Here is a 60,948-nt window from a genome sequence, read left to right on the forward strand (position 1 = left end):
AAATGGCAGACAAGAATCACCCACATCCTGGATAAGAATTAAGTTATCGGATAATACAAGAAAATCAGGCAGCATCTCCATGCATAATTATCTTCTTCCAACTAGGTCCCACCCAAATTAGCTTTTTTTTTTTTTTTTTTCCCTGAGCATACTAAATCTATTTTCTATTCAACACTAATCAAATTTCCACTATTCCAAATAAGATAAGATTAAAGGGTAGTCATGAGTTGCTTTTCTTTTGCTTCGCATGGTACTCATGAACTCATTTTCAAAACTATGCAGAGCAAAAAAAATAATAATAATAATAATAAACATTACATCAAGGTATAACAAGTTTTTGTCATATATATAAAAATCCATGCATGCCTATAAAAGTATTGCAACATGTCCATTCCTGATATATCAACATATCTATTAAAAAAAAAAAGAAATTCATCTCAATATATGTAAAAAATATAAAATAAAATATGAAGGGTTGGCTATGAAAAAGATTAGCTTTGTGGATGGTGAGTTTCCTAGCGACCCAACCTCACCCTCGCAGAGGTAGTTCATGAAAAATAGATGACTTCTATTTTAACCGTGTGTGTGTGCACAATGTGGTAACAAAATAATATAAGTACGAAATTTAAATGATACAAGAATTTTATTAACGAAGTAGAAACTCACTTAATGCTCCGTTTGTTTCGGCGTAAAATGATTTCTGGAAAATAATTTTGGCATTTTACGGTGTTTGATAGGAGTGAAAATAATGGTCAACGAAAATCATTTTCGGTTTAAGTGTAAAAGCTTCTTTAATTTTTAGAAAATGATTTACGGTTTTAAAAACCGTAAATCGTTTTCTGAAATTAAACTCTTGGTCCTTGCACGCATGTTTGATATCTGATTGCCGGAATCCAGCAATGGTAGGTCGTCAGAATCCAAGCGGTGCCAGAATCCGGTAACATCTAGCCACCGGAATACTGACGGCGTCGGACTCCGGCGACTTTCAACCACCGTCGCCGGCTGCCCGCAGACCAGATTCCGGCCGAAAACTGGCAGGAATCCGGCCATGGTCAGAAGCCAGCCGAATCTGACCAAAATGACCGGAATCTATGAGGGAATCCATTCACATACTTCACCATATTTTGGCCATTTACTATTGAATCATCTATATCCTTCAATCCCTCATGCATAATAATATTAAGAATATGGGCACAACACCTTACATAAATAAACTCGTGGCGATAAAGAACATCATTATTACCCAAATTTCTTTTTTTGAAAAAATCAATTGCACTATCATTAGCGCTTGCATTGTCAACAGATATTGTCAACAACCTTCCAATTCCCCAATCTACCAAACATTGCTCTACTTCCCTTGCAATTGTTGGCCTCTTGTGGTCCGATACTTGGTGAAATGACAATATCTTTTTGTGATATTTTCAAGATTGGTCAATGAAATGGCCAGTAATGCACATGTAAGTCATATTCTGAATTGAAGTCCATGTGTCAGTAGTCAAACAAACCCTTTGGCCACTAATCAAAAACTCATTCTTCATTGTATTCTTAAGATTCATAAACATCTTGACACAATTTTTCATCATTGTATACCGGGAAGGAAGCTCAAATCTAGGTTCAAGAACACTAAAAAATTTCCTAAACCCCATCCTCTCCACAGTCGAAAAAGGCATTTCATCAACAATGATCATCTCACAGAGTGTATCCCTAATGAGTTTTTCAAAATATTTAGCAATCATTAGGTTCTTACTACCCTGAGTCTGCCCTGATGCAAAAGTGAACTTAGTTTGAGAGGTATCTTGGTTAGCTTTTAAACTCCTGTACTTTTGGCAAGTCTTGACATGATACAACATGTTAGAGTTCCCATAATTTTTTGCATGACACATATGGAGCCTCACAATAGTTACAGTATGTCACAGGATTATCTTCAGGACTATTTAAATCTTTAGTGAAATGCTCCAAAACTATAGATGGTTTCGCCATTTTTCTAGTTTTTTTCTTCTTAGGGAGTGGTGGTCGTCCACCACGACCTTTCATAGAACCAGAAGCTGTAGATCTATCAATTTTCATCTCATCAGAATCATTATCCTCATCTATATCTACCTCACCCATCAAATTATTAATAGGAGATGGTGGATAATGATAACAAGAAGCAGTGGTTGATGCAGAAGATGTAGGTGTGCCTATCGAACCAGGAGGTCCATGAGTAGGTGTACCTACTTGTGGATGTGGTGCTATAGGTGTAGAACTAGTAGGTGTAGTATCACCTTTAGCTTTAGGTGTACCACTATCACCGTTAGAACCGCTAGTATGTGTAGATTCATCCATCTGAAAAAATGACAACAAAATTCAGCACTTGACATCAACAAAAGTTACAAAATGGCAAAATATTAAACTGATTTGGGATTTTAAAAATCAAAGTAGGAAAAAAAAGAAAAAAAAAAAAAAGAAAGCATTATCAATAACAATAAGCATCATAAACTAGTATAAATTTATAATACTAGTGGTGGATTCATATTAGAAAGAAACTTAAAGAAAGTTTCCCAAACTTAAATAAAATCTACAACAAGAATCAAGATTATTTTTTCATTATTTTTTTTGCTTTATCTTTATAGACTTTATTCACTGCAGTAAGATGCAACACATGTTATATTCAGTGAAAACACTGAAAAGATCCAAAAAAGAAAAACTTGGACCAAAAACATCATTAACATAATTAACAATTTAACATGAAAACTGTAAAACAATTATAGTAGCATACAACACTATCTAAACACCAGTACAGCAAATATAGCAAATGCAACAACATAACTATTAACTAACCACTACTACATTCTACCAGAAAAAGCAACATCGACAGTTTAGAGTTTACAATCAAGACACATCATAATCATCATCACAACAAAACATACAGCAAAGGATGCATCAACACAATAGAAATGCAGAATCCCCATAAGGCCATAATTAATATCATATAAGTATTATCTGTTCAACAATCAAGAACTAGTATAAATGTATAATAGTAAATTACCACTTAGCAGCAGAGTCGAGCAGACGGAGTAGTGCACCACTAGATCCAAACAAATTAAACAACCACTGAAAAAAGTACTGTGACTGTGAAAAAAAAATTGGATTTGTTATACCAAACATTCACAAATCACAAATGCAACCAAACGGTCCAAACATTAACAACTACTACTAAAAAAAAAAAAAACACTAACCTCGTGTTTTTGGGTTTGGCCCGTTTAGGGTCCACCGGAACACCGAACACGAGTCACACGACTACACGAGAATGGGATAGTGTCACAGTGAGAGAGACTGACTCGACTGGGAGAGGATGTGGGACGGCCAAACGAGCGGAGGCCGGAGGGGTAATTGGCGAATGGCCGAACGGGCTAGGGCCTAGGCCTCCCGTTTAGGGTCCACCGAAACACGGAACACCGAACACGAGAGTGGGATAGTGTCATAGTGAGAGAGACCGGCTGAGAGAGGACATGGGACGGCCAAACGAGCGGAGGCCGGAGGAGCGATTGGTGGCCGAACGGGCTAGGGCCTAGGGTTTCTAGGTTTGGCCGTTTGGGGAGACGGCGCCATGGGTTTAAGGGTGGGTCGAGTGAGTGTGAGTTGAGTGATTCGAAATTTCGAGCAAGGGTTTCCACAAAGTATGAATATATATGTCTTTCGAAACGGCGTTGATCTAGCTAGGGGTGGCCGTGCGCCACCCTCGGCCACTGGGGGTAGCCTGGCCACCCCTTGCCCCATTTTTTCTTTTTTTGTTTTTTTTTTTTTTTTAAAAAAAAAAAAATAAGTATTTTTATTTATTTTTTAATAAATTTATATTATTTTTATTAAGATGTGCATTCAGCGCCACGTGTCGCCAATAAGATGGCGACACGTGGCATTTGACGGAATCTGTTAAAAATTTTAATAGAATTTGACGTTAGGGATCAATTTGTAATTATTACATACCACAAGGACCTTCTATGCATTTTTTTAACCATAGGGAGTGAAAAATATTTATGGCATACCACAGGGACCAACGGTGCAATTATCCCTTTAATTTATACGCAAACGACGTCGTTTTGACAAGGAAAAAATGACGCCGTTTAACTAAATCATTGGACGAAGCCGTTTAGGCTAGTCGGGTCGGGTCAGGACGGTTACCGACGGCAAAGTCGAGTATACCGATTACCAACCGAAAAAAAAAAAAAAAAAATCGAATTTTTTTTTTATTCCGAATTCAGATTAAATATTTAAGAGGTAGGCTGTAGGCGGTCGAAGTCAGTTCGATGACGGTCAGTGAATAATCGGTAATCGGATAATTTGCCCACCCCTACTCAAGCGTACCTCTCTCTCTCTCACAGCCTTTCTCTCGTCTGCCTCTTTGTATTTGGATGAAATAATGGAAAAATGGTTTTTCCTTCTTTTTTTTCATGCCTCAAGCTTTTGATTTACACTTGAAAATTTATCTTTTGAACGAGATTCAATCTCTTTCAAACAACAAGTGGTGCCTGCATTAAATTAAGTGTCACATCTCACTTAACCACGTGCATTAACCATGTTAGTTAATCTTCACCTAAATCTCTCACGGGGCGATGACACGTGAAGATGCAATTCTCATTCGGACGAGATACCTAAGATTTTAATCTCAACCGACCATTTTTCTCCTGGGCACAGTTTGAATGCGATATGGAGATTTCCGGTGTTCGAACGAGACTGGGTCTCGTTCGAACGACGTTACACAGTTTTGAATTTCTAAACGTTTTTCGTCCAATCTCAAGATCCCATTGGCCAAAAAAATATGGGCCTTTTGCGTTCCATCTATTACACAATAATCTTTCTCTATTCTCTTTATATTACTTATTTTCGTTTAGATTTTATTTTTAATTTTGTTTTTTTTTCTAACGTGGGGTTCAATAGGTAGTTCCCCGAGGTCCACCCCAGAGGATGGGAGAGGGAGGATCATATGGACTCCCCCACCCTTATGACTAGCTTCTTAGGATGGGAGGAAGTGGTTGTGAGAATAGAGTCATTTGTGAGAATAGGAAGTGGGGTGGTCAACCACCTACACAAGGTTGGGACTAGGTCGCTAGGAAACTCACCACCACCCACGGAGGTGAGTTTTGTCGTAGCCATTAGTGGCGGATCTTTATGTGGGCCAGGGGGGTCCTGGCTCCCCCAACCCCCAAAATTTTTCTCCAAAAAAAAAAAAAAAATCTTAATTTTGTTTTATTTTTATTTTTATTTTTATTTTTGTCCCCCCAAATTTTTTTTCTTTCAATTTGGCCCTCCCATATTTATAAGGCTGGGTCCGCCACTGGTAGCCATCCTTTTATATGTCACTTTTTTTTTTTTCCCTTTTTTTGGAGTGGTATACTGATATGACAAAAATGAATATGTAGTAATGTTTTATTGGTCTTAACGTGGATTTTTGTATATGCGACAAAAATTATGTAACGTTTTAATGTATTGTTTTTAGAATTTTGATTTTGATTTTTTCTTTTTTAACTATTATAGTACAGACTTTGTGGCAAATGACCGCGAAAAATGCAACTCATGGCTACCCCTTAATATATCTTATTTGTAATACTAATGCAATGTTTGATAGTGTTCTGGAAATAATAGACTTAGCTTGGCAAATATATTCTCAATTTTAGTTAATAAAATTATCTTTCTTTATTTTAGTTATCAATTTTTCAGAGTTATAATTTTTTTATCAAAGAATTATTTATTTTCTTCTTTATTATTTCCTTGAGACGAGAGAGATCGAATGTTGGAAGATTTTTTATGTTTTTCTTTACCTTTTGTGAGTGAACAGCCGTTCACCAAATATTTCTCCTATTTGGCGAGTCCATTCAAACTTATTTTCATCCCATTTTAGCATATGGGTGCGACCTGGTTGGAAGAGGATGAGCATGGAGATGGATTCTGACTTTCTTGTTTTTTCTTCAACTTATTCGTATCTAGGATGTGGAACAGGGGAAAGCCAGTTTTCAGGCTGTGTCTGCCATTTGCCAAACCCGACGAATCAATATACTTGATTATCTATTGGCTTACCGCTTACCATTTGCCACCAAGAAACTGTAATCGACACATTGCTCAGCTTGATTTTCAATATATGGGCTTCACAAAATCATCAAAGAGTTGAGACAAAATTACTTATAAATCGTGTACATATATAATAGAGCAATTTCCAGTTACGCTTTACAATTTGGAGTAGTTTTGGCATCACCCAAATACTGAATTTAATCTACAATTTGCCCCATGTCCAGCTCGGACTGACATTTCCCACTCCCATGCCATGCATCTGCAAGAAGTCTGCAGGTGGGTAGTCATTGAATCTTTCCTGCACCCGACGAAAATTGGATGACTTGTGCCTCAATTCAATTGGGACCCCAACAGCTCAAGTACATGACCGTCCTCAAAGATTCCTCTGACCGCCTCAGTTTCTCCTCTCTTGCTTTGCTCAAAACCATTGCAGAACTTGAAGGAGAAAGGCTCTTGGCCTGAGATATGGACCTGAGATGGTTCTTGGCATTTTGCTGCGCTGATCTGATGACATGATTCCACCTGCAGATCCCCAGCTGGTCTTTCATGGCCTCCACAACTCCAACACTGGCTGCCACAAAGGCTCTGCTTGTTTGACTCATCTTCTATATACTCTTCACAGCTCGCTTCTTAATTTGCTCTTCAACTTGAAAACAACGAATTGAACAATTAACCTTGTGTGACTAACAAAACTGATGATCCAAGAAGGATATATGTGCTTGAACTTGATGATGAAGCAAATGATAGAGGGGAGGTCCCTTATATATAGATTGGAAGACCCGTGGGAAGTTTGTGCAGCAAAACCATGGGGACTGTATGGCGTTTGCCGGTGGTTTTGGAGTCTGGGGATTGGGGAGCCAATGGTTTTCTACATGAGATGACTATACTGCCCTTTTAGAACCAATCGTGGCAGAATTTAGGCATGGGCAACTTTGGTATTTAAAAATAATATGCCTTTCGATGATTACAAAGCATTATTTAATGCTGTCACTTCAGTTGGTAATGGTCCCAATCAGCTTGAGTTACTGATGCGCACACCGTTTACAAGCCAAGATATTTGGAAGGAAAAAACACTTGTTTTGTTGAAGGTTGAGGTAGGAAGGATAAGAGAGGGTACGGAATGGAATTAAATGTTAAGCTCAAAAGGGTTAGGGTTATAAAAAGATTGAATTATTAGACCTGTTTAATAAATAGGCTATTAACGGGTCAACTCGTTTAATTCGCCGGTCAACTTATTTGACCCGTATATTTATACTTTTTTTTTTTCAACATTAAAAAGTAAACTTAAACAATTTTGTTATCTCTCTCCTTTTCTCATTGTCTAAAGAGTAACGATTAAACTAAAAAAATCTCACAAAAAACAAAACAAATCTTTTTCTTTTATTAAGTTAGAAATTGAGTAAAAAAAAATTAGCCTGATTTTATTTTATTTTTTTTAAAGTTTTCGAACTTGAAGTTGAACCAAAACAAGTAAACAATAAAACAACTCTACGTTTCATACTTTTAATTGTAAAGTAATATGATTATTCAAACAATGTGAATTTTTTTTAGTTTATATTTTTATTTTTATTTTTATAGACTTTATTATATAATGGGTCAAACGGGTCGTGTGGAGTCGTATCAACTCAACACGACCCGTTTAATAAACGGGTCAAAAAGGTCGTGTCGTGTCAACTTGTTATTTAAGTGGGTTGTGTTAGGGTCGAAAGGGTCTAACTCTTTTAGTTAAATATGTGGGTCAGGGTTGACCTGAACCTGACACGTGAATCATTTTTGCTAATCCTAATTCAAATCTCGATTACTCTATGAGATAATGATCCTCTATGTCTGATAATTGTGAATTGTGTAATAAGTGAAATATTAATTTATTTATGCTTGTATATTGTAATAGCCGCATTATTTAATCTTGCATGTTGATTTAGACAATAATCCAAAACGCATTTTACATGATATAGGAATTGCGGATAATAACAACATTTAATAATTGCAATAAACTACGCGGATGTGAATAATAATTACATGATGCGGATGCGGATGTGGGAGACTTAAAAGTGATAAACGCATTCACATTTTCACCCTTACATAAAACTTCGAGCATTTCAGTTGTGAGCCGCCAGAAGGTAAGGCCCAAAGAAAACAACTCAACAAATGCGATACCTTGATCCATACAACCCTTGGGGGCTATCGCGAGCAGCATTGTAGGAGGTTCTCACTATGCCACATCACTTGAACTCCGTGACATTGTCCCAGGGTAAGCAATGGACAAAGTTTTTTTCTAAATTGGATTAGAGGAGATTCGTCGGTCCAATCTATAAAAATGTCAATTAACATGTCTCTCTTCCAACTTTATTCTTACTATTTAAAAAATATATAATTCTCACATGCAAAATAAGCACAAAATATTTTTATAAATTAAGTTGAAGAAAGTTTCTCAAGTCGAATTTAAAAAATCTTTATCCGTATACCCACAAAAAGGTGAGAAAAAAACTCTTCATATGTAGAGAGTAAGCAACTCTTTCAGCCACGACCACTTTCTCTAGCCATTCTCTAACTCCTCAGAAAAATATAGATTTTACACTCAAGGCCTTTTGGTACATCGTACTTAGAGGTTTGGTTGGATAAGATTATCTATCTCCAATGTTTGGCAGGATCATTTGCGATTATTTTGGATTTATGAATCCTTCGTATGGTGGTATTTTTATAAAGTAAAATTGTATATTATCCATTTTTTTTTTTTTGTTAAGTTGATGTGATTTTTAAAATAACCATTAAATTTAGGATGGATCACTATTGAATTTTAATCAAGAATAATTTTAACAACCACATCAACTTTTTTTTTGAACGAAAGATCTGAGTATTTCATTGATCAAAGATCACGAGCATAAAACTCTTACTTCACAAAACATAAAGTTCTGCAAAATTATAGCCATATGCTATGAGGTTACAAAGTCATAGATACAAACAAATTGTTTACAATAAAGTGTTATCTATAACTTTCATTTGTACGAAAATAATTAAAGAGCAGATCTGCTTTGAGCATACTAGATCTAAAACAAATGTAGTCAAATATCATAGAAAAATCTGTTTAAATTGGCTGTGAGAGATAACCTCTCACAATGAACTGTCCAGACCATGAGAGATACCGAACTATCCATGCAGCTAAGCCGTGAGGGATACCTCCTCACACCTAACTAACCTTCATTGCATAGATCGTCTATGAGGGCAGATCTATGGAGAAGAAAACTCTTATTCAAAGCAAAAAGACAACTATCAAAAAACAGCAGAGACCATAGAGGAGATGAACGACACAACACGAAAGTAGATGAACGGATGCATAGCGAAGATGCCAAAATTGTTGATATAGTTGGAAAACACCTGCAAATAAAAGAACCAAAATAAGAGTGAGAGGTTAGGAGCCGGGAGTAGAAAGAAAAAGTAAGAGGATAAGGGAGCATATCTGCTCCATCTTATTCTCAAATCTGTTTTCTGAGAACAACCAAACCAACTTTTGGGGATAAAAAGATGATATTTATAACCTTGCTCATTTTTATATACACCCGATGGGTTTCTTGTAAGTTTGCCAAAAAGTTGAAGTCGCTTTGTGTTAGCTCAACAAAAATTCCCAAGATTGCCTACAATCACTCTATCTTTTATGAATCCACCGATCAAACCTCTTAGAAAATGACATTATGAGAAAGTATGTTTCTCACATGGTTAAATAACATATATAACTTTTTAAAAGTTGTGTTGTAAGAACTTTTACAACCTAATATATAAGAAATTTGAATTTATATTTGAAATAATTAAGAGAAATTGAAAAGCTATTTTTTTTTTGTTTTATTATTTTATTAATTATGAACTGTAAAATGAATTTGTAATAAAAATGTTAGTATCCTAAAATTTGGATCTAGTTCCGTCACCAAGGAGGCAACTTGTAATAAAAATGTTAGTATCCTAAAATTTGGATCTAGTTCCGTCACCAAGGAGGCAACTTGTAATAAAAATGTTAGTATCCTAAAATTTGGATCTAGTTCCGTCACCAAGGAGGCAACTTCTAAGGACACTCGGGAGAGCTACACGTAGTACGGAGATACAGCTCGCCGTGCTGCCACGAATCACTTACTTCAAAACCGTGGCCGACATCATTAACAAAACAAGTGGTTTTTCCTTCCAAATCTCTGGGCTTGAAAAACGGTGTGGCCCATCATCATCAACTGAAGTTGCCCCTACCTAAATTACTACCACGATGTGGTTCTACAAGGGCAGTATGGTCATGTCATGTACAAAACCATTGGCTCCCCAATCCCCAGACTCCAAAACCACCGGCAAATGCCATGTAGTCCCCCATGGTTTTGCTGCACAAACTTCCCATGGCTCTCCCAATCTATATATAAGGGACCTCCCATCTATCATTTGCTTCATCATCAAGTTCAAGCACATATATCCTTCTTGGATCATCAGTTTTGTTAGTCACACAAGTTTTGTTCAATTCGTTGTTTTTAAGTTGAAGAGCAAATTAAGAAGAGAGTTGTGAAGAGTATATATATAGAAGATGAGTCAAACATGCAGAGCCTTTGTAGCAGCCAGTGTAGGAGTTGTGGAGGCCATGAAAGACCAGCTGGGGATCTGCAGGTGGAATCATGTCATCAGATCAGCGCAGCAAAATGCCAAGAACCATCTCAGGTCCATGTCTCAGGCCAAGAGCCTTTCTCCTTCAACTTCTGCAATGGTTATGAGCAAAGCAAGAGAGGAGAAACTGAGGCGGTCAGAGGAGTCTTTGAGGACGGTCATGTACTTGAGCTGTTGGGGTCCCAATTGAATCGAGGCACAAGTCATTCCAATCTTCGTCGAGTGCAGGAAGATTCAATGACTACCGGCCACCTGCAAACTTCTTGCAGATGCATGGCATGGTAGTGGGAAATGTCAGTCGGAGCTGGTCATGGGGCAAATTGTAGACTGAATTTAGTATTTGGGTGATGCCAAAACTATTCTAAACTGTAAAGCGTAACTGGAAATTGCTCTTATATATATACACACGATTTTATAAGAGATTTTGTCTTAAACTCTTTGATGATTTTGTGAAGCCTATTTGTTCAAAATCAAGCTGAATCAAGCTGAGCAATGTGTTTTGAATACTGTTTCTTGGTGGCAAATGGTAAGCCTTAGGGTAGGCTCAGTTGATTTATTGAAAAGATAACCTAATTAAGCTTACTTTTTGTTCATTGGTAACGAGCCTATGGATAATCAAGAATATTGCTTCGTCGGGTTTGGCAAATGGCAGACAAGAATCACCCACATCCTGGATAAGAATTAAGTTATCGGATAATACAAGAAAATCAGGCAGCATCTCCATGCATACTTATCCTCTTCCAACCTGGTCCCACCCAAATGAGCATTTTTTTTTTTGTTTTTTTCCTGAGCATACTAAATCTATTTTCTATTCAACACTAATCAAATTTCCACCATTCCAAATAAGATAAGATTAAAGGGTAGTCATGAGTTGCTTTTCTTTTGCTTCGCATGGTACTCATGAACTCATTTTCAAAACTATGCAGAGCAAAAATAATAATAATAATAATAATAAACATTACATCAAGGTATAACAAGTTTTTGTCATATATATAAAAATTCATGCATACCTATAAAAGTATTGCAACATGTCCATTCCTGCTATATCAACATATCAATTAAAAAAAATAATACATCTCAATATATGTAAAAAATAAATAAAATAAAATATGAAGGGTTGGCTATGAAAAAAATTAGCTTTTGTGGATGGTGTGTTTCCTAGCGACCCAACCTCACCCTTGCTGAGGTGGTTCAAGAAAAATAGATGACTTATATTTTAGCTATGTGTGTGTGTGCACAATGTGGTAATAAAATAATATAAGTACGCAATTTAAATGATACAAGAATTTTATTAACGAAGTGGAAACTCACTTAATGCTCCGTTTATTTCGGCGTAAAATGATTTCTGAAAAATGATTTCGGCATTTTACGGTGCTTGGTAGGGGCAAAAATAATGGTCAACGAAAATCATTTTCGGTTTAAGTGTAAAAGCTTCTTAAATTTTTAGAAAAACCGTAAATCATTTTCCGAAATTAAACTTTTGATTTTAGAACGTTTTTGTCTGTTAATTTTATATTTTGTTTACCCTTGTCTTGTTGAGACATCAAGGGAGAGTATTTTATTACTTTGGTCTTTCTATACTCTGTTTTACCCTTTGTCCTTTTGAGACAAAAAGGGGAAGTATTTTTTGATTTGGACCAGGATTGTATTTTTAACCGGTCAAGTGTTTCTATCCCATAATGGCTAAAGGAGGAGTTTGTTGGTTTGTAATTGGCTACATTCTGTTAGACAAAATCACTTCCATATAATGATGCTTTTTAAACAGGGGTTCAGTTCTTTTAGAGTCTTCTTATTCAGAGTTATACTTCTAGAAGATTTTGCACAGATTCCAAGTTAGAGAAATCGGATCCCTTGCATCTATCCAGACAATGTCATATTCCGTCCGGACTCTCAACTTTCCAAGCATCATTCGTCCGGACGACAAGAACTTTCCGTCTGGACCTTCCTTTGTGTCGAGAACCTTCGAATTGTTCCAGCTTGCATCCGTCTGAACGTCTCAGCAACACAGCAAGACGCCTCTTAGTGTTCGACAAGGAAAAGGGCTTCGTTTCAAAACACAGATATGGGAAGACAGCTGCAACCGTCCGGACGATGTGTGTTTCCGTCCGAACGCTATCTTTGATAAGGCAAGTCGTGCATACAAAGTTCAACCGTGGTCCAGACGCTCAAAGCCTTGATATGGAAATTGAGTGCAGGTAAAGTGCAACCGTCCAACTCATGGCTACCCTAGCGTCCGAACGACTTCAACTTTTTGGCGAACTTTCAAGAAACCCACCGGTTGTATATAAAAATGAGCAAGGTTATATATATCGTCTTTTTATGTTCTTTTTATCCCCAAAAGTTGATGTGGCTGTTCTCAGAAAACAGATCTAAGATGCTCTCACTTCCTCTTCATTTTTCTTTCTACTCCTGGTTCCTACCCTCCCACTCCTATTCTGGTTTTTTCTTTTGTCTGCATGTATTTTTCGACTATATCAGCAATTTTGGCATCTTCGTTATGCATCCGTTCATCTACCTTCGTATTGTGACATTCATCTCCTCTATGGTTACTGCTACTTTTTAATAGTTGTCTTTTTGCTTTAAATAATAGTTTTTTTCTCCATGGATCTACCTTTGTGGATGATTTATACGATGAAGGTTAATCAGGTGTGAGGAGGTATCCCTCACGGTCTGGATAGTTCGGTATCTCTCATGGCCTGGATAGTTCATTGTGATGGGTTATCTCTCACGACCAATTTAAACAGATTTTTCTAGGATATTTAACTACCTTTGCCTTAGATCTAACATGCTCGGAACAAATTTGGATTAGGACTAGCGAAAAGGATTCACGTATCGGGTTCGGGTCAACCTTGACCCACCCGTTTAACTAAAAGGGTTAGACCCTTCGACTCTAATATGACCCACTTAAATAACGGGTTGACACACTACAAATATCAGTTCAATTTGCCACGTGCAGTTTGACACATGTATAGTGTCGTACACGTGTCAAACAGTTTGACACGTTCATTTTGACACGTGTGAGACGCGTGTCAAATGTGCAAGTCATTAACTGCACATTTTGACACGTGTATTGGAATACACGTGTCAAATTTGACACGTGTATTCCAATACTCGTGTCAAACCGTTTTGTACACGACACGGCCTATTTGACCTGATTATTAAACGGGTCGTGTTGGGTTGACACGATTCCACACAACCCGTTTGACCCATTATATAATAAAGTCTATAAAAATAAAAATAAAAACACAAATATAAACTAAAAAAAATCATATTGTTTGAATAATCATATTACTCCACAATTAAAAGTATGAAACGTTGAGTTGTTTTGTTGTTTACTTGTTTTGATTTAACTTCAAGTTCGAAAACTTGGAAAAAAAAACAATCAGGCTAATTTTTTTTAGTCCGTCTTTTTTATTCAATTTTTAACTTAATAGAAAAAGACTAGTTTTGTTTTTTGTGAGATTTTTTAGTTTAGTCTTTACTTTTTAGACAGTGAGAAAAAGATAGAGATAACAAGATTGTTTAAGTTTACTTTTTAATGTTGAAAAAAAAAAATTAAATATAAGGGTTAAATAGGTTGACCCACGGGTCAAACGAGTTGACCCATTTATTAAACGGGTCTAATAGGTCAACTTTTTTATGACTTGAACCCTTTTAAACTTAAGCTTAAGCTTAACCCTTTAACTTCGTGTCAAGTTAACAGGTCGTGTAAAAAATTGCTAGTCCTACTTTAGATTACCCAAAAAAGAAAAAAAGAAAAAAAGAAAAAATGTAGTGAGGTATAACTTTGAGATGATAGTGAAAAAAATCTAACATAACCTAAAGGTTATAAACTTACCAATTAAATTCGAAATGATATTGTTTTAATTAATTTAATTAAATATATAGTATATATAAAGGGAATGCGGGTGCGGGTATCCACATACCCTAAAAGAACTATTTGTATACGCATATGCGAATAATGATTTTTACTAACTATATCTGTCCGGCATTTTCACCCCCAGCTAGTTTTATCCATGCGTTAACACAATATAACTTTATGATTAATTGTGCTTATAAAAAAATTTCTTGTTCAATAAAGAAAAGACAAATTAATTGAATAATTATAGTGAACTTGGGTTAAACCCAACTAATAGTGAAATAACTTGCAGACAATCACGTGACACGAGTCAGAAGTCTTAGTAAGGAATTCGAAGTGAAAGTAGTAAGTCAATTCCCACTCAAAAGTTTTATACTCATTTTACATGTAATGTGTTTTAATATGCATATGTAAGTAGTAAAGAAGCATATAACATTTCATCTGTCATATGAGCCCATGTTTCATGTAGTTTCGCATGATAACCCATTTGCGATATAGTTTCTTGATTTTTGAAAAATGAGTTTAAGAACAATTTTAAGAGAAAAGAAATTAGTATCAGATTTATGTTTTGATAGCAGTTTCAAGATCATGAGTATTGTAACGCCCCCAAAATGAATTGACTTGTAATTAACTCAGTGCACCTCCCAGAACCTATTTACCAAGTAAATAAGACTCAAAGAATACCTCTACTCCTAAAAAAAAAGAGTACTAGGCTACCTAAATATTTGATTTTTCTTTTATATATCAACATTAATCATTACAATAAGAGTTTTTACTAGACATCATCACCTTAACTAAAAACATTACATTATACACATCATCATTATAAAGAATATTTATACTAAACCTTAATACACAAACACATACATCTCAAAACATTAAGTATGCAGCGTCACCAAAAAGTACAAATTACCATAAATCGCCTATGAAATCATGCAATGAGTCCTCAAGTGATAGTCAGATCAATATCTTTACGCCAAACGGCCGCATCTTCCTTAAAGTCCTGACTCAATTCCTAGTTGGCTTCTCTGTAGATATTTTTCAGGCGGAGAAAATAAAGCGTAAGTATATGGCTTAGTAAGCAAGTAAATTGGTGCTAGTGTGTAACTATGAACATTTCGTTACGCTTATAAAAGTATTCCTAATACAATATAATTCTTTTCTAAAAATTAATTTTTGAGAAATATTTCACTTCAAACATTTATTGAATACATTCAGCTTTTTATTATCATCCTTTCATACGTAGACTATCTATATAAATATCACTTCATACGTAGAGTATCCTGTATACCAACAAAACAAGAAGTGGTTTTTCCCTTTTGTATATTTGTCTCCTTCCAAATCTCTTGGCTTGTAAACGGTGTGCGCATCAGTAACTCAAGCTGATTGGGACCATTACCAACTGAAGTGACAGCATTAAATAATGCTTTGTAATCATCGAAACTTTTTTTTATTTATTCGAAAGGCATATTATTTTTAAATACCAAAGTTGCCCTTGCCTAAATACTGCCACGATTGGTTCTACAAGGGCAGTATAGTCATCTCCTGTAGAAAAACCATTGGCTCCCCAATCCCTAGACTCCAAAACAACCGGCAAATGCCATATAGTCCCCATGGTTTTGCTGCACAAACTTCCCACGGCTCTCCCAATCTATATATAAGGGACCTCCCCTCTATCATTTACTTCATCATCAAGTTCAAGCACATATATCCTTCTTGGATCACCAGTTTTGTTAGTCACACAAGGTTTGTTCAATTCGTTGTTTTTAAGTTGAAGAGCAAATTAAGAAGAGAGTTGAGAAGAGTATATATATAGAAGATGAGTCAAACAAGCAGAGCCTTTGTAGCAGCCAGTGTAGGAGTTGTGGAGGCCATGAAAGACCAGCTGGGGATCTGCAGGTGGAATCATGTCATCAGATCAGCGCAGCAAAATGCCAAGAACCATCTCAGGTCCATGTCTCAGGCCAAGAACCTTTCTCCTTCAACTTCTGCAATGGTTATGAGCAAAGCAAGAGAGGAGAAACTGAGGCGGTCAGAGGAATCTTTGAGGACGGTCATGTACTTGAGCTGTTGGGGTCCCAATTGAATTGAGGCGCAACTACAAGTCAGCTGAAGATGGTGACCGTACGTACGAGAAGCCAGTGAGTTCTGTGGTAGAACCTCGTTGAGTGAATGAAGATTCAAAGACTACCCACCAGACTATTTGCAGATGCATGGCATACCAGTGGGAAATGTCAGGCTGATCGAGCTTAGTATTTGGATGATGCAAAACTATTCTACGTACTTGTAAAGTGTAACTGGAAATTGCTCTAATATATACACGATTTATAAGAGATTTTGTCACAACTCTTTGATGATTTTGTAAAGCCTATATACTGAAAATCAAGCCGAATCACGCTGAGCAATGTGTTTAATGGTAAGGCCTTAAGGTAGGTAGGAGCAGTTAATTATTGGAAAGATAACCTAATTAAGCTTAATTGTTGATTTATTGGTAACGAGCCTATAGATAATCAAAAGTATATTGATTCGTCCGGTTTGGCAAATGGAAGACACGTCCCCAGAAAACTGGCTTTCCACTGTTCCACATGCTAGATACGAATAATTAAGTTCAGGAAAAAACAAGAAAATCAGAATCCATCTCCAAGCTTATCCTCTTCCAACCAGGTCCCACCCATATGCTAAAATGGGATCAAAATAAGTTGAATGGACTCACCATATAGGAGAAATATTTGGTGAACGGATATGTTCGCTTACAAAAGGTAAAGAAAAACATTAAAAATATATCTTCAACATTCTCTCTCGTCTCAACGAAATAATTAATAAAGAAGAAAATAAATGATTCTTTGAAGAAAAAAAAATTATAGCTCTGAAAAATTGATAACTAGTGAAAGGGGAATGCTACGGAGTAGCAACTTGTCCGCATTTTTTTCGCTTTTTCAGTGGTTAACCCAAACCTTTTATTAAAAAAAAAAAAAAAAGAAAAAGAAATCAAACTTAAGAAAGAAACAAAATTGTGTCCGTGGTTTTCATTTTCCCTCTTCCACTCTTTTCCCCCCAAATTTTTTTCCCTCCACTTTCTCCCACCACCAACGTTCAGCTCTACCACCACTGTTCAGCTCCGGCCACCACGAAACAGTGCCAACGCCCACCATCCGGTAAATCTCCTTGTTTGTCTTTTAGATCTGTTTTTTTTTTTTTTTTTTTTCCTGCTATTTTTCCCCTGTAAGAGCCTCTGGTTTCTTATATTTGTTTTGTTTTTTTATCCTTTGTATTCTGCTATGTGTTGCTGTAAGCCTCTGGTTACTTAGATTTGTTTTTCTTTTTGGTAAATTTTTTTTCGGAGAGAATGCCTTTTTTGGTTTTGGTCCTTCAAAATTTTCCTGCAAAGATTTCTATTTGTTTCATAGGTAAGTTTCTGTTCTTGACTTTTATCAGCTACTTGAACTGCAGCTTGTCTGATATAAATTGAGAATGCCCTTTTTTTTTTCCTTGCTTCTTGTTAAATTGATATTTTGTAGTATGGAATTAAGATGATTGGTGGGTTCGGTAGTAGCATTATTTTTTCTTTAGTCAGAAGTAAAAAAATTGAAACTATATTAGTTGGGCTATTTTTTGTATTTGTTTTCCGTCTACTGAATTTCTAGAATTAAATTTTGTATTTGGTTCATTTTTGTATTCGTATTTAAATGAATCAGGTGTGTTTATTCTAATTGTGTATCTAATCGGCCATTTTACCTTGGATTTATTGTTTATCATATTTTTTATTTTTTATTTGGGTTGATTAAAGTATTCTAATTTTGCCTTGGATTTATTGTTTATTATTCAGTCAGTTGCTTTGCATTCCTAATGTTGCTTTATTCACTATATTTTGGTTGTGCATAATACACTTTTGTTTCATCTTATGGTTTTGTTTAGGTTAGCATCTAATTTTAAATTTTTCTTGTAATAACTCTTAGATGGACTTGGAGAATGAGTACGATGATGATAATTTGCTTCCACATATTACGGTTGATGATGATCCGCGTCCCCAAGTTGTTCCTCAAAATGGTTTGTTAGGCTCTTCCTCCCTCATTAGTGCAACATTTGTTGAATGTTGTTTTGCTAAATTTTATTATTCACGGTGGCTCAACAATGTTTTTTTTTTTTTTTTTTTTTTTGTTACGGGTGAAAATGAAATTGTAAGTGATGTGGAGTCGGACGACAATGAGGACCAATGCGAGTGGAAGCTCATAGATGATGATGGAAATGTTGAGCAACCTAAGAAAGGTATGACATTTGACTCTATAGAAGAACTCAAATCATATTATAGGCGTTTTGGCAAGCAAATGGGTTTTGGGGTGGTACAAAAGAAAGTTACTAGAGACAAAATCAGTAAGAAAGAAGTACGTGTCACCATTGCATGTGCTCGTCAAGGCAAGCTAGCACCCAAGACAAGTAAGCCAAATCCAACAACCAAAACGGATTGTAAGGCCAAGTTGAATGCAAAGTTGGTTGAAACGAAGTGGTATGTGACTAGTGTAATTGCTGACCACAATCATGATTTAAGTCCAGGAAAAGCAAGATATTTTAAATGTAATAGGATATTGAATCCTAGTGTGAAAAGAAAGATTATAGTAAATGATATAGCTGGGATTGGACTGAGTCAGAGTTATAACTCTCTTGCTGTTGAAGCTGGGGGGTATGAGAATCTTCCATTTGTAGAAAAAGACTGCCGAAATTTTATTAACAAGGAAAGACATCTTCGGCTTGGCCAAGGAGGTGCTAAAGCACTACGTGACTATTTTACTAAGATGCAAGCAATGAACAATGGTTTCTATGCTGTGATGGATTTGGATGATGAATCTAGGTTGAGAAATGTGTTTTGGGCGGATGCACGAAGTAGGGCATCATATGAAAGTTTTGGGGATGTCGTTACATTTGACACGACATACTTGACAAATAAGTATGGAATGCCATTTGCTCCTTTCGTAGGAGTAAACCATCATGGACAATCAATCCTTTTGGGGGCAGGATTACTATCAAGTGAGGATACAAAAAATTTTGTGTGGCTGTTTCAAACATGGTTGGAATGCATGAATGGTCGGGCGCCAAATGCAATAATAACAGATCAAGATAAGGCCATAAAAAATGCAATTGCAAGAGTTTTCCCAGGAACCCGACACAGATATTGTCTATGGCACATCTTGAAAAAAATTCCAGAAAAGTTTAAAGCATATTCACAATATGATGCCATCAAGAGTGCCTTACGAAGATGTGTATATGAATCTCAGACATGTGGTGACTTCGAGGTAGGTTGGCAACGTGTACTTGAGAGATATAATCTTAAGGATAATGATTGGTTGTGTCATTTATATGATGAGCGGACTTTCTAGGTACCAGCATATCTAAAAGGTGTATTTTGGGCTGGTATGACAACTACACAACGGAGTGAAAGTATGAATGCCTTTTTTGATGGGTATGTGCGTCCTTCAACCATATTGAAGCAATTTGTTGACAAATATGATATTGCTTTACGGAGGAAGGTTGAGAATGAGGCTCTTGCAGATTTCAATTCTTTTAATTCTACACTTCCATGCTTAACCTTCTATTCTTTTGAGAAAAAATTTCAGCAAGTTTACACCATTGCAAAATTCAAAGAAGTCCAGGAGGAGATATTGAGTAGAATTTATTGTACTGTATCCCTTTCGACTAAAGAGTGTGCAGTTTGTACCTATCAAGTGATTGAACTGGTACAAGTATCAGTTGAAGATGCATTTGTGAAAGAAGTAATATATGTTGTTTACTTGAATGAAGATGAAGATGAGTTTGAAGTAAAATGCACATGTGGATCCTTTGAATCAAGAGGCATCTTGTGTAGACATGCCATTTCTGTACTGACTGCACATAACATTACATCATTGCCCCCCAGATATTATCTTGACCGTTGGAGGAAGGATGTGGAGTGAAGATATACTTTAGTTAAAAGTAGTTATGACTCGTTGAGTGGCAATCCTGATGTACAAAGATACAACAACTTGTGCAAATGTATGCATAAATTAGCAGAGATCGCCGCAAGAAACGTAGATCATTCTAGAAAAGTGCAGAGACATATTAATATGTTAACCACAGAATTAAGTGATTTAAGTTGTGAATCCATTGATGGTGATGATTTAGAGGTAGAAATTGATGGTGATGATTTAGAGGTAGAAACTGATCAGGTGCATACTCCTCTCAAGGTACGAAGTAAAGGAAGGTTACCGTATAAAAGGAAGGAATCTGCGGTGGAGAAAGCAATCAACAAGAAGAAGTCACAAGAAAAAAGGAATGAATCGCGTCAAAGGAAGGTTGCTTATTTCTCTTCCCCTAGTGCTTAATTATGCTTATTAAAAAGATTTGTCAATTTGTTAACATTTTTCATGTTTTACTTGCAACACAAAACATTTACTTAACCTTTTTCATTTTTTATTTTTTATTTTTATTTTTCATGATATGCAGCGTATACTCAAAGTTCCTTCGCCAATTTCACATAATATTCAGCATAGTAATGTTTTTGGAACTCAGGATAGTACAACTACAAAGGTATTTAAAAAGAAAAAAAAAATCATATGGCCACGTGAGCTATTGGAAGGGTAGATGGAACAAGTGGAATAGAAGGAATGAAAGTTACAATATATTTTGTTGTTTTGGAATTTTTTTGTGTTGTATAGACAAGTGAATATGTAGCTTGTCCCTTTTTGTTGTTGCAACTAGTAGATTTTCAAGGTGTTTTGGAATTTTTTTGTGTTGTATAGACAAGTGAATATGTAGCTTGTTCCTTTTTGTTGTTGCAACTAGTAGATTTTCAAGGTGTTTTGAAATTTTTTTGTGTTGTATAGACAAGTGAATATGTAGCTTGTCCCTTTTTGTTGTTGCAACTAGTAGATTTTCAAAGTGTTGCAACTACCTGAACAAGTTTATCCCATGTACTTTGTTGGGATGTTGAATATTGTAATAGGATAGGAAGAATATTATCTATTAAGTTGCCAAATGTTCCACCTTTGGAGTTCTTGTACTTGTATTTTTGGTTTCAATGGCATTTTCGAACATTGTCCATGTAATACAATATAGACAGCAATTAAATCTTCCATTTGGTGAATTTCTGAGCTAAAACCATTTGAGTTTCTTTTGCTCCTTATAGCAGAGAATTGAGGAGAAAATCAGTATACAAAAGTGGGAATTTTTTTGCCAAAATGAATGCTTAGCAAATGGAAGTTGGTGAAAATGTTACTGTCAAGTTAAATTGACCACATGAAAAGCATGGATAAACATTAGATTCCAAGAACGTGTTCCCCAATCCCTGCAGAGTATAAATAGGAATGCACCAAGTCTTCTTTATCTTCATGTACAGGAAGTGAGACTAAAAGTGAAAAAAAAAAATATACCAAAAGCCCATAAGCTTGAAATAAGGCAACATTCTATATTGAAATCAAAGCAATTGTACAAAATTGTTCAAACCAACAAAACTAATGAGCAATCTAGCTCAAAATCGAAACAAAAACCAACAACCAACTGGACAAAACCAGCAAACAACCAAACTAATCAACAACAACCAAATCTATCAGTTACACGAAAAATATCAAGCTATCAGCATTACTCTAAAATGTGGAAACTGTTAGCACTATAAAAAAAAAAAATCCTCTCCCACCAACATCCAACTAAACCAATCAAAAAAATTGTTTGTCACAACTATATCTTTTGGCTTCTTGATCTTGTTTAAATCACATCATTGGAGAACTTGCACGTTGCCAATGAAGAACTTGCATGTTCCACTGGATATGAGGCTTTATAGAAACACCATTGATACCACTAAGTTGCTGGAGCAAAAATTGTCCAATACCTATCTGCAGCATATGATAGCAACCTATCAGAAAGGGATAAAAATTCAAGAGTACAGAAAACAAAAATTAATCAAAAATTTCAATGTGTATGCTAAAGGGAGCTATAGATCTTATGGGTATCCAAAAAAAAGGCCGATTGAATGCACAACCAAAATCAAGCACCAAAACCAACAAATCTAAGCAAAACCCAGATCAGTGAACCCCCAAAAAAAAAAAAAAAAAATCCAAAGAAAAACAGACCGGTGGGCGGAGGCACTAGCGGTGGAGGCGGCGGCTACACTGCTTGGTGGTGGCCGACGCTGCTTGGTGGGAGAGGGGGGAGGGAAAGAATTCGGGTGGCTCATCCGGCTCGGAGCTTTTCGTAGACCTGGGGTTTTCCGTCCACGACTTGGAGCCGCACGAAGGGGTCGTTCGTCGATCGTCGATCGTCAATCGTCGTGGTGGTGGGTCGTTCGGCGTTTGGTGGTGGATGTGGGTTCGGCGGTGTACAGAGAATCGTATACCTGGGTCGTACGGTTCTCTGCGTCCACGATTTGCCGTCGATCTAAGGGATGGCTGATTAGCAGAGAAGAGGGACAAAGGTAGCGACGACGACGTTCACATGGGGAGGGAGGAGCTGCACTGCCGGGAGGAAGGAGATAGAGGGGAGGCAGGAGCTGAAAATTTTGGGGGAAAATTTTTTGGAGACAAATGTGCAGGAGTCGAATTTAGTTTGATTTCTTTTTTCTTTTTTCTTTTTTTTAATAAAAGGTGGTTAACCCGAGTTGGGTTAACCACTGAAAAAGCGGAAAAAATGCGGACAAGTTGCAACTCCGTAGCATTACCCCTAGTCAAAATAGAGAAAGATAATTTTATTAACTAAAATTGAGAATAAATTTGCCAAGCTAGGTCTATTTTTTCCACAACACTATCAAACATTGCACCATTACAAATAAGATAGATTAAAGGGGTAGCCATGAGTTGCTTTTTTCCCGGGCATTTGCCACAAAGTCTGTACTATAATAATTTAAAAAAAGAAATTAAATTAAATTCTAAAAACATCACATTAAAACGTTACATAATTTTCGTCACCTATACAAAAATCCATGTTAGACCAATAAAACATTGCTACATATTCATTTTTGTCATATCAATATATTACTTAAAAAAAAAATAAAGAAAAAAGAGAAAGAAAAGTAAAACATAAAGGGATGGCCACAGGGAAAATCACCTCCGTGGGTGGTGGTGAGTTTTTTAGTGACCCAGTCCCACCCTTGCGTAGGCGGTTCTTCGGGACCTCCACTTTGTGGGTGTGACAAGTTGGGACCACCCCACCTCCATGGGTGGTCACAGGAGACTCCATTCCTGCAATCACTTCCCCCTACCCTACGAAGCCAGTCATAAGGGTAGGGGAGTCTGCATGACCCTCCCTCTCCCGTCCTCTGGGGTGGGCCTCGAGGAACTCCCTATAGCACCTCATGTAAGAAAAATACAAAAATAAAAATAAAATCTAGAGAAAAATAAGTAACATAATGAGAATAGAGAAAGATTATCGCGTAATAGATGGAATGCAGAAGGCCCATTGGTTTTTTGGTCAATAGTCTCGAGATTCGACGAAAAACCTTTAGAAATTCAAAACTATGTAATGCTGTTCGAACGAGATTAAGTCTCATTTGAACACAGGGAATCTCCACGTCGCATTCAAAGCGTGCTCAAGAGAAAAATGGTCGGTTGAGATTAAAATCTTAGGTATCTCATTCGAATGAAAATTGCATCTCCACATGTCATCGCCCCGTGAGAGCGTTAGGTGAAGATCAATTAGCAGGGTTAATGCACATGCGAGTTAAGTGAGATGTGACACTTAATTTAATGCTAGCGCCACTTGTTGTTTGAATGAGGTTGAATCTTATTCAAAAGATATTAAATTTTCAAGTATAAAGCAAAAGCTTAAAGCTTGAAAAAATTAAAAAAAAAAAAAAAAAAAAAACCATTTTTCAATTATTCTGTCCAAACACAATGAGGAAGACGAGAGAAAGGCTAAGAAAAACAAAGAGGTACGCTTGAGAACCTTAGGTTAGGTGGGGTCGTACGCTGGACAACCCTAGGTTTAGCAAGGTCATATGCGCGAAAACTCTAGGTTCAACAGGGTCATACACTTGATAAGACTCTTAGCTCACAAGGGAGAAGCAAGGATAACCTTTCTAGAGGTATGCAGGTATGATTTCATGCTAGGCTCTCCAAAAAACCCAAAGGGCTATGCTATTTATAGGATGGGAAAGAGTAAAGCTGAAAATATGTTAAGGAAATATCAAGCTGAGTATAATCTCAATAACTTTTAATTTCAACTTTCGATGAAGGCAAGCTCAATGGCATTGGAAATATGATTCCCAGATCTACAACTTTACATTTCATAAGATTCTGCAGTCACACCGAGGCGTCATGACACCCATAGAGCCCGTCATGATGTCTAGGAGAATGAGAGTTTCTGTTCTGAAATTGGTCATGACACCCAAATGATGTTCAGGTGATCCCCAAGTGAAGTCCAATTACCATATTTCTTTGTAATACTTCCATCAGCACATCCAAGTGACGTCTAGGTGACGTGAGTTCTCTAGAATACTTCAAAACCTTCAAACAACGGACGCCAACACTTCTAAGTATCGTTGTCAAAACTATACTCTCTAGGGCTCCAACATCATGACTTCTATTTGACAGCCATCTGACGTCTAGCACTTGTAGTTGTTCAAAGGCTTCAAACAGGAGACGTCAAAACTTCTATCTGACGACTACATGACATTATGCACAAAATATAATACCCATATTATTACTTTGGGTTAAGTGAGCTTTGGTTATGCTAATGGGTTTAATAAGGATTGTTAGAGTTTCTTTGAAGAGAAAATCTTGACTTTAGTTTCAGTCGAACATTTGAAGTGTGATAGCTGAATGTTCGAATCAACCCTAGTATTGGATGTTCGATGTTGGATGCCTGAACATTTGACCGTATGTCCTATAGCACATCCCAGACTATCAGACTGTGTGCCAAAGAGTACTCTGAACGTTTGATCAAACCGCCAAACGTTCGTCCAAAACCCTAGGACCGTTGGCCCAATAGTACACTAAACTTTTGAAGGTACATCCCGAACATTCGATAGGTGGTATTACAATAAAAAAAAAACACTTCATCATTATCCTTTGACCCTTGGGCATCTATAAGTAACCTTCCCTTTGCCCTTTTACCTTATCTTTGTCCCTTTCAATCAATTTTCTTCGAGGAAAAGGGTGTGAGAGAGTGCCTTGATGCAAGGAGTGTTCTTGGGCCTTTTTTCTTCTAAAGAGGTAACTTTCCTAGTTCAAATTAATAAACTCGTAGGTTTGTTGTTGTTATGTTGTTAGTTTGTTGTCATAGCATAAGCTTGTAGGTTTAAGCCTCTAGATGGTTTTTTTTTTTTTACCTTAACACTAGCTTAATGATGGATTAACGTATTGATAATGTTGGACATATCTTTTCCTGTATAGGTTCATTATTGTAGGTTAAGACTCTGTTAGAGATAATGTTAAGACTTTATGACTTGCCCACAATATGTTTTGTTGGTTTTTTGTTCGAAAATGGGTTTCTGCCCAGCATCCTCTCGATGAACATTTGATGTCGTGGCCGAACGTTCAACCTCTTCTGTTCGAATGTGCGATGGTCAAGAAAAAAGTCTATTATGAACATATTAAGATTTAGGGCTTGTTTTAGCTCGGGTTTAGAACTTATATATGGTAGGCCTTTTCTCAGATTTCGAGATTGTGGAGCCTCAAGTCAATTTTATGGAGGAACCCTACGACATAATTTAGTAAAACTCACATAGATACTTGTTATTATTTTCTCCCTATATGGCATGATTATTTTTTGTATTAAACTCACATGTTTACAACTTATATGAAATACATTTTTTCACTGTGAACTCTATTTTGTGAAAATGAGTGATGAATAAATAAGATGATGAAAATGACGATTTGTAAATGCATGCATGTAAAAAAACCAATGAATAAAAGGGCATCGTATAACATAGTACACAGGTATGTGCGGGATAATGGTCATGCACTTACTATACAGGTTAACTCTGTGAATAAAGATTTAGTTTCATTTTTTTTGCCCTAGATCCAATGATTGTTTTGTAATCGGTACAAACATTTTTGATTGGTGGTCATTACAGGCGGACGTCATTAGCGGCATGAGCCACTCAAGGTCAGACTTGGTCAGGCTACTAGTGATAGACGATATGCGTCAATATCCAAGGCACCAGTATTGTACTATAGGTCTCTTGAGACAACACAAACCCTACCAGGAATGTGTTAAAATCTCAGATAAACACATGGTGTTGAAATATGACACGTTTATCTTAATTATAATTTATTATATCTATATTGTATCGTCATATCATATGATCTTTAAACTGATCGATAATCTTACCTAATATTTCGACATGCAATTTATAAATAATTGAGTTCATTAAATGATTACTTGTACACCATGCATATTATTACTCACTCGGTCGTGGACTTATTACGCTTGTATCTTTTCCACTTATGAAACATGTTTTTTTTTTTTTTTTTTTTTTTAATCTAGTTAGACTACCTTTAGATTTTGGATTTGATATGGACCTCGAGGCTGATGCGGTCGTTTGGCGTAGTGACATCGATCCAATTAATGCTTTAGGACTAATTGTAAGATTTTAAAGGCCGTTCATGGTAATTAGTACTTTTGAGTGATGTTGTAGGCTTAGAATTTGAGGCTTGGTTGTTTATTAAGATTAATTTGGATCTTTTGTAACATTGATGTGTGTAGTGATTTCAGCTAATGTAATGATACTTAGTAGATTTCAGCTAATGTTGATAGAATGATAGAAAATCATAATGTTTTCGCTGCATAGTATTATTTTTTTTAGGAATAGATCGAGATCCATGAGTCTTATTACTTATGGAATGGGACTGGGAGGCAAACCATGAAGTTAATCACTAGTTAATTAATTTTTCGGAACATTACACAGAAAGCTCAAAAACCCATCTTTTTCACACTAAGACATTTAGGAGATGAAAGAAATTTACAAGTAAAGTTTTGAACACCGAATGAGGCTAATCTCTAAAACTTTAACAATAATTATAAAGGATCACACATGGTGACAATCTAATGCTCGGTCATGATGTGGTTGATTTTCCCTAATGACGGTTTGGTGCTTGGTTAATAACCGGTTTTTAGTAATCACATAACCGCCGGTTGCTAATAACTAAACCGGTTGCGGGTGCGGTTATTTAAAAGTGAATAACTAGGTATTCTGGTTACAATTGTAAAGAAACAACTGTAACCGCAACTGATTATACATTCCTACCAGTAACCAACCCCCATTGAGGTGGGGGTGGTTCCACTGTAATCCACCCTGTGGGGTGGGAAGGTCTCCTACAGCCCACCCTCTTTTGGCCTCTAGGGTGGGTTGTTGGGGATTTTCTAACCCCCACAAACACCTCTATGGGATGAGAGTTCCCTGTGAACTACCTTTGCAAGGGTTGAATTAGATCGTCGGGAGCCCTACTACCACCCGCAAAGGTGTTTCTGCCCTCACACCCAGGCCTTCCTTTTTTCCTTTCTTCTTCTTCTTTATATATATATAGTTTCTTTTTTAGGTGATACGATGATATTGCAAGAATTGACAAGATTTTAATATTAAAATTTAGTGTAATTCCCTTTTAACTGCACCATAGACAAAGTGCTGGCAGGCCAATAAAAACACACTTGAAAGTGTGGCAACTAACCAAAACAAGTGTGGTTTTCGTGATCCTTCGTTTTTGTACGTCTCCATCTAAATCTCCGGGCTTGAAAACGGTGTACTCAAGCGGATTGGGAATCGTTTCTACTGGAGTGATAAGATTGCTTTGTCATCATCGAATACCAGATTTTTTATATTAAAAACAAAACTTGCCCCTACCTAATTACTGCCACGATGTGGTTCGTTCTACAAAAAACCACTGGCTCTCCAGACGCCAAAACCACCGGCAATTGCCACAGTCCCTACAGTTTTGCACAATCTTCCCATGGCTCTCCCTATCTATATATACATATCATTCTTCGATCAGTTTTATTAGTCACACAAAGTTTGTTGAATTCGTTGTTTTTAAGTTGAAGAGCAAATTAAGAAGAGAGTTGGTGAAGAGTATATAGAAGATGAGTCAAACAAGCAGAGCCTTTGTGGCAGCCAGTGTTGGGGTTGTGGAGGCCATGAAAGACCAGCTGGGGATCTGCAGGTGGAATCATGTCATCAGATCAGCGCAACAAAATGCCAAGAACCATCTCAGGTCCATGTCTCAGGCCAAGAACCTTTCTCCTTCAACTTCTGCAATGGTTATGGGCAAAGCAAGAGAGGAGAAACTGAGGCGGTCAGAGGAATCTTTGAGGACGGTCATGTACTTGAGCTGTTGGGGTCCCAGTTGAATTGAGGCACAACTACAAGTCAGCTGAAGAAGGTGACCGTACGTACGGGAAGCCAGTGAGTTCTGTGGTAGAACCTCGTTGAGTGAATGAAGATTCAAAGACTACCCACCAGACTTTTTGCAGATGCATGGCATACCAGTGGGAAATGTCAGGCTGATCGAGCTTAGTATTTGGATGATGCAAAACTATTGTAATTTGTAAAGTGTAACTGGAAATTGCTCTATTATATATATACACGATTTATAAGATATTTTGTCTCAACTCTGATGATTTTAGCTTTTTCCATGGATTCCGGATAACGCTTAAGGTAGGCTCATTTAATTATTAACAAGAGAACCTAATTAAGCTTATTGATTTATTGGCGAGTTTAAATTATATATATATATATATATATATATTCACAATTAATAATAAGTGGGCTCAGCTACAAGGGCCAAGGCTGTTGCAAAGCTTGTCAGATCACAAATCAGCGTATGGATGAGTAAGAAACCCATGTGATCGACGTGAGACAATGTGATATGTGAGGTGTTCCAAACAAGACTGATATATATAATTAGCATACAATTTGTATTATATTGCTTTTTTGAAGTAAAGCACAGGACAAATTCGGTGGACAATTTGTATTATAAAATAGAATTTGAGTCTTCTCTTTTTCCTTTTTTAAAGATTAAAAAAAAAAAAAAAAAGAAAAAAAAAAAAAGAAGAAGCTATACATCATTCCATGATGCTTCTCCCATTCTCCCGCTTTTCAAAATTACTATAAAATTTGTGTGGTCACTCGTCATGTGTGAAATATATATAGATTTTACAAATTTAATAGTAATTTTAAAAAAAGAAAAAATAGGAAAAGGACCATAGGAAGCATTTCCTCTAAAATATATATATATAGGTGGACAACCCATCATTTGTATTATGAAATAGAATTTAGGAGCCGTAGGAGCTTAGCTCGGTTAACCGTTTGTAGGAGCCGTAGCTCTCCTTGCCTTTTGTCCCAGGATTTAATTCTCCGGTCTTTTTAATAAATCTTATTTGTTTGGCGGCATAGGCAGCGACAACTTTTCCATGCCGTTAGCAACGACAACTTTCCAACTTTTATTTATTATTGTTTTTGGCACAAGCAACGACAACTTTCCCATGCCGTTAGCGGCGACAATTTTCCAACTTGTTATTAATACATTTATTAATCACAATAGCAAAATATGCAAAGTTCCATTCACACGTATATAATTAAACAAATCTACAATCATTAGATTATGGAAATCAGTATCACGCTCAGTAAGTAATTAATACTTACAGTCATTTCCTACTTCAGAAAAAAAATAAATAAAAATCAACTTCAAAACATTCTAATTTTTTTTTTTTCATTTTTTATATCACATTAATAATTTTTTTATTACTATTCAAATAAAAAAATTCACTACAAAACAAAACATTTTCACTTTTCCATATAAATTCTTTCTACTTTATATCACATTAATCACTTCTCACTACTACTAAAAAAAAAAAAATTATCACAACAACCTTTACCAAACACCCTAAGATCTACATATATGCTATCTATTAGAAGGTGCCAAAATTAATATCCATTTTTCATGGTCTTAAATGCTATTCGTTTGTCAAGCCCAGCTCTTCTTGTGTCAGCCATAAGGGTGTAAAGCAGACCGGCAACCAACCAATCGGTTTTGAAAACCGATTGGAAATAACTAGTAACCAGCCCTATCAAAGCGGTTATTAGTTTTAGAAAATATTTAACCCGGTAACCGGATATATATATATATATATATATATATATATATATATATATATATATATATATATATATATATATATATATATATATATATATATATTTATTTATTTATTTAAAAAATTAAAATAATAAACTTTTACCGGGCATTTTATTTATTTTATACATAAAATATATATTTAAATGTAGATGTAATTTAATCTCATGTAAGCTTTTAAAATGAATTTTTAAGTCATTTTTAAACATTGGGTTTTCAGGCAAAAACAAAAATCATAATTTTAGATGGATTATCATTGAATTTTGAATTTAAACAATAATTTCTACTACCATGTTAAATAGTACACTTAATAGTACACGGAGCAACGTCACCCTTGCTAGCTGTTTGAGATTTCTAACTAGTAAACCGTCATATGTTAGAAATGTATTTAAATTTTTCTTTATTTTTTTTTATTTTTTGGAGATATTAGCAAATTTTTATGTACACGTACAACCCCACTCCGTTGTGGAAATATTTGTACAATTAAATTGATTGCAAAATGCTCTTAAAGTTGCCAGCATGACCAATGTTCAAAAGCGTGTATGTTGAATGTTCAAAAGCGTGTTTGTTGAACAATCCGCATAATTCCAAAGACCTAACTTTCACACCATTGCTCACGTATTTTCCATCGATCAGATAAGCAGCATATGGTATAGCATGCAGCTGTAGGAGAATTCATCTTCCACACTATGTACTGGCTTGCCCTCTACCTCTCCTTCCTCCATCTCCTCCTCACCCAGGCCGTCACCGGAACCCAGCCACCCTACGCTGCCATCGACTATTTACTCCTCGATTGTGGCTCATCCTCGAACTCGACCTCGCTCGATGGCCGTAACTGGGACGGCGATTTCAACTCAAAGTTCTCACCCCCAAATATACAAACCACATCAATTGCATCTACCCCCTCCCAACACGACGACCCTTCTGTTACCCAAGTCCCCTACATGACTGCACGCATCTTTCAACACAAGTTCACCTACTCCTTCCCCGTCTCACCTGGCCTAAAGTTCGTCCGTCTCTATTTCTTCCCGGCCACCTACTCCGGACTTGACAAATCCAAGTCCTTCTCCTTCGTCACAGCCAATAACTTCACCCTCTTAAGCAACTTCAGTGCCTTCCTTACCGTCTCTTCGTTAAATCCCCCCGTAGCCTCCTTTATCAAAGAATTCATAATCCCTGTGTTGTACTCTCAGTTTCTCAACATAACCTTTATTCCATCAAAAAGCTCTTACGCCTTCATTAATGGAATAGAGATTATTTCTATGCCAAACAATCTCTATATGTACAATAGAGATTATGTAATCACCTTCGTAGATTACAACAGTCGTTCCTTCTATTTCGACGACACCACTGCTCTTGAGACTATGTATAGACTAAACGTGGGGGGCAAGGATGTCTCGGGCGTAGAGGATACTGGGATGTTCCGAACTTGGAGTCAGGACTCGCAGTATCTGTTTGGCCAGATGATTGGGCTGACGCCGTACCGGTCAAAAGCCACGATACAGTATACGACGGACACACCGGCCTACACAGCGCCGAAGAATGTGTATCAAACCTCTCGCACAATGGATTTTGATCCTACGGTTAACTTACATTCCAACCTCACGTGGATCTTCCTGGTTGATGGCGGGTTTAACTATCTTTTGAGGCTTCATTTCTGCGAAACTCAGCTAGCCGTAGTGGAAACGAACCAAAGGGTTTTTTACATATTCATCAAAAATCAGACGGCAGAGGTAGGAGCGGATGTGATTCAATGGAGTGGCGGTACCGGAATTCCTGTATACAGAGAGTATGTTGTGTTGGTCCCAAGTGGAAACAACGGCAAACAAGATTTGTGGCTCGCGCTACACCCTGACTTGGATATGTCACCACGTCCCTCATTTGTCAGTGCCATCTTGAACGGTGTGGAAATATTTAAGTTGAACCAATCAGACGGTAGTCTTGCTGGGCTCAACCCAGAAGCAGTGGCGGTTCCCTCATGCCTGGAACCCAAAACAAAACTAACGGAGAGGACAAAGTGGTCGTTGCCATTTATAGCCATTATCATTGGTGGTGCAATTTCTGTCGTTGCTGTCGTCTCTATTCTTGGTTTATTGGCTTTCCGGGTGAGTAAAAGAGCCAAGGACGTGGGCTCCACCGGTGTAGCTTCATGGTGGGATCTATTTCCTTTCACCAAGACCAAGTCAAGTAAGACGCGGGGCTCATCTCTACCGTCCGAATTATGTCGTAACTTTTCGTTTGCTGAAATCAAAGCCGCCACTAACGATTTCGATAATGTTTTAATCATAGGGGTTGGAGGGTTTGGCAACGTGTATAAAGGGTACATTTATGACGGGACCACGCCAGTTGCAATCAAACGGCTGAAATCCGGTTCAAAGCAAGGGGCTCACGAGTTCCACACCGAGATTGCGATGCTCTCCCAGCTTCGCTACCTCCATCTCGTTTCTCTGATTGGATATTGTAAGGATGGCGATGAGATGATCCTCGTCTATGATTATATGGCCCGTGGGACCCTCCGTGATCATCTGTACAATACCGATAATCCTCATCTGCCGTGGAAGCAACGGCTTGAGATCTGTATTGGTGCTGCGCGTGCGTTGAACTACCTTCATACGGGCGCGAAGCAAACGATCATTCATCGTGACGTGAAGACAACAAATATCTTATTGGATGAGAAATGGGTGGCCAAGGTGTCCGATTTTGGATTGTCCAAAGTAGGCCCCATTAGCATGTCCAAACCCCATGTCAGCACAGTGGTCAAGGGTAGTTTTGGGTATTTGGACCCGGAGTATTGCAAACGTCAACAGTTGACTGAGAAGTCTGACGTGTACTCATTTGGTGTGGTTTTGTGTGAAGTAGTATGTGGAAGGCCGCCCATAATGCGTAATGCAGAGACAGCAGTGGGCCTAGCAAGGTGGGCGCGGGAAAGCTATCGCAATGGAAAGGTAGAGGAGATGGTTGATCAGTCAATGAAGGGTGAAATAGGGACCCGGTGCTTGAAGAAATTTGTTGAGATCGCGATGAATTGTTTGCTTGACAACGGAATCGAACGGCCATCAATGAATGATGTGGTGGGGGGCCTTGAGTTCGCATTGCAATTGCAAGAGAGTGTAGACGAAGATGTAGGGCTTGATGTGGCTCAAACTGAGATAATATTAGGTGATGAGAAAGCTCTCTTCCCCAAGTCCACACTTGACTATAGTGCTGATATGTCTAGTAGCAGCAGTGGACAAGTGTCAAGTAGAAATTATAGCAACAACAGGGTGACCATAACGAGCAACGGGGAGCAAAGTTTTGCAAGTGCCAGTCAGGATTCGGGTAAATTGATGTCCTCTGGGACAGAGTTTTCTGAGATTATGAATCCTAGCACTAGCAGTCGGTGAAAGAAGATGGTAGCTGAATTTTTATGATGTCTTATTTGGAGTCATATTGCGGACCAAGACGGGGTTTGTAAGCAAGTCATTCTATTTCACGAGCGGAGAAAGATGATAGTGGTAGTGCATGTATCTTATTGAATCACTCTAAACTCTAAAGGCATAAAATAAATTATGGGACTCGATCTTTAAAATATTGCCACATATATCTTAAAATCTTGAAAGCATTCCATTTTGAGAAAATCTTGTACACGACCAATCATTGAACAAATAACCTTTGTTGATGGCCAAGATAGTGAGCAAGGAGTTCCCTAATAAGGGGCAAGCTGCATGTGTTGAATGGCCAGACGAATGGCCAACATAGCTGCTTAATTGGGCTTCCCAAATAAAGCTTCCATAGGTGGCAATGTTTTGGTACAAGCAGCCAAAAATAGAAACGTGATTAGCTGTATAATATTTAGAAAAGAACAAACACAACAAGCAAAAAAGCAAAACAAACATACTAACGGTTGGCGTCTCACCAAAGAACAGATCGATGGCTTCAATTTTGGAGAGCCTCTTGTAATGGAAATATCATTTGGCGAAGCAGTGGCAGATTTTGGTAACTTAAAACTTTGTTATTATGTACAACAAATTAAGAAAGGATCAGATCTATGGAAATTACAAATTTTAAAATTACAGAATTTATGCCGTTTCTTTATATCGAAATGCTTGAAAAATGTGACTTATTAAATTGTGGCATGTTATCAAGGCATTTAGAAAAAAAAATTCTTTCAATCTTTTTTTTTTTTTTTTTTTTCCACTTTTGTAGAGACACTTCTGTTTTAGAAAATCAAAAGATATATATATATATATATATATATATACACACACTTAAGCAATTGAAAACTCCATTCTAGACAGACTACAAGCACCTTAATGCACTAAAAAGAAATTAGGAAGGTGCACTAGCACTAGAAGGAAACCAGAAATGTAAAAGTCACTAGGGAATGTAGCTGATGATTCAATGAAAGCCACAACCCATTATGATGGGTAAAACCATAGGGAGTATCAAACCCCAACAAACTTAGATCTAGACCAATTTCCTTGGAAACTGAATAGACCAAAGATGAAAAGAACAATGGAGGGGTCTCCAACACTGACAAACAGTCTGTAGCCCAACCGATTTGGGTTAAGCATAAAGCAACAAAACAAAGAAAAGAAAATAACAAAAGCATTAAACAACTACACTAGCTTAAGGCTACATGGATGAAGGGTAGATGGCCAGAGCTTGACGCACCGAACGTGGGTAGTTGAAGGCAAGGAACCACCACAAGGGGCTGAAGGAAGCGGCGATGTGGCGCACAGCAGCCTACACGTTGGCGCGTGTGGGACACGCACCTGCGTGTTAGATCTACTCACGAGCGTGTGTTGGTCGTACGACGACACTGTGGATGTCGCGACAGGAAGCGAAGAGACCAAGGATCACGATTGAGTGGCGCGTGTGAAGGTGAGGCTTCCTGAAGTTGATAGATCAAATTTTGAAAAAACCAAATTGAAGAAATTAAAATAAAAAAATTCAAAATTTAAAAAAAAAAAAAAAAAAAGAAAAAAAAAAGAAAAAAAAAAGAGGCTTATCCTAGGTTGGGAATAGCTGGATGAGGTGGAAACCGAACGATTTATGGTAAAGGAAGAGTCAAAAGAGCTGCTGGACAAAGATAAGTCATCAAAGACGACATACAGGGCCTCCGAAATGGCAAAAGGAGTCTCAAAAGAGGGTAAAAATGGTGGGGGAATGAGGAAACGGGCCTCCTCCCATGATAGCTAGAGGTAGGAGATGGGTTTTTGCAGTTAGGAGAGAGGGGAGAGAGCGTTTTGGCTAGAGCAAAACAAGAGTACTTCATTTTTAAAAGATAATTAATTTTTTGCTCCAAGCTTTTTTACAATATAGAGAGCAAGAACTTGGTTAAATATGTTTAGTTCGTGGATTAGACCCATGGAAAGGAATAGTTATTCCTACGGAATAGCTATTCCTTTGTTTGGTTGTATATTATTGAAGGGAATAGTTATTCCCACGGAATAGCTATTCCCTTACGAAGAGGAATAGGTATTCCACTCAAAAAGGAGTGGAATACCTATTCCTTTTTTGTGGAAATAAATAAAATTCGTCTTTTGCCAAAAAGCCCCAACCTTCTCAACACCCAAGTCTTTTATCCATCTCTCTTTGTTTCTTAATTCATGGTGTGTTTGGATACGAAATTTTGAAAATAAAATATAATTTTGATTCTACTTTTTTTAAAAATAAATCATATTTTATTCAACTTTTTCTAAAAAGTCAAATCTCAAAATTCGCAAACAGAATAATAATTTAATTCTGATTTCAAAAATTTAACACTCAAATGCACCATCAGTATCTCTCTCTCCATCTTTGCAATTATTCTGCAATTATATTCTCATCCACATCTCTCTGTTTTTCAACCCAACTTAATTTGTTGTGGGTTATTTTTTATTTTTTTTCCTGTGATGTAGCCTACAGAATGCACTTAGACGTAACAAAATGAGTACTTCTTGATATCGGGGGGGGGGGGGGGGGGGGGGGGGAACTCCAATTGCTCCAATTGCCTTGCAGAGGCTTGGAAAAAACTTTGTAAGCAAAGAACGAATGTTTGTTGCTAGAAAACAAATAAAAAAGAATAAAATAAAAAGGGCTTTGTAGATGTTCTATTTTTTTTATGATGGTGATATGATGATTATGTGTTTTTTTTTTCTTTTCTTATAAATCATTTTACTTTGTAAGCAAAGAACGAATGTTTGTTGCTGGAAAAACAAATAAAAAAGAAATTTTTTTTTTCTTATAAATCATTTTACTTTGTAAGCAAAGAACGAATGTTTGTTGCTGGAAAACAAACAAAAAAGAATAAAATAAAAAGGGCTTTGCAGATGATCTAATTTTTTTTTTCTTATAAATCATTTTGTAGTGTAATTGTATATGATAAAAAAAAAAAAAAAAAAAAAAAAAAAAAAAAAAAGGTCATAGTATGACTGTTTATGTTTCTAAAATAAAGAAAAAAATGTCCTTAAGAATATAAATTATATTTGTATTATAAGGGTGTTTTAAGAAATTTGATTATAATATGATTCCATTCACCAATGTATTGCACTGTACCAAATAAAAGAATACATATGCAATGTTCTATTCCACTGTTACAACCAAACAAAAGAATATGAATAGTTATTCCATTCCACCTACATCTATTCCTAAGAATAGTTATTTATTTTCCTAATGACATAGACATTCCGCGAATCAAACGAGGGCTAAATTCTCAACTGTAACATGTTACCATTTTAATAAGTAACATTTTTCAAGTGTTTCGATGTAAATAAACTTACAAACAGTCTAAATTCCGTGATTTAAAAATCTACAATTTCTTTGTAGATACTTATCCTTATCCATTAACAATTTAGAGATGCCTTATCGTAATCACTTTCAATTTAGAGGTTTACAGAAACAAGCCACAAACTAAATAATTGGTGAAAGAGAAAAGTCTTTGTAGATTCTCATCCTTATCCATTAACAATTCAAAGATTCCTTATCAGCAAGAGATATGATACTTTGCTAATGTGACAATTTTTACTTTTATTTTATCTTTTTCTTAATAAATAAAAATAATAACTTAAAGCTCGCTAGGCCATGGGACCACTTTACCACATGAGCAAAGTGGTCAAAAATTATGTATTGAGGTTACAAAAAATCATATTTCTTTCAGCACTTTCAATTTAGAGATTTATTGAAACAAGCCACAAACTAAATAATTGGTGAAACAGAAAAAGAAAAATAGAAATAATTTTTCTCTGTCCCGAAATTGAAATACAAGGTTACGAAAAATTTCTTCAATTCTCTATCAACTCTGTTGCAATTCTTTCTCTTTTTTTTTTTTTTTTTTTTTTTTTTTTTTTAAATTTATTTATGGGGTTATATTTGTGCAAATTGTTCATCCCCCATACCTTCTAATCAGTGACAGAACTACGTGGAGGCCTATATGAGATGTAGCCCCTACAAATTGTTTACAAATTGGTATCATCACATGTAAAGATATTAATCGTATCAACATACTCTTAAACTGCTATCTTCATTCATATATGTGGTTAGTGATTTTTGCCAACTACATACATCCACATGCAGTTACGCGATTAATATTCGTATGCTTGTATAGCCCTACCCGCTACCTAGGGTTGAAAATGCGGTTATTCTACTTTTATAACCATACATGTCCCGCCTTAGGTGGCTGGTAGTTATTTAAAATTATAACCGCACCGCATAACCGCTTTTGAATTTGAACATTTGAAGCCTATTTTTAAGTGTTGGGTCTTCATCGAACCTCTTTTTTAGACTTTTTTTTTTTTTTGCTGAATGTATAGTGTCATTTAAAACTCCATATGAAATGACGTCGTTTTGGTGTTTGGTTTGTGTATATATTATATACATAGATACATATGGGTAGCCAATTAGCAATTAGTAACCACATTCGCCTACACCGCCTGCCTTTTCACCCCTACCACTACCCCCTGTTTCCTCTGTTGAGGCTAACTGACATCTTTTCTAGAAGACGATAAATATTATTTTGTATTCTCTTTTCATTTTACCATCCTTATCTGCGGACGTGACATTGACAACACACTCTTGATTTTTATTTATTTTTTTTCCTTTTTAATTAAGATTGTTCTAATGGTGAATTGACAATGTCAAGTCAGCAGAGAAAGATAAGAGAATACGAAATAATAGAATTTCTTTTTTCTTTTATATGTAAGATAATACATGCATGCTCATGGACATGTGCAGTGGCAGAACCAGGATTTTTGGTGAGGGGGGACAATTTTTTATTTTATTGGGGAGACGGACTTGCATAATTACAAAAGTATATAGATATTTAAAATCTTCATAGATTTGTGTTTGTGCATATTGTTATTAAATAAAAGCATTGTAGTCTTATATTTAATCTCATGGCATCACAAACATACAGTAGTATAAACAACTAGCAAAATAGCTTAGAAAAAAAAAAAAAAAAAAAAAAAAAAAAAAAAAAAAAAAAACTAAACATAATGGGATAATTACACTTAACCCCCCTGATTTATCCACGGTGTGGCGATTTACCCCCCAATGTACCAAAATAGGTACATGACCCCCCCGAACTTGCCAACGTGTGACAAAATCAACCTTCCGTCCAATCGACCGTTCGTTTGGACGGAAAATCGGTCACGTGCAAGTCACGTGACCATTTAAGACAGAGACCCTCTCCAAGTCACGTGACTTGCACGTGACCGACTTTCCATCCAAATGAACGGTCGATTGGACGGAAGATTGATTTTGCCACACGTTGGCAAGTTCGGGGGGGTCATGTACCAATTTTGGTACATTGGGGGGTAAATCGCCACATCGTGGATAAATCAGGGGGGTTAAGTGTAATTATCTCAAACATAATCTATAAGGTCTAATAAAAACGATACTTATAATCGTTGATTTTTTCTCCTAACAATCCTTTAAAGCCCCAAATAACAATGCTATAAGTCGAGCCAAACAATGGTGAAATCATAAATGATTAAACCATTTAACTTTTTTTTTTCGCATCTTCAGAGTCTTAAACCAAATTGAGTTTCTAGTTAGAAGCCAACTAGAATATGGAAGGAAATTAAATGAATGGGGTATTTTTAGATTTTGTGTTAAAAGATGGGGCAAAACTAAAAAAAATAAGTTAAAAGGGGACACAAATATTATTTTGGGGGGACAAAAGTATAATTTTGGGAGGAAAAAATTATTTTTTTGATATATTTAAGGTTATTTTTAAAAAATATGGGGGGACGAAAAACACGTGGGTCCGCCCCTGGACATGTGGCGCGCCACTTAGGATAGCTAGCTCTCTTCAATTTATCATAACTTTATAAGATACATTTATTGCACCTGATGCTGGTGAAGCCATGGCGGCTAGCTTTGAGGACATGTAGTAAATTTTAGTCACGATTTGGGATATTATTAAATTATTTTGGAAGGTGATGCTCTCAAAATTGTGCAAGCATTGGGCAAATATATGTGGGAGTAATTGGAGCGTCTAAGGCCATATTATTGTAGAGACAGGGGAAAAATGAACAATTTGCAGAATTGGAAGGTTCACCATGTTAGGCGCAATCTAAATGGTGCGGCTCACCGACTGGCAAAAGAAGCTTTATCTTTGCGAGAGGCTCATTATTCACTTGAGAAAATTTCACTTTGTATTGCTGATATTATTGTTGTTGAGCGTTGTTCTTAAGTTGTCTATTTATTAAATGCACTTGATTCTACTAAAAAAAAAATGACCGTATTGGCATTCAAATAACCATAATTGGTGTTAATCACAATTCTATTTGCTGAAACTGTAGCGAAGGGATAAGAAACTTGAAGATACTTGTCTCACGTCAAACAAGTCATATGCCAACTGTATATTTCACTTGGAAAATTTATCTTAAATTACAAGTTTACTTTGAATAATTTTTTTATTTTTATTTTTAAAAAAAGGAAAATTAACCAATAATAACGGTAGCGGATAAGAGAGTAATGTTATTCTTTATATCTATTTTGTAAACCCAATTAATATAGACTAACTTAACGTGTTTTAAATTTCTCATCGACAACAAAATGAAATTAAAGCGAAATTAAAGCGTGTATGCGGTTAGATTAAGTGTATTTATTTATTTATTTGTTTTCACATCTAATCTGAAATGCTGCTAAAAACTTAGGGTATGTTTGGGTAACAATTTTTTTTATTATACTTTATTATTTTTCAAAAACTTATTTGGGTTGTTTTTAGAATTTAAATTCTACTAAGATTTTATCCAACTTTTATAATTTTGTCTCATGTTTTTTAAATCATTTAAACATAATTTTAAAAAATAAATTCTTTCGATATTCACAATTTTAAATATAATACGAAAAAAAAATTCGCAAAACCAAACGAGATGCCCTCCATACTTTGGGCTTAAATCGATTTTCTATGCTGGAAAACCGTGTGCCCGTCACTTGCAAGTTGGTGCAAGTCACCATCGAACCTGCACCCAGGAACCCAACTTTGTCTCCGTACAATTATTGTGGCCAAGTGATCACAGAAAGGCATAAAAGCCATTTCACCCATCAAAAAACCACTGGCTTTCCACACTAAAAGCCAGCAGAAAAAAGCATGTGCTCTACTCTAGCATTATCTATCTATATATAAGGAAACCCTCCACCACTTTTACTCCATCAAACACATTCCTATATTCTGCTTTTGACATCTCTGATTTAGAAGATCAAAAAACAAAGAGTTGGAAGAAGAGAAGATGATGAGTTCAGGAAGCAAAGGTTGGGTTGTGGCAGCCAGTATTGGAGTGGTGGAGGCACTGAAAGACCAAGGATTCTGCAGGTGGAATCACACAATTATAAGATCGGCCAAGAATCACCTCAGGTCTGTTTCTCAGGCCAAGAAGCTGCCTTCTCCATCTTCTTCTGCAATGGTTTCTGGTAGCTTGAGAGACAAGAAAGCGAAGCAATCAGAGGAGTCTCTAAGAACAGTCATGTATTTGAGCTGTTGGGGTCCAAACTGAGCTAAAGTAAATGATATATAGATCATAGATTTATATAAAGCGACTACCTCTGACTTTGTTGTTCATGGATTCTTCAATTTATCAGTGTCAAATTAATAACTCCACAACCTGAAATTCGTAATGTTAAAATATTAAATAAATAATGAAATTGAAGAATTTATAATAAAAAAGATTATTACATATATTAAATATAATTAAAAGTATTAATGTAACAAAACGACATGATTTTGGTGTTTAATACCATGCCTAAATATCTTTTAAGAGAGATATTCTCATATGACTATACATACATAGATTTGATCGTGGGACTACTTTGCCCATAGATTTGATCATAAATTTATATGATACGAACTGCTTAAATAAAAGGGAAACACAACAAGAACCGTATAACTTGTTTAATAAACAAATTGTATTGGGTTGATCCAAACATAACCCGACCCATTTCAACCCATTTAATATAAATGGCTTAAATTAACCCAAATATTTGGCATGGCTTGATTAAAACAATTTCATATCTTATAAGCATAAATTATATCAATTATACACATTCGCAACTAGATTCATGACAATCAATTTAATAATCGGTATCCAATTATCCATAAAGATAATTCATAAACATATATAACCCTTAGCGAAATATCCATTCAAAATAATATTACAGTCCAATAAAGATCCTCTACAAAAACAAACATCTACCAATAAAAAAAATAATAATTAGACTACATCCTAACAAATAATATGATAAGGCCTCCTCATTCGAATCTTATAAAAAATTGTCAACCTTACTTTAGGGTAAGTCTTATTTTATGGCTCAAACTTAACTCCTCTTCTTATTTGACTAATTTAATGACCAAAAACAAAAAGACAGTAACCATACCCGAATATTCTGGGTGAAGAGACCAAAAATGGCCGCTGGTAAGCTTGAGCACAGGCCTCGGTAATGGCCAAAAGCCAGAAGCTTAGTGAAACTTCCACTTTCATATATATAGGCTTCAGTTAGATAGCCTCCGTGCTTGATTTATCCAACTTTTCAAGGCAAAGATTATATCTCCCTCTAGCTAGACCGTTAAACGAAAAGCAATATATATATATATATATATATATATAAAATGGCCGCCTGGTAGCTTGAGCACAGGCCTCGGTAATGGCCAAAAGCCAGAAGCTCAGTGAAACTGCCTCCACTTTCATATATATAGGCTTCAGTTAGATAGCCTCCGTGCTTGATTTATTATATACATACATACATACATACATACATACATACATACATATGAGTTGGAAGAGCAAGGCATGCGTTGTTACATGCACAGTAGTTGCTGTGGAAGAGTTGAAGGAGAACAAATTGTGTAGATGGAGTTCTCCCATTCGATCCGTGCACCATCAACATGAAAGTATGGATCCATTAATGCCTTCTCAAGTGGGAAGATCATCTTCTTCAGCATTGTCACCAACTTATTCTTCTTCTTCTTCAAGAATGCTATCAAAGAGGAGAGGCAATTAAGCAGGCCGGGGAGCAGCAGAAGCAATCAGAAGAATCACTTAGAAAAGTCATGTACTTGAGTCTTTGGGGACCCAACTGATGTAGAAAATCAAAACATATAAAAAAAAATTAGCATATTTCTGAATGCAAGAGGGTGACTCAAAACAAAAAAAAAAAAAAAAAAAAAAAAAAAAAAAAAAAAAAACCCAGACCTGGCCTCTTGTAGTGTCCTGTTTCAATACTATCTCGCATTTTAATTTCATGTAAATTTTTTACATATAGAACTAAAGTCTAGAAACTAATATAATGATTCATATGGAAATAAAAGAAGAAACATATGTGTGAAAGTATTAATGATGTGTGAAGCCATAGTTTTGCATTTATGGTTCATCTGAAGTTTTTTTTTAATTTCATAGAACATCAATGATAGTACATTTTAAAACATTTTATCTATTATAAAACATTTTCTTTGGAAGCACATAAATTAACATAATGATAGTGCACATGCATATTTTAAATTTAAAAATTAAAAAGTGAGAGATCCAAGGATTTGAAATCCAATCAAGAGTTCAAAAGAAGATTGATCCTCCAATATTGTGTGCAATTTGTGGGCCGGATGGGGAGACTACATGAACATTTGGAAGGATAAATTGCTACCTACTCCAACGACGTATGCCATCCAATCCTCAAGGACGACCCTTCTAGAAAATTCAAAAGTTATCAAACTCATTGATTTGGACACTAAATGGTGGAATGGGCCGCTAATTCAAGCAACATTTTGCAAGGAGGAAGCTGAGATTATTTCCCACGTCCCTCTAATTAGCAAGTATGGCCAAAAAGACAAGTTGATCTGAAGGGAGTCTACAATAAGTGAATTCACAATTCGTAGTGCATATCATATGGAAAAAGATAGACAAATGGTACAGCGTAGAGAGGGGTCACAAAAATCATATATGAACAATATTATTTGAGAAGATAATTTGGGGAAATGAAGGTACCCAACCTAGTCAAAATGTTCATGCGGAGGGCCTGCAATAATATCCTCCCCACAAAAGAAAATCTGCACAAGCGAGATATTGTTCCGGACTCTTTGTGTTTGTTATGTAATATAGATAGTGAAACGATGAAACATATTTTATGGGATTGCCTATCGGCTAAAGATGTCTAGGGGAGCAAGTGGGAGAACAATCCGAAAGAGCACTGACCAAGGCAACTCTTTTGTAGACATGTTAGAGAACATGATTGATAGGTGCACAAGAGAAGAGGTGAGCTCCATGCTGAGATTGCCTACAGAATCTGGTTCCGAAGGAATAATGTGTTTTTCCCACCCAAACATGCTGATTCAAATAGCATCTCTCTCCCTTCAAGCATATAGAGAGGCCATTGCAAAAGACAAGCTATAAAATTATTAATAAAAGTTTCGTATTATTGGAAATTTGAACTAATGGTTAATTCATTAGATCAGCGCAGTGTTGGAGTTGTGGAGGCCATGAAAGACCAGCTGGGGATCTGCAGGTGGAATCATGTCATCAGATCAGCGCAGCAAAATGCCAAGAACCATCTCAGGTCCATGTCTCAGGCCAAGAACCTTTCTCCTTCAACTTCTGCAATGGTTATGAGCAAAGCAAGAGAGGAGAAACTGAGGCGGTCAGAGGAATCTTTGAGGACGGTCATGTACTTGAGCTGTTGGGTGTTAGGAAATAAGTCCTATTTCCCAGGACCCGTGAGAGGCGAAAAAATTAAGAAGACAAGGGAGAAATTAAATCACCCACAAATGACACAAAGATTTAAGTGGTTCCCTCAAACCGAGGTACATCCACTGTAGGAGACGCAGAGAAAATTCACTATTAAAAATAGTTACAGGGAGAAAATCACTCAAAGCCCAAAGCCCCAATACACCCAGATTTCACTCACTTGTGTATTGTTGTACGACACATCAAGAAGAGAAAACCTCTCTTTCTTTTACTTTGTACCGCACACCAAGAAGGATAAACTTCCTTCTTTGCTTCTTCTATTTTTCTCTTACTTTGAGATTCCTAGATTTTCTACTTCACTTCTTCTCCCAACTGTGTATGGTTGGCCATGTGCTTCTTATATAGGAAAGAAGCAACCACAACTTCTTCCACAAGAAGGCTCCACCATCCACCATTTTCCACTCAATGATGTTGTCCACCATTTTCCACTCAATGATGTTGTCCACCATTTTCCACTCAGTGATGTTGTCCACCATTTTCCACTATAATCATGAATGGGCTCTCCACCATGACTTAACAAAATCAAGTCAAAACCTAACAATCTCCCACTTGACTTAATTTTCATCTAAGTCCCGAATTTTCTCAAGATGTCTCCTCCACTTGTCTTCAAGCTCGAAGACCAACTGAAGCTGCACACAACTTCAGTTCCTCAATAGTTACACTTTTCTGCAACTTTGAAGCCCAGCTGACAGCTGTACCACATAGGATAATTACAAACCCTGTAGTACCTTTCCTGCTATCAACAATATCCGCTAGATCAGCATTCACATAACCCTGCAGCGTCAAATCTGCACCTGTGAAACAAAGGGATATATCTGAAGTTCCTCTCAGATATTGTGCAATCCATTTGACTGCCAATCTTGCCTTATAGCTCTTGCTACCATCATATTCACCCTTCATTCTGAACACCCATTTGTTGAACAAAGCCTTCTTAACTGCTGGCAACTCTGTCAGCTCCCAGGTCTTGTTAGTCAATAATGAGTCCATCTCATCTTTCATTGCTAACTCCCACTTGATTGGATCTTCAACCTGCAAGGCTTCAACAAACATCCCTGGCTTACCGCCATCAGTTAACAAAATATGAAACAGGGAGGGTAAATAACGCTGTGGAGGTCTAACATTTCTGAGAGACCTACTGACAGCCACTGTCGGTGTACCCTGTTCAGTTTGCTGATCTGCTGTATCATCAACATCTAGACCCTTTTCATTTTCTGAATTCCTTCTTCGAGCAACTGCGCCTTTAGGAATTCCATCTAGGTTGATAAATTCAGGCTTTTCAGCCTCAGATTCTATACGTGCTGGCTTTACACTAGAATCATATCTATACACAACATTCTCATTAAAAGTAACATTCCTACTTTTAATTATTTCCCGGTTTTGATCATCCCAAAACCTATACTCGAATGCCACATCTCTAATGTTTGTAGTCATATAGAGAGTACCTGTTTTGTATCCCTGAGCCAAAATCCTGGCTCCAATGCTGACCTTCCACTTACCGCCATGAAAGTTAGTGGAGTGTCCTTCATCATCAAGTTGCCCCACTGAGATCAGGTTCTTCTTCATTTCTGGGACATGCCTGACCTTCTGCAGCTTCCATACCGAGTCACTATGGACTCTTATGCGAACATCACCCATGCCCACAATATCCAGTGCCGATCCGTCAGCCAGGTACACCTTCCCGAAATCTCCAGCAACATAGTTTTCGAGAATTTCACGGATCGCTGTGGTATGAACCGAGGTCCCTGAGTCCAAAACCCAGGAGTCAAGAGGACTATCAACAGAGAGAAGTAGAGCATCATACACTTCTTCTGTCACCACGACGTTTGCAGAATCGTCGTTAGCCTTCTTCTTCTTTAATTCTCTGCAATTCTTCTTGTAGTGGCCTGTCTTGCCACAGTTCCAACACTCAGGTTGTCGCCCAAACTTGGATTTGCTTCGGTCCTTTCTGGAGTTAGATCTGCCATTCCCAGAGTTCCTTTCTTGACCTCTGCCCCTTTCTTCAAGGTTTAAGGCTGCACCAGAACCGGAGGTTTCACCAGCATCATTCCTGCGGACCTCATCACCAAGAACCAAATCCCTGACATCTTCATAGCTTAGTTTACTCTTACCTGCAGAGTTACTCACAGCCATTCTCACGGCTTCCCAGCTATTTGGCAAAGACGCCAAGACGATCAATGCGCGAATCTCATCATCAAAATCAATTTCCACCGAGGATAGTTGATTTGTGATGGTGTTGAATTCATTTAGATGTCGCGCCACCGAAGCTCCTTCCGCCATCTTCAGGTTGAACAATTTCTTCATCAGGTGCACCTTGTTGTTAGCCGACGGCTTCTCGTACATGCTTGACAAAGCCGCCATTAGACCAGCTGTGGTCTTCTCCTTTACAACGTTGTGCGCCACTGATTTTGACAATGATAACCTGATAACTGCCAGGGCCTTACGATCAAGCAGGGCCCACTCGTTATCATGCATGTCGTCAGGTTGTTCTCCCAAAAGCGGTTGATGGAGATCCTTCCCATAAAGGATATCTTCAATCTGCACTTTCCAGTACCCAAAATCTGTGCCATTGAATTTTTCGATTACCATCCTCCCTTCTTCTCCTGCCATCGCTCCCACCCAAACCAAACCTTGGCTCTAACCAAGAAAAATGGCTCTGATACCAGTTGTTAGGAAATAAGTCCTATTTCCCAGGACCCGTGAGAGGCGAAAAAATTAAGAAGACAAGGGAGAAATTAAATCACCCACAAATGACACAAAGATTTAAGTGGTTCCCTCAAACCGAGGTACATCCACTGTAGGAGACGCAGAGAAAATTCACTATTAAAAATAGTTACAGGGAGAAAATCACTCAAAGCCCAAAGCCCCAATACACCCAGATTTCACTCACTTGTGTATTGTTGTACGACACATCAAGAAGAGAAAACCTCTCTTTCTTTTACTTTGTACCGCACACCAAGAAGGATAAACTTCCTTCTTTGCTTCTTCTATTTTTCTCTTACTTTGAGATTCCTAGATTTTCTACTTCACTTCTTCTCCCAACTGTGTATGGTTGGCCATGTGCTTCTTATATAGGAAAGAAGCAACCACAACTTCTTCCACAAGAAGGCTCCACCATCCACCATTTTCCACTCAATGATGTTGTCCACCATTTTCCACTCAATGATGTTGTCCACCATTTTCCACTATAATCATGAATGGGCTCTCCACCATGACTTAACAAAATCAAGTCAAAACCTAACATTGGGGTCCCAATTGAATTGAGGCACAACTACATGTCAGCTGAAGAAGTTGACCGTACGTACGAGAAGCCAGTGAGTTCTTTGGTAGAACCTCGTTAAGTGAATGAAGATTCAAAGACTACCCACCAGACTTTTTGCAGATGCATGGCATACCAGTGGGAAATGTCAGGTTGATCGAGCTTAGTATTTGGATGATGAAAAACTATTCTAACTTGTAAAGTGTATCTGGAAATTGCTCTATTATATATATACACGATTTATAAGATATTTTGTCTCAACTCTGATGATTTTAGCTTTTTCCATGGATTCCAGATAACGCTTAAGTTAGGCTCATTTAATTATAACAAGAGAACCTAATTAAGCTTATTGATTTATTGGCGAGTTTAAATTATATATATATATATATATATATATATATATATATATATATATATATATATATGGCGATCTATCATCAGGCATTAGTGATCGAGCGCCAGCTAGATCAATCGCCGGGAATTGAGGATCGATTGCCAGAATGTGTAGATCAATCGCCCTTTCGTCAGATTGGTTTCTTTTTTTTTTTCTATTGTATTCTAAGATTGAAGATTCGTTAAACTTATCTAACAAATTTGGGACCGTAGACATGCCTTAAATGTCAATGAATATTTAATCATATAAATATTCATATTTTTGGATTTACCACTTGTATTATTATTATTTAGTCTTAATTCTTATTTAAGACATTATATTCAAGATTTAAAATCTAGGGCTCTATAATTGCTGATTATTTTTGGAAAGTGGCTAGGGTACTACAACTTTTACTATAAAGTTATTTACTATTGCTCGCAGGGGGTAACTCAATCGGCTGTGAATCACGCCTCATGAAGTGGAGGTCACTAGTTCGAATTCTCCATCACCCTTATTGTGTGGACATGTCAAAAAATAAATAAATAAATAAAGTCATTTACTATTGATGTGATAATTCATAGCTAGTAAATGATTAAGAGTATATGGTTAATAAGTTAGCCACTATAATTATTTCACCAATTATAGACTTCCCCTTTAGTTTGTAATAGAGCTATAAGCACCGCGCCCTACGGGTGGAGATCAACCTTATAAATCTGCCACCGTATCTTCCCCCATCGTGGGCGGATTTCACATATAACTGCCCCTCAACAGGAGGCTGAGTTCGCTCATATCCACACACGAGTGAACAAATTAATAGTTCTGTAGGATTAGTGTGTTTAACCCGTTTAAAAAACTACAAAATCAAAACACAACAAAAAATAGATCCACATCAACAAAATCAAACTCAAAACATCAAAAAAAAAAATATCTCCAACCACAAAATCAAAAAAATTAAATTAAATTAAATTAAACATAGAATTGCAAAATAGATCCACAACCACAAAATGAAACAACAAAAAAATCAAACATAGAGTTGAAGCCCTTAACGATGTAGAGAGAGGAGAATGAGAAAGTTGAGAGAGAAAGAAAATGAAAGAAATACAGAAAATATGATATTCAAGGAAATACAGAAAAAAAAAAAATAGGGGTGTAAATGTTTGATAACCAACACAACAATCCCTCCCCTTATTTTCACTTTTTTCAAAAAAAAAAAATCAACTTCAAAACATTTTAATTTTTTTTTTTCACTTTTTATATCACATTAATAATTTTTTACTGCTATTCAAATAAAAAAAATTCACTACAAAACAAAATATTTTCATTTTTGCATATAAATTATTTATACTTTATATCACATCAATCTCTTATTACTACTACTAAAAAAAATTTTATCACAACAATCTTTACCAAACACATTCAGATCTACATGCTATCTATTAGAAGGTGCCAAAATCAATATCCATTTTTCATGGTCTTAAATGCTATTCGATTTTCAAGCACTTATTGTGTCAGCCGTAAGGGTGTAAAGCTGACCGGTTTTGGAAACTGATTGGAAATAACTGGTAATCGGCCCAATCAAAGTAGTTACTAGTTTCAGAAAATATTTAACCCGGTAACCATATATATATATAATTTAAATAATAAAATTTTACCGGGCATTTTATTTATTTTATACATAAAATATATATTAAATTGTAGATGTAATTTAATCTCATGTAAGCTTTTAAAATGAATTTCTAAGTCATTTTTAAACATTGGGTTTTCAGGAAAAAAAAAAAAAAAAACAATCATAATTTTAGATAGATTATCATTGAATTTTGAATTTAAACAATAATTTTTACTACCATGTTAAATAGTACACTTAAGAGTGCACGTAGCAACGTCACTCTTGCTAGCTGTTTGAGATTTCTAACTAGTAAACCGTCATATGTTAGAAATGTATTTAAATTTTCCTTTATTTATTTATTTTTTTTTTTTGGAGATATTAGCAAATTTTTATGTGCACGTACAACCCCACTCCGTTGTGGAAATATTTGTACAATTAAATTGATTGCAAAATGCTCTTAAAGCTGCCAGCATGACCAATGTTCAAAAGCGTGTATGTTGAATGTTCAAAAGCGTGTATGTTGAACAATCCGCATAATTCCAAAGACCTAACTTTCACACCATTGCTCACGTATTTTCCATCGATCAGATAAGCAGCATATGGTATAGCATGCAGCTGTAGGAGAATTCATCTTCCACACTATGCACTGGCTTGCCCTCTACCTCTCCTTCCTCCATCTCCTCCTCACCCAGGCCGTCACCGGAACCCAGCCACCCTACGCTGCCATCGACTATTTACTCCTCGATTGTGGCTCATCCTCCAAGTCGACCTCTCTCGATGGCCGTAACTGGGACGGCGATTTCTACTCAGAGTTCTCACCCCCAAATATGCAAACCACATCAATTGCATCTACCCCCTCCCAACACGACGGCCCTTCTGTTACCCAAGTCCCCTACATGACTGCACGCATCTTTCACCACAAGTTCACCTACTCCTTCCCCGTCTCGCCTGGCCTGAAGTTCGTCCGTCTCTACTTCTTCCCGGCCACCTACTCCGGACTCGACAAATCCAAGTCCTTCTCCTTCGTCACCGCCAATAACTTCACCCTCTTAAGCAACTTCAGTGCCTTCCTTACCGTCTCTTCGTTAAATCCTCCTGTAGCCTCCTTTATCAAAGAATTCATAATCCCTGTGTTGTACTCTCAATTTCTCAACATAACCTTTATTCCATCAAAAGGCTCGTACGCCTTCATTAATGGAATAGAGATTGTTTCTATGCCAAATAATCTCTATATGCACAATAGGGATTATGTAACCACCGAGGTAGATTACGATAGACCCTTCTATTTCGACGACACCACTGCTCTTGAGACTATGTATAGACTAAACGTGGGGGGCAAGGATGTCTCGGGCGTAGAGGATACTGGGATGTTCCGGACTTGGAGTCAGGACTCGCGGTATCTGTTTGGCCAGATGATTGGGCTGACACCGTACCGGTCTAAAGCCACGATACAGTATACGACGGACACACCGGCCTACACAGCGCCGAAGATTGTGTATCAAACTTCTCGCACAATGGATCTTGATCCTAACGTTAACTTAAATTCCAACCTCACGTGGATCTTCACGGTTGATGGCGGGTTTAACTATCTTTTGAGGCTTCATTTCTGCGAAACTCAGCCAGAGGTAGTGGAAACGAATCAACGTGTTTTTTACATATTCATCAATAATCAGACGGCACAGGTACAAGCGGATGTGATTGAATGGAGTGGCGGTACCGGAATTCCTGTATACAGAGAGTATGTTGTGTTGGTCCCCAGTGGAAACAACGGCAAACAAGATTTGTGGCTCGCGCTACACCCTGATATGTCAACAAGTCCCTCATTCGCCAGTGCCATCTTGAACGGTGTGGAAATATTTAAGTTGAACCGATCAGACGGTAGTCTTGCTGGGCTCAACCCGGAAATGGAGGGGGTTACCATACCCCAAGCCCCGGAACCCAAAACAAAACTAACGGAGAGGACAATGAGGTCGTTGCCATTGATAGCCATTATCATTGGTGGTGCAATTTCTGTCGTTGCTGTCGTCTCTATTCTTTGTTTAGTGGCTTTCCGGGTGAGTAAAAGAGCCAAGGACGTGGGCTCCACCGGTGTAGCTTCATGGTGGGATCTATTTCCTTTCACCAAGACCAAGTCAAGTAAGACGCAGGGCTCATCTCTACCGTCCGAATTATGTCGTAACTTTTCGTTTGCTGAAATCAAAGCCGCCACGAACGATTTTGATAACGTTTTAATCATAGGGCTTGGAGGGTTTGGCAACGTGTATAAAGGGTACATTGATGACGGGACCACCCCAGTTGCAATCAAACGGCTGAAATCCGGTTCAAAGCAAGGGGCTCACGAGTTCCACACCGAGATTGCGATGCTCTCCCAGCTTCGCTACCTCCATCTCGTTTCTCTGATCGGATATTGTAAGGATGGCGATGAGATGATCCTCGTCTATGATTATATGGCCCGTGGGACCCTCCGTGATCATCTGTACAATACCAATAATCCTCGTCTGCCATGGAAGCAACGGCTTGAGATTTGTATTGGTGCTGCACGTGCGTTGAACTACCTTCATACGGGCGCGAAGCAAACGATCATTCATCGTGACGTGAAGACAACAAATATCTTATTGGATGAGAAATGGGTGGCCAAGGTGTCCGATTTTGGATTGTCCAAAGTAGGCCCCATTAGCATGTCCAAACCCCATGTCAGCACTGTGGTCAAAGGTAGTTTTGGATATTTGGACCCGGAGTATTGCAGACGTCAACAGTTGACTGAGAAATCTGACGTGTACTCGTTTGGTGTGGTTTTGTGTGAAGTAGTGTGTGGAAGGCCGCCCATAATGCGTAATGCAGAGACAGCAGTGGGCCTAGCAAGGTGGGCACGGGAAAGCTATCGCAATGGAAAAGTAGAGGAGATGGTTGATCCATCAATGAAGGGTGAAATAGGGACCCGGTGCTTGAAGAAATTTGTTGAGATCGCGATGAATTGTTTGCTTGACAACGGAATCGAACGGCCATCAATGAATGATGTGGTTGGGGGCCTTGAGTTCGCATTGCAATTGCAAGAGAGTGCAGACGAAGATGTAGGGCTTGATGTGGCTCAAACCGAGATAATATTGGGTGATGAGAAAGCTCTCTTCCCCAAGTCCACACTTGACGATAGTGATGACATGTCTAGTAGCAGCGGTGGACAAGTGTCAAGTAGAAATTATAGCAATAGCAGGGTGACCATAACAAGCAACGGAGAGCAAAGTTTTGCAAGTGCTAGTCAGGATTCGGGTAAACTGATGTCCTCTGGGACAGAGTTCTCTAAGATTATGAATCCTAGCACTAGCAATCAGTGAAAGAAGATGGCAGCTGAATTTTTATGGTGTCTTATTTGGAGTCATATTGCGGACTCGGACGGAGTTTGTAAGCAAGTCATTCTATTTCACGAGTGGAGAAAGATGATAGTGGTAGTCCATATATCTGATTGAATCACTCTAAACTCTAAAGGCATAAAATAAATTATGGGACTCTTTAAAATATTGCCACATATATCTTAAAATCTTGAAAGCAATCCATTTTGAGAAAAGCTTGTACACGACCAGTCATTGAACAAATAACCTTTGTTGATGGCCAAGACAATGAGCAAGGAGTTCCCTAATAAGGGGCAAGCTGCATGTGTTGAATGGCCAGACGAATGGCCAACATAGCTGCTTAATTGGGCTTCCCAAATAAAGCTTCCATAGGTGGCATTGTGGCAATGTTTTGGTACAAGCAGCCAAAAATAGAAACGTGATTAGCTGTTTAATTAGAAAAGAACAAACACAAAGTAATTCTTCAAGCAAAAAAGCAAAACAAACATACAAACGGTCGATGGAACATTGACTGTTTTTAAACTAAGTAATTCTCGTTAGGTTTTGCAGTGTTCGGTATGGAAAGAAACTTTGAAAATTGTTTTTTTTATTGGATTTTTATCACTGAAATTTCTGATTTTTTTTTATACAATTCGGGTAGGGTGCGGGTGATGCAGCACAGGAAGCGCGGATAAAGAAAAGAAGTTCTTCTATGTATAAATTGTAAGCTAATCTTGGAAAGGAAATACCGCCCCCCACAAAAAAAAAAAAAAAAAAAGGCAGGGGGTAATAAACACAAGAATTCAAGATTGATTTTCCACCTTTTTTTTGGAGTATTTTTGTTGGTTGGTGACAGGTTGTAATCCCTCCTATTACACTTTCCTTCTCAGGAAATATCGTATATCATGACTTCAGATATCTCACATTTTTTACACAATACTGATATGATAGTACTGTTCATCAACTTTTGAATTAGCCAAAAAACAGATCAATGACTTTAATTTTGGAGAGCCTCTTGTAATGGAAATATCATTTGGCGAAGCAGTGGCAGATTTTGGTAACTAAAAACTTTGTTATTATGTTCAACAAATTAAGAAAGGATCAGATCTAAGGAAATTTTAAATTTTAAAATTACAGAATTTATGCCGTTTCTTTAGATCGAAATGCTTAAAAAATGTGACTTATTAAATTGTGGCATATTATCGAGGCATTTAGAAATAAATTTCTTTCATTTTTTATTTTTATTTTTTATTTTTACTTTTGTAGAGACACTTCTTGTTCAAAAAATCAAAAGATATATATAATCCATTCTAGACAGACTACAAGCACCTTAATGCACTAGAAAGAAATCGGGAAGGTGCACTAGCACTTGAAAGAAACTAGAAAAGTAAAAGTCACTTGGGATTGTAGTTGATGATTCGATGAAAGCCGCAACCCATTATGATGGGTAAAACCATTGGGAGTACCAAAACCCCAACAAACTTAGATCTAGACCATTTTCCTTGAAAAATGAATAGACTAAAGATGAAAAGAACAATGGAGGGGTCTCCAACACAGACAGAGAGTCTGTAGCCCAACCAATTTGGGTTAAGCATAAACCCAAAAAAAAAAAAAAAAAAAAAAAAAAAACAACAACAAAAAAAAAATGCATTAAACAACTGCACTAGCTTAAGGCTACATGGATGAAGGGTAAATGGCAAGAGCTTGACGCGCTGAACATGGGTAGTGGAAGGCAAGGAACCACCACAAGGGACCAGAGGGAGTGGCGGTGCGGCGCACAACAGCCTACACGTTGGCACTTAAGGGACACGCACCTGCGAGTTAGATCTACTCGCGGGCGCGTGTTGGTCGGACGACGACACTGTAGATGGCGCGACAGGAAGCGAAGAGACCAAGGATCACAATGGAATGGCGCTTGTGAAGGTGAGGCTTCCTGAAGTTGATAAATCAAATTTTGAAAAAACCAAATCGAAGGACTTAAAAAAATAATAATAAATAAAATAAAATAAAAATAGGCGAATCCGAGGCTAGGAACGGTTGGATGAGGTGGAAACCGGACGATTTATGGTAAAGGAGGAGTCAATAGAGCTGCTGGACAAAGATAAGTTGTCAAAGACGACATATAGGGCCTCTAAAATGGCAAAAGAATCTTAAAAGACGGTAAAAATCGTGGGGGAATGAGGAAACAGGCCTCCTTCCATGATAGCTAGAGGTAGGAGATGGGTTTTTGCATATAGGAGAGAGGGGAGAGAGCGTTTTGCCTAGAGCAGAACAAGAGTACTTCATTTTTAAAAGATAATTTTTTGCTCAAAGCTTTTTTATAATATAGAGAGCAAGAACTTGGTAAAATATACTAAATTCTCAACTGTAACATTTCACCATTTTAATAAGTACCATTTTTGAAGTGTTTCGATGTAAATAAACTTACAAATGGTCTAAATTTCATAATTTAAAAATCTACAATTTCTTTGTAGATTCTTATCCTTATCCATTAACAATTGAGAGATGTCTTATCGGTAATCACTTTCAATTTAGAGGTTTACTAAAACAAGTCACAAACTAAATAATTGGTGAAAGAGAAAAATCTTTGTAGATTCTCATCTTTATCCATTAACAATTTAGAGAGAGAAATGAGTGTAGGGATCATTTCTCATTTAGAGATGCCTTATCAGTAAGAGATATGATACTTTTCCAACGTGGCAATTTTTACTTTTACTTTTTTAAAATAAAATAAAATAAAAACTAAAGCTAGCTAGGCCATGGGAACCACCTTACCACATAAGTAAGGTAGTCGAGAGTTATGTATTGAAGTTACAAAAAAATCATATTTCTATCTGCACTTCCGATTTAGAGATTTATTGAAACAAGCCACAAACTAAATAATTGGTGAAATAGAAGAAGAAAAATAGAAATAATTTTTCTCTGTCCCGAAATTGAAATACAAGGTTACAAAAAATTTCTTCAATTCTCTATCAACTCTGTTGCAATTCTCTCTCTCTCACTCTCTCTCTCTCTCTCTCTCTCTTTTTTAATTTATTTATGGGGTTATATATATTTGTGCAAATTGTTCATCCCCATACCTTCTAATCAGTGACAGAACCACGTGGAGGCCTATATGAGATGTAGCCCCTACAAATTATATACAAATATTTATCATCACATATAAAGGTACTTGTTATTAATCGCATCAACACTCTTAAGCTGCTATCTTCATTTATGTATGTGATTAGTAATTTTTGCTAACTACATTCGCATGCTATTACGCGATTAATAATCGTATGCTTGTATAGCCCTACCAGCTATCTAGGGTTGAAAATGCGGTTATTTTACTTTTATAATCATACAGTCCCGCCTTAGGCGGTTGGTGATTATTTAAGCTATAACGGCACCGCATAACCGCTTTTAAATTTAAACATTTGAAGCCTATTTTTAAGTGTTGGGACTTCATTGAACCTCTTTTTTAGACTTTTTTTTGTTAAATGTATAGTGTCATTTAAAACTCCATATGAAATGACATCGTTATGATGTTTGATTTGTGTGTGTATATATATATATATATATATATATATATATATATATATATATACACATATGAATAGGCAGTTAACAATTAGTAACCACCTTAGCCTATACCGCCCGCCTTTTCACCCCTACCACTACCCCATGTTTTCTCTGTTGAGGCTAACTGACATCTTTTCTAGTAGACGATAAATATTATTTTGTATTCTCTTTTCATTTTCCTATCCTTATCCGCGGACGTGACATTGTCAATACACTCTTGATTTTTTTTTTCTCCCTTTTTAATTAAAATTGTGATGGTGAATTGACAATGTCACGTTAATATAAAAAAAAATAATAGAATACGAAATAATAGAATTTGTTTTTTCTTTTATATGTAAGATAATACATGCTCATGGACATGTGGCGCGCCACTTGGGATAGCTAGCTCTCTTCAATTTATCATAACTTTATAAGATACATTTATTGCACCTGACGGATGCTTGTGAAGCCATGGCGGCTAGCTTTGAGGGCATGGAGTAAATTTTAGTCGCGATTTGAGATTATTAAATTATTTTAGAAGATGATGCTCCCAACATGGTGCAGGCATTGGGCAATATATGGGGGAGTAATTGGAGCGTCTATGGCCATATTATTGCAAAGACACGGGGGAAAATGAACAATTTACAGAATTGGAAGGTTCAACATGTTAGACGCAATCTAAATGATGCGGCTCACCGACTTGTAAAAGAAGTTTTATCTTTGTGAGAGACTATTTTTTACTTGAGAAAATTTCACTTTGTATTGCTGATATTATTGTTGTCGAGCGTTGTTCTTAATTTGCCTATTTATTAGATGCACTTGGTTCTACTAAAAAAAAAATAACGGTATTAGCATTCAAATAACCATAATTAGTGTTAATCACAATTCTATTTGCTGAAATTGTAGCGAAATCTCATCAAAGAATGAAAAATAAAATCGAGTTGGGGCTGGATTTCAAGTTTCTTATCCCTTCGTTATACACCTAAACCCTAACAACGCAACATTTAGATTATGCGCATGCTTTGCTCAGTTGATTAAAATTAGTAGTACACAAGGACACAAGGTAATGTTGGAAAAGTATTAATATATATAAGAGAAAATCAAAATTAATTCTTGTGTTTTCCCTTTAATCTTTTAAAAAGTTTTCGATTTAACAATCTTTAGATTTTATCCTAGTTTAAATTAGATCATTTGTCAACTAAATCGAAGATACATGTCTCACGTCAAACACGTCATATTCCAACCGTATATTTGACTTGGAAAATTTATCTTAAATTGCAAGTTTACTTTGAATAATTTTTTTTTTATTTTTTTTTAAAAAAGGAAAATTAACCAAAAATAGCGGTAGCGAATAAGAGAGTAATGTTACTCTTTACATCTATTTTGTAAACCCAATTAATATAGACTATCTTAACGTGTTTTAAATTTCTCATCGACAAAAAATGAAAGTATGTGTATGCAGTTAGATTAAGTATATTTATCTATTTATTTGTTTTCACATCTAATCTGAAATGCGGCTAAAAACTTAGGGCATGTTTGGGTAACAATTTTTTTTATTATACTTTATTATTTTTCAAAAACTTGTTTGGGTTGTTTTTTAAAATTTAAATTCTACTCAGATTTTATCCAACTTTTCTAATTTTATCTCATGTTTTTTAAATCATTTAAACATAATTTTAAAAAACAAATTCTTTGGATATGCACAATTTTAAATATAACACAAAATAATATAATATAATACAAAAAAAAAAAAAAAAAAAAAAAAAAAAAAAAAATCACACAGTCAAACAATCTGCTAGCCGTATCCCTTCATACTTTGGGCTTGAATCGATTTTCTATGTCGGAAAACCGCGTGCCCGTCACTTACAGGTTGGTGCAAGTCACCATCGAACCTGCACCCAGGAACCCAACTTTGTCTCCGTACAATTATTGTGGCCAACTGATCACAGAAAGGCATAAAAGCCATTTCACCCATCAAAAAACCACTGGCTTTCCAAACTAAAAGCCAGCAGAAAAAAGCATTTACTCTACTCTAGCATTATCTATCATTCTATCTATATATATAAGGAAACCCTCCACAACTTTTACTCCACCAAACACATTCCTATATTCTGCTTTTGACATCTCTGATTTAGAAGATCAAAAAACAAAGAGTTGGAAGAAGAGAAGATGATGAGTTCAGGAAGCAACTCTTGGGTTGTGGCAGCCAGTATTGGAGTGGTGGAGGCACTGAAAGACCAAGGATTCTGCAGGTGGAATCACACAATTATAAGATCGGCCAAGAATCACCTCAGGTCTGTTTCTCAGGCCAAGAAGCTGCCTTCTCCATCTTCTTCTGCAATGGTTTCTGGTAGCTTGAGAGACAAGAAAGCGAAGCAATCAGAGGAGTCTCTAAGAACAGTCATGTATTTGAGCTGTTGGGGTCCAAACTGAGCTGAAGTAGATGATATTATAGATCATAGATTTATATAAAGCGGCTACCTCCAACCTTCTTGTTCATGGATTCTTCAATTTATCAGTGTCAAATTAATAACTCCACAATCTAAAATTCGTGAATGTTAAAATATTAATTAAATGATGAAATTGAAGAATCTATAATAAAAAAGATTATTACATATATTAAATATAATTAAAAAATATTTATGTAGCAAAAGGGCATGATTTTGGTGTTTAATACCATGCCTAAATATCTTTTAAGAGAGATATTCTCATATAGCTATACATACTTACATAGATTTGATCGTGGGACTACTTTGCCCATAGATTTGATCATAGATTTATATGAATACGAACTGTTCAAATAAAAGGGTAATTCGACATGAACTGTATAATTTGTTTAATAAACAAATTGTGTTGGGTTGACTCAATCATGACCCATTTCAACTCAATTAATATAAATGGCTTAAATTAACTCAAATATTTGGCACGGCTTAATTAACACAATTTCATATCTTAAAAGCATAAATTATATAAGCTATATGCATTCGCAACTAGATTTTCGACAATCAACTTAATAATCGGTATCCAATTATCCATAACTATAATTCATAAACATAACCCTTAGTGAAATATCCAATCAAAATAATATTACAGTCCAATAAAGTTCATCCACAAAAACAAACATATACCAATAAAAAATAATAATAATAATAAGATTACATTCTAACAAATAATATGATAAAGCCTCCTCATTAAGCATGAACATTGATTATTAACTAAAGTAGAGTTTTATGTTAACGCAGCGGCATCATTTTGGTTGGCTAAGTTTTATTTGTAGCATTTTGTCTGTAATGGTTTGTGTAATTGTTTGAATTGTTTGTTGGCTCAAGTTTGAGGTATACACCTTTATGATGGTGACTTATGTACACCTTTATGGTGGTTCTTGTGTACACCTTTATGGTGGCTTGTTATGTACCCTTCTCTTGATTAATGAAAATTAATCTTTCCTTCAAAAAAAAAAAAAAAAGTAAATGGAATTGAAATGTAATTAAAATCTACAAGGATTATGCGGGTCGATTGCAGGTTAAGCGTCAACTTGCAATTGACCCAGGATTAACCCCGTTTACTAATCATGTTTAATCGAGTTGATCCAGTTTGACCAGAATCTCACCACTCTAAACTTCTAATCTTCTAATTTCGTGTCGAATTTTTGAATCTTATAAAAAATTGTCGATCTTACTTTAGGGTAAGTCTTATTTTATGGCTCAAACTTAACTCCTCTTCTTATTTGACTAATTTAATGACCAAAAACAAAATGACAGTAACCATTCCCGAATATTCTGGGTGAAAGAGACCAAAAATGGCCGCTGATAAGCTTGAGCACAGGCCTCGGTAATGGCCAGAAGCTAGTGAAACTGCCTCCACTTTCATATATATAGGCTTCAGTTAGATAGCCTCCGTTCTTGATTTATCCAACTTTTCAAGGCAAAGATTATATCTCCCTCTAGACTGTTAAACGAAAAGCAATATATATATATATATATATATATATATATATATATATATATATATATATATATATATATATATGG

General features: G+C 36.6%; 9 protein-coding genes and 1 long non-coding RNA gene across 10 annotated transcripts; 8 read left to right on the top strand and 2 right to left on the bottom strand.

Annotated features, from left to right (window-relative positions):
* Positions 1 to 6,127: 6,127 nt before the first annotated feature.
* Positions 6,128 to 6,874, bottom strand: LOC133861137 (uncharacterized). Its single transcript, XM_062296852.1, has one exon. The coding sequence runs from the start codon at positions 6,645 to 6,647 to the stop codon at positions 6,381 to 6,383; it is 267 nt and encodes an 88-aa protein (XP_062152836.1). The 5' UTR covers positions 6,648 to 6,874; the 3' UTR covers positions 6,128 to 6,380.
* Positions 6,875 to 10,286: 3,412 nt separating this feature from the next.
* LOC133860852 (uncharacterized) lies at positions 10,287 to 11,094 on the top strand. Its single transcript, XM_062296481.1, has one exon. It carries the CDS (start codon positions 10,598 to 10,600, stop codon positions 10,862 to 10,864), a length of 267 nt encoding a protein of 88 aa, XP_062152465.1. The 5' UTR covers positions 10,287 to 10,597; the 3' UTR covers positions 10,865 to 11,094.
* A 5,114-nt stretch (positions 11,095 to 16,208) lies between these two features.
* LOC133860765 (uncharacterized) lies at positions 16,209 to 16,879 on the top strand. Its single transcript, XM_062296376.1, has one exon. The coding sequence runs from the start codon at positions 16,353 to 16,355 to the stop codon at positions 16,617 to 16,619; it is 267 nt and encodes an 88-aa protein (XP_062152360.1). The 5' UTR covers positions 16,209 to 16,352; the 3' UTR covers positions 16,620 to 16,879.
* Positions 16,880 to 18,858: 1,979 nt separating this feature from the next.
* On the top strand, positions 18,859 to 20,478 carry LOC133860242 (protein FAR-RED IMPAIRED RESPONSE 1-like). The gene is made up of 2 exons (XM_062295881.1): positions 18,859 to 19,821; positions 19,906 to 20,478. Exons 1-2 carry the CDS (start codon positions 18,859 to 18,861, stop codon positions 20,476 to 20,478), a joined length of 1,536 nt encoding a protein of 511 aa, XP_062151865.1.
* Positions 20,479 to 21,948: 1,470 nt separating this feature from the next.
* LOC133859186 (uncharacterized) lies at positions 21,949 to 22,807 on the bottom strand. Its single transcript, XR_009898717.1, has 2 exons — positions 22,630 to 22,807; positions 21,949 to 22,412 (listed from the first exon to the last, which is right to left on the bottom strand). It is a non-coding gene; the product is annotated as an uncharacterized LOC133859186 (long non-coding RNA).
* A 5,532-nt stretch (positions 22,808 to 28,339) lies between these two features.
* LOC133860907 (uncharacterized) lies at positions 28,340 to 29,085 on the top strand. The gene has a single exon (XM_062296568.1). It carries the CDS (start codon positions 28,571 to 28,573, stop codon positions 28,835 to 28,837), a length of 267 nt encoding a protein of 88 aa, XP_062152552.1. The 5' UTR covers positions 28,340 to 28,570; the 3' UTR covers positions 28,838 to 29,085.
* A 2,131-nt stretch (positions 29,086 to 31,216) lies between these two features.
* Positions 31,217 to 34,130, top strand: LOC133860875 (receptor-like protein kinase FERONIA). Its single transcript, XM_062296510.1, has one exon. It carries the CDS (start codon positions 31,311 to 31,313, stop codon positions 34,002 to 34,004), a length of 2,694 nt encoding a protein of 897 aa, XP_062152494.1. The 5' UTR covers positions 31,217 to 31,310; the 3' UTR covers positions 34,005 to 34,130.
* Positions 34,131 to 41,161: 7,031 nt separating this feature from the next.
* Positions 41,162 to 41,647, top strand: LOC133861873 (uncharacterized). Its single transcript, XM_062297692.1, has one exon. The coding sequence runs from the start codon at positions 41,319 to 41,321 to the stop codon at positions 41,580 to 41,582; it is 264 nt and encodes an 87-aa protein (XP_062153676.1). The 5' UTR covers positions 41,162 to 41,318; the 3' UTR covers positions 41,583 to 41,647.
* An 8,909-nt stretch (positions 41,648 to 50,556) lies between these two features.
* Positions 50,557 to 53,585, top strand: LOC133860860 (receptor-like protein kinase FERONIA). Its single transcript, XM_062296491.1, has one exon. The coding sequence runs from the start codon at positions 50,693 to 50,695 to the stop codon at positions 53,381 to 53,383; it is 2,691 nt and encodes an 896-aa protein (XP_062152475.1). The 5' UTR covers positions 50,557 to 50,692; the 3' UTR covers positions 53,384 to 53,585.
* A 5,336-nt stretch (positions 53,586 to 58,921) lies between these two features.
* Positions 58,922 to 59,416, top strand: LOC133861811 (uncharacterized). Its single transcript, XM_062297627.1, has one exon. It carries the CDS (start codon positions 59,087 to 59,089, stop codon positions 59,348 to 59,350), a length of 264 nt encoding a protein of 87 aa, XP_062153611.1. The 5' UTR covers positions 58,922 to 59,086; the 3' UTR covers positions 59,351 to 59,416.
* Positions 59,417 to 60,948: the final 1,532 nt, after the last annotated feature.

Source organism: Alnus glutinosa, chromosome 2, assembly GCF_958979055.1.
Source record: "Alnus glutinosa chromosome 2, dhAlnGlut1.1, whole genome shotgun sequence".
NCBI lineage: Eukaryota > Viridiplantae > Streptophyta > Magnoliopsida > Fagales > Betulaceae > Alnus > Alnus glutinosa.

Bases quoted from the DNA above. Each gene is read 5' to 3' on its own strand.
- LOC133861137 (XM_062296852.1), bottom strand. From the start codon at position 6,647: ATGAGTCAAACAAGCAGAGCCTTTGTGGCAGCCAGTGTTGGAGTTGTG.
- LOC133860852 (XM_062296481.1), top strand. From the start codon at position 10,598: ATGAGTCAAACATGCAGAGCCTTTGTAGCAGCCAGTGTAGGAGTTGTG.
- LOC133860765 (XM_062296376.1), top strand. From the start codon at position 16,353: ATGAGTCAAACAAGCAGAGCCTTTGTAGCAGCCAGTGTAGGAGTTGTG.
- LOC133860242 (XM_062295881.1), top strand. From the start codon at position 18,859: ATGGGTTTTGGGGTGGTACAAAAGAAAGTTACTAGAGACAAAATCAGT. The intron at 19,822-19,905 runs GTAGGTTGGCAA...CGGACTTTCTAG, and splicing joins AGACATGTGGTGACTTCGAG to GTACCAGCATATCTAAAAGG.
- LOC133860907 (XM_062296568.1), top strand. From the start codon at position 28,571: ATGAGTCAAACAAGCAGAGCCTTTGTGGCAGCCAGTGTTGGGGTTGTG.
- LOC133860875 (XM_062296510.1), top strand. From the start codon at position 31,311: ATGTACTGGCTTGCCCTCTACCTCTCCTTCCTCCATCTCCTCCTCACC.
- LOC133861873 (XM_062297692.1), top strand. From the start codon at position 41,319: ATGATGAGTTCAGGAAGCAAAGGTTGGGTTGTGGCAGCCAGTATTGGA.
- LOC133860860 (XM_062296491.1), top strand. From the start codon at position 50,693: ATGCACTGGCTTGCCCTCTACCTCTCCTTCCTCCATCTCCTCCTCACC.
- LOC133861811 (XM_062297627.1), top strand. From the start codon at position 59,087: ATGATGAGTTCAGGAAGCAACTCTTGGGTTGTGGCAGCCAGTATTGGA.